This window comes from Pantherophis guttatus, chromosome 4, assembly GCF_059756535.1.
Source record: "Pantherophis guttatus breed Tessera chromosome 4, ASM5975653v1, whole genome shotgun sequence".
NCBI lineage: Eukaryota > Metazoa > Chordata > Lepidosauria > Squamata > Colubridae > Pantherophis > Pantherophis guttatus.
The window spans coordinates 121464207-121536295 of record NC_142066.1 but is presented as its reverse complement, the minus strand read 5'-3'; the positions used below and the strand labels follow the sequence as shown (position 1 = coordinate 121536295).

At 38.2% G+C, this 72089-nt stretch overlaps 1 protein-coding gene and 1 long non-coding RNA gene across 4 annotated transcripts; one reads left to right on the top strand and one right to left on the bottom strand.

The window, feature by feature from the left end:
* The first annotated feature begins 12498 nt into the window (after positions 1 to 12498).
* LOC117655040 (uncharacterized) lies at positions 12499 to 14913 on the top strand. 2 transcript variants are annotated; one of them, XR_004588511.2, is made up of 2 exons: positions 12499 to 12623; positions 14641 to 14913. It is a non-coding gene; the product is annotated as an uncharacterized LOC117655040 (long non-coding RNA). The 2 variants fall into 2 exon arrangements; XR_009620395.2 differs by lacking the exon at positions 12499 to 12623 and adding an exon at positions 12981 to 13331.
* Positions 14914 to 25743: 10830 nt separating this feature from the next.
* Positions 25744 to 62812, bottom strand: MACC1 (MET transcriptional regulator MACC1). 2 transcript variants are annotated; one of them, XM_034402608.3, is made up of 5 exons: positions 62629 to 62812; positions 46318 to 46425; positions 40904 to 42951; positions 31314 to 31502; positions 25744 to 27729 (listed from the first exon to the last, which is right to left on the bottom strand). In XM_034402608.3, the coding sequence occupies exons 2-5, from the start codon at positions 46415 to 46417 to the stop codon at positions 27517 to 27519; spliced, it is 2550 nt and encodes an 849-aa protein (XP_034258499.1). In that variant the 5' UTR covers positions 46418 to 46425; positions 62629 to 62812; the 3' UTR covers positions 25744 to 27516. The 2 variants fall into 2 exon arrangements, with proteins under 2 accessions (XP_034258499.1, XP_060541672.1); XM_060685689.2 differs by lacking the exon at positions 62629 to 62812 and adding an exon at positions 48318 to 48450.
* Between the last annotated feature and the right edge of the window lie 9277 nt (positions 62813 to 72089).

Here is a 72089-nt window from a genome sequence, read left to right as displayed (position 1 = left end):
GATATAATAAGCCATAAAAACACATTATCTATGTGTGCTACTGAATGATATATATCTCTGAATGTGAGGAATTACAAAGCAGGAAGTATATAAGAGATAAATTACATAAGCTGTACTATTGCCAACATGTATTTTGAAAATAATGTCATGCAAAATGAAAAATAAAATTAACCTTTGTTTGTGTTGGCCAAGAGAAAACTGGAAAGGGAATCACTAGAACAATAAATAGGATTCAGCTGTTGCAATAGAAAGAACAAGAATATTTTGAAGTATATTTTAGGGTAGAAGCTTGAACTTTTTACACTATTTCGAGCTTTAGCATTGTTATCTAGAAGAATGCTATCATACAGAATAGCAACCATCATTGAATGAAAGATGAGATTCTTAATATTAACCTCCATGCTAACAAAAATATTATATCTGAAGCTGATACAGCACATTTGGCTTTCAATCTGCCACATTGAATTTGCAATTACTTCAGGCCTGGGGAGAATGCATGTCCTGAGGTTAGTGATACTAATTTAAGATGCCTCATCATGACTCTACTATATGGCAACATTTTCAGGAGTCACACAGAACAAAGATACACAAAATGCATCATTTTAACCAAAGCTTATTTTTTCCCCTCTATTGAGGAAATACTGATAAAGTTTTTAGCATTTGAACTTATTGATAAAATAACTCAAGAAATGTATTAAGACACCAGTTATTTAGAACATCTGAGCCTTAGATAAAGCGGGGAAGGTTTTTTAGGTTTGTAGGTTATTGTCACTTTTATTAGAAATCTAAGATTCCTCAACCAGAATCTAGTGCAAGATTTAAATTCTTAAATTTAGATTCTTCTAAATCTAGGAAATTGTTTTGAGTATAGAAATTGAATTGGGCGTTTATTACAGATGGAGGCAAATATACGCGTTCCAGGATAATGTTGCAGGATCTAATTCTAGGTGGGTCATTCAGAAGGTTTAGTGTTCCAAGCTTTCAGACTCATGCTGGAGCTCATCTCTCTAATGGAATGTGTGCTTTCGGCTATTCTATGCATAGTATTTATGTGGTGCCTGATTGGGTATAGTTTCTATTGTTTGATTGGATTGTTGATAACCAGCTATTAAGTTGTTGGCTGTTGTTTCATTGTGCTGCCAAGCCTTTTGCTGCTAAGTACCTGATACTTAGCAGCACTCCTGTTGACTGACAAAGAGCTCGTTTCCCAGGCTTCAATTACTTCACTGGCTATGTTTGTACCTGCTTGACCAACAACCTGAGTAACTGCAAAATTGAATGTATGTCTTTGTTCTTTGCAATGTAAGGCTACCAATGAATTCAGTCTCTTTGTCTGACCACTCTTTTGTGTTCTTGCAATCTAATGGCTAGCTTCCTCTCCCTCTTACATTAAAAGTCCAAACAATTTTTGCAATGCATTATTTGTTTTTGTATGGTAGTGTCTTGGGTGTGAGATGGCCACTTGCAGATTTCAGCAGTTGCATTCTACTGTTTCTGAAATGTTTTTGCTGTATATGTTGGTGCTATACACAGTAGCTGGTCTTATACCTTCTTTCTTTCTTCCTTTCTCTTCCTTGCATGTTGTGTAGGCATCTTGTAATAAATGTGTGTGGGTATCCATTCATTGCCTGAATTGTTCACCTAGGTACCTTCTCTACAATTGTTTAGCTTGCCAAGTGCTACAGTGAATTCTCACTTTTCCATTTAGTGTTCTGATGCAACTCTTTTTGCATGACAGTGGCTGCTTATTATTGAGACTAAGAAAGCGTGGACTTTACGATAAACCATGGTTTCCATCTTTTTGCGTCTTGACAAGCACATCTAAAAATGGTTTAGTTTGTTCCACATCAGATTCCATTTCTGTTCACTCATCATCACTCAAAATAGTAAATTTCAGATAGCATATGAAACAATTGGCAGCTTGGGTTGCACATTCTTACATTTCAACTTAATCTAGCAATTTTCTATTAGATTTGATTTACGTTCAGCTCACCTGCGACTATACATGCATCATCTTATGTCAGAAACTTACTGACTTCTGTTCTGTGTATGTACATATTTCTAGTTTTCATTTAATGTAAAACAAACAATTCATTGTATGCACTCAAATCCTACAGTACAAATTCATCTGTTCTAGTTTTGTCTTATAAATACAACCATATTGATACTCAAGGATAGCCTGCTATAATTTCTGTACAGGACATTTAGTAACTCCCACCTTATCAAGGACTTATTCACCTATTTGTAAGAAACTAAGTGGAACAAAATGAAGTAGGCACTTCTAATATGCTTCCATTTCTGAAAAAAAAAAATCAATTTTAACAAGCCCAGGTCTATAAGTGAAAGATGAATGCCTGACCTTGAAGAACACTTTTTGCAAACTCCTATTAGAATTTTAGGAAACAGATACTTTATGCAACTGAGACATCATCTCTAATGCAAGAACTTATTGAACAAAAACATGATGTTCTTCTGGGAGATTTACTGAAAACTGACATTTCCACTAATAATTTGCTATCTGAGAAAATACCGTATTTTTCGGAGTATAAGACACACCTTAGTTTTTGGGGAGGAAAATAGGAAAAAAGCTAATTGGTGGGTGGATTGGCCTTCTGGAATATCCCCAATCAGCTGTTTCTGGAGGTGAATTTTAGCAACAGGTTCATTGGTTGTGAGCTTTGTGCCTTGCTTTTTTTCTGCCTCTGAAAGCCTCCGAAACAGCTTCAGAAAAAAAGGCTTTTTGTCTGAAGCTGCTTTCAGAGGCTTATATTCTGAAGAACTATCTGTACTCTGTTCAATCTCCTTTCTTTGGTATTGGTATGTAGATTAACCTCTTCCGATTTGTTGGTTATTGTGTCATTCTCCAGATTTGTTAACATAATTTGGTTAGAACCTTTACTGATTACTCTTTTGTTGCTTGCCATATTATTTTATATAAAAGCCTTTCAGAGGCTTTTTTTTTGAAGCTTTGTTTCTGAGGCTTTTTTTCTGAAGCTTCTTTCAGAGGCTTCTTTCAGCTCTGAAATCTCCATTTGCTAGGCTGGGTGGGGCTACATTCGGAGTATAAGACGCACCCAGCTTTCCATTTCAAAATGGAAGACCAGCTCTTCTGGTTTCCAGCATTGCCGCAAACACAAAGGCCAGCTGATCATTGCGTGCGCATGCATGCCAGAAACCCGGAAGAGGAACCAGCAACGCCACATGTACCAGGCAACATGGCTCCATGTGCCACTTCTGGGACACATGCCATAGATTCACCATCACAGGTATAAACAAATACAAAAGCTATTAACTTGTCTCTGAATATTTGGCTCTTTTACTAGAAACACATAGATCGTAATATAATTTTCTCCAGCGTCACTTCCATCTTCACAATATATAATTATTTAACATGTTCTATAGCTACCATCCATTAATGTATTCCAGGGAACATTCTCCAATATAGTCTTTTTGCATACCACCATGTGAAGTGAGATTATTTGCTAGAGTTTTATAGCAGAACCTGGATGCAGTTGTACAGTATAAAGGTTTCAGAGGAACCTTGAAAAATCAATCCACTGATTGCAGAATTTTAATAGGGGGCCAACTTGAAGGCAATGTTTGTGACTTTATAGATATACATTTATTGGTGATGGTATACAAAATAAAGTTAAATTTTATTTGTGAAAAAATGTTGAAGATGCCACTGAATAGTGGTAACCCTAGAAGTGAACATTTCTTGTTCTTCTCAGTATTTACTCTTCTAATTATTTTTAGGGAGGGTGATTACACATTTATTGAATTCAGATGAACTTTGAAGAAACAGGATTAAAAAAAGTATTTATGCCTTTGAATTTTGGTGTTGGAGATTACTTTTGAGATTACCATGATTACCTAAGAAAACAAACAAATAGATCATTAAGAGTTTTCACTTGAGGCCCAAATGATTAGGCTCAAATTATTTTGTTTTGGATACATGATGTGAAGATCCAGCTCTATAGAAAAGGCTCAAATGTTGGGAAAGGTGGAGGGAATGAGAAAAAAAGAGGATGATAGCAGTGGTAGGTTTCAAATTTTTTTACTACCGGTTCTGTGGATGTGGTTTGGTGGGTATGGCATGGCTTGGTGGGCGTAGCAGGGGAAGGATACTGCAAAATCCCCATTTCCTCCCGATCAGCTGGGACTCGGGAGGCAGAGAATAGATGGGGGCAGGGCCAGTCAGAATTGTTACTACCGGTTCTCTGAACTACTCAAAATTTCTGTTACCGGTTCTCCAGAACTGGTCAGAACCTGCTGAAACCCACCTCTGGATGATGGGCAGGAAGGTGACTGAACTCAATGGTAGTGACAATGAATGCATTGTTGGAAAACCTGAAAGACAAAGTTAGAGAAAGATCATCATGCAGAAAATTTATCTACATGTTTGTTAAGATTTGAAAACAACTTGATGGCACATAATCAATCATTTAGCTCAGGATTGTGCATATCTATCAAGAGCAAGGATTAGATGCTACAGATTGTGATGGTTTAACTGCTTGCTGAAATACTTCCTTTTCATACTAAACCACTATTCTGGTTTTATCTACTAGTTCTTCCTTGGAATATAGTAATTGAAAAAACGGCACTAAAAATGTTGTGGAATGTTTCATCTTACTCTCTGATACGTATGGCGTAGTTTGGTGGAGAAAACAAATATAGCAAACAAAATAGAGGGACTACTTTTTTCTCTTTTTTGAATATGATCAGATCCAAATCTTCTCTTTGCTTAATCCTATCATACCTTCCCTGTCCCAGACAAAGCCTGCTACATTATCAAGGCCATCTAAATTGAAGAATAGACACTTCCGTCACCATTCATAGTATAGCCCCAGGTCAACACTATAAAGAGAATTGCACAGAGAGCAGCCCAACATTCCATCTGCAATCAGAGATGCTTTATTATTCAGTTTCCCACCTCCTTAACAAAGGACTTCTCAACATTCCTGCACTCTAATAAGCCCAGTTATATGAACAAGGAGATGCCTAATCTCCACTAAAGATGTCAGCCAATCATATCCCTAGGGCAGGGCTGTCAAACTCTCAGCTCACAGGCCAGATGCTTCATGTGCTGGCCACACCCATGCCCAAAGGGGGAAAAAGTCCCGATACGTCATGTGACGACGTGAGTTTGACACCCCTGCCTTAACTTAAAAAAAAAAAAACTCTGTTTCCCCATTGTTCAGGTTAATATTTTCTTGTAAAGCAGATACCCAATGTTGTAAATAAATATGGTTCCTTTTCCACTGTATTATTTTTGAATCTTCTATGACTATAGTTTCTATTTCTTGCCCTTTCAAGAAAATAAGAAGACAGCAGGGTGCTATAAATACCATATAGCACCCCCAAAATATTAAACATTGTAAACTTGATGTTCTCTCATATGTCAGTTATTTTCAGAATAATTTACATAAATTATCGCTTAAATCAGAGTAAATATTAAAATGATTTCTCAAACACATTTTTGTATGTATAAAAATAAGTAGGACAGAATTGACATGGCAAACTTATGGTTTATGTCAAAAAAAGTTGAGCTATGCAACTTTTTGAAACATCAGCATCATTTTGGCTTGGTGCAACAAATTCCATATTTAGAGCTTTTTGGCTCCTTTTGCAACTTACTGTTTTCCTTGCTGATCTAACTTACTACTCATATCAGCCTTGCTTGATGTCATATATTTTATAATCAGTTTTCATATAATCTGATGGGATTGGCAGAAGTTTTGGCAGAAGGAATGGTTATCAATCTATTTATTAGAGCATGCTCTGGGTCTCAAGCTTCAGTATTAGCTTTTTTTAAAGTGCTATCTATAACCTTTTAGAAGACAGTTGAAAAATATGAAAATGTGAAAGTGTGGGTAAAGATACCTAGATGAACAGTAACTGTGAAATTCACACTTCTATGTAATAGTGTAATAGTGTTCCTACTGGTTTTCAATGGCTGAAGAGATATGGAACTGCACCTCTTAGAAGTTGAAGCAGCTGCTTTACCCTTAAAAGGAATTTTGTTACACTAAAAGACATTCTCCTATCTTATGCTCTGGGGACAATTTTTCACTTCTATTATGTGAGACATTTTAGGAAGGTGATTGATTAAGGAAATGTGCAGGTTCAAAGGAGCATCAATTCCCAAAGCACCCCAAAAAGATTTTTTTAAAAAGCTAGACCAACTCTGGAATTGGCATATTGCATGGATTTGAGCAAGCCAAGGTTGATGTTTCTTCCAAAAAATTTGAATGCAGTACTAGTGTTCCCTCAGCGATTGCCACCAAATTGTAGGGGTTAATGTGAAAGAAGGAAAAAGAATATACAGTAGGATGATAGTTTTATTATCCATGTTTAATTTAATGTAATTGTAGTTAAAGGTGAAATGTTCTTTCTCACTCACTTCAGTATTCTACCCGGCCAACCTTTTGAATGCAGTGTGCATTCCCAAAAGATCTTTGTTCTGCCAGTGTGACATTTGTGTTCCTATAGCTGTGACTAGGAAGAAATTTAAAGAAAAGAAAAAGCTGTTTCTGCTTCATAAACTAAAAGAGCTTAAGCAACCATAAATGTTAGCTTCTCTGTCAGAAAACCCCATAGCTAGGCCTGTTAATATTAAAATGCATTGAAATCTGGAGACTGATTCTCAGTAACTATCCATTCCTCTGGCATTTTCACAATTTGTTTTAAGAGATGCTATCATTGTGGTCTACTTTGCCAAGAACGGATGAATTATGATTCTGAAGTACAGCTTTTCAAGGCTTCTTCCCAAAAGAAATATTTCTTTCATGTAATGTTTTTTCTTTTTCTTTTTAATTTATTTTCTGCCTCTTGTATGGGGGGATATTCTGGAGGAGGTAGGAGCATAACTCCCATTCTAAAAAGCCTGTGAATGTTTCAGAATTCAACTCATGGATCATAAGTATGGCTACCAAGAGAACAGAAATCCTGCTTTCAAGCAAGGGCAACTGAAGATGTTAGCTTTCCCTTAGTAATGGTGTCATGTAATCAAAGCAGACTAGTCATGTGGTATCCTTACCCAGCAAATCTCTTTTGGATTGGTCCTACTCATGAAAAGTTCTCTTCAGATTTTTAAAAAGTCACTACAGCTTGAAGAAGGAAGTCATATACACCTGGATTGGAAAAATCTGCAATGCTACTGTACAAAAATTTAACCAGTTTGCAGATTGTACAAATAATTTAAACATGATTGAAGTAATATAAATTTCCATTAAAGCTAGGCATTATCTATGCAATTGGCTCCTGGATTATGGATATAGTTCATAATTCAAACATTCTGAACTTTTCTTTCAAGGATTAGAAAAATTTAGAAATATTTTCTCTCCTGTTGGAATTCCAGATTCCAACTGTAGTTGGAATAACCAGGAAGGAAATTTACGTCAAATGCCAAGTGATTCCTTGGAAGCTCCCAATTTTGTACCATTTGGATGGAATCTGGAACAATATTAGGATATGTGTATGGAACAAAGTCATATGTTACAGATGCCCTTGGTTTTAAAGAATAGTCAGAAGAAAAAGTGACAGAAGAGATGCCTAGTGCACCACTGATGGAAAATTAAATAAACCCAACTGGAGGTGATAGCTTTTCTTAGAGAAAGCCTTCTTTTTACCATTCTGGCAATAAGAGTGGTTAAAAAAAAGAAGCCCTACTTCTCCACACTTATTGTGTCCTCCCAGTGCTGGCCAGCATCCCATTTAGAGAAATCCAGGTGGGAAGGAGGGACTAATGAAGCATTTACAGAGTTCTGTAAGGATAGTCTTAATATTTGGTGGATAAAATCACTCTGATTTTCTATTATTTTAATTCCATCTGGGTAGGCCCACTCTTGTGATTTTATCCAAGTTTAAGCCTATTAGTCCTAAGGAAGTGTATAGGCACTTATATGCTTGATTCATGCCCCTCTTGGTTGGTTAAGATATCCAGGGAGGAGGTACATAAGTGGATCCATGTGGTAGTTAATACCTCTTTAATTTTCCACTTCTGAAAGAGGTGGTGATACATCCCCTCCTCAAAAGATCATCCTTGTATCCAGCTGATCTGGGCAACTTTCAAGCAATCTTCTTTTTGTGGGGTGCCTTGGGGGCTCTACCTTGGGGGCTCTTTCCTTTTTTATTATTTATATAAAGCCACTGGGTAAGATAACATGTTGTTATGAGGATAAATATTATCAATATGCTGATGATACCAAATGATACATCTTTGCCCTTGGCCATCCAAATGAAACTATTGAATTTCTGTCCCAGTATCTGGACACTATGAAGGTCTTGATTGGGAAGAACAGATTGCATTGCATTGCTATTTCACCAAAACTGAGTGGCTACAGATTCTAGGTCGCTCAGATCTAGAGCTAAATTGTTACCACCTGGTTCTGGGCAGAGTGGCACTGTCTTGTTTAGACTTGGTGTGCAATTTCAAGAACATCTGCCTGATTCACATACCCCCATAGGGAAAGCATGCTCTAGGTTTTCTCCATACACTGCCTGTCAGCCATGGAAGTCATATTAGGCTGGAAGCTTCAATGCTTCCAATAAGATAAGCTCTTATTCCTCTAGTGTGCCTATGGAACATTTGCTGCCTAGAGTCATTTGTTGAGGTGGATGGTCCTACCAATTAAATTATCATTTTAATCTGGGCTGTATATTAATGTTTAGCTGTTTTTTATGTTTTCTCTAATTTTGTATGCTGTTCAGAGTCCAGTGGGTTTAGGTGGCCAATAAATGTAAATTATACTCATAATACTGTAAATAATAAATTGTTCCTCAAGTTTATTTATTTATTTAATTTATTTATTGAATTTCTATACCGCCCTTCTCCCAAAGGACTCAGGGCGGTGAACAGATTAAGATTTCATATACGTATATATATTTTTTTATAAACAGTAAATAATAAATTGAGTCAACTTGGTGTATCTGCTAAGACCTTAGCATAGAATTTAGATGTTTATGCTAGCCCTGCTTGTTGAAACAGAAAGGTCTTCAGGAAACGTCAGAAAGTGCGAAGATCTGGGATTATTCGTATTCCAGGAGGTATTTTGTTCCAAAGAGTAGGTGTCCCCACAGAGAAGGCTCTCTCCCTTGGAACTATTAGATGACATTGTTTTAATGATGGTACTATGAGTAGGCCTACTCTGTGAGAGCGTATTGGTTGGTGGGAGGTTATCAGTTGCAGCAGGTGGTCTCGTAAGTACTCAGGTCCTAAGCCATGGAGCACTTTAAAGTTAAGAACCAACACCTTGAAGCGCACACGGAAGGCCACCGGAAGCCAGTGCAGCTCGTGGAGGTGTTACATGTTGCTGTCATAATTACTCGCGCGACCGCATTCTGGACCAGTTGGAACTTCCGGGTACACTTCAAGGGGAGCCCCATGTAGAGAGCATTGCAGTAGTCAAGTCGGGAAATGACGAGGGTTTGAGTGACTGTGCATAATGAGTCCCGGTCTAGAAAGGGACGCAATTGGCGAATCAGGCGAACCTGATAGAAAGCTCCTCTGGCCACAGCTGTTATATGATCTTCTACAGACAGTCGTGCATCCAGGAGGATGCCTAAATTGTGAGCTTTCTCTGCAGGGGTCAATGACTCATCCCCAATATTTAGTGATGGGACTAACTGGCTGTACCGGGACACCAGCAGCCACAGCCACTCAGTCTTGGAAGGGTTGAATCGAAGCCTGTTTCTCCCCATCCAGACCCGTACGGCCTCAAGGCACCGGGACATCACTTCAAGGGCATCATTGGGATGGTTTGTGGTGGAGGTGTACAGCTGAGTGTCATCAGCGTACAGATGACATTGCATTCCAAAACCATGGATGATCTCACCCAATGGCTTCACATAAATGTTGAACAGGAGAGGCGAGAGGACCGACCCCTGTGGCACCCCGCAAGTAAGGGGCCTTGAGGTCGATCTCTGTCCACCTGTCAACACTGACTGCGAACTGTCAGAGAGGTAGGACGAGAACCACCATAATATGGTGCCTCCCACTCCCAGCCCCTCCAACCAGTGCAGCATGATACATGATCAATGGTATCAAAAGCCGCTGAGAGATCTAATAGGACCAGGATAGAGGAACATCCCCTATCCCGAGCCCTCCAGAGATCATCAACCAACGCGACCAATGCTGTTTCTGTGCTGTATCCAGGCCTGAAGCCGGACTGGAACGAGTCTAGATAGACAGCTTCATCCAGGTACTGTGGGAGCTGTCGTGCCACCACACTTTTGACAACCTTCGCTAAAAAGCGAAGGTTGGAGACTGGATGGTAGTTTGCTAAAACAGCCGGATCCAGAGAGGGCTTCTTAAGGAGGGGTCTCACCACCGCTTCTTTCAAGGCAGGAGGTAAGAATCTCTCGCTCAGAGAAGTGTTAATAATTCTCTGGAGCCAGCTACGTATAACCTCCTGGATAGCCAGCACTAGCCAGGAAGGGCATGGGTCCAATAAACATGTGGTCGCATTCAGCTTCCCCAGTAACCTGTCCACGTCCTCAGGAGTCACAGTATCAAACTCATCCCAGATAATGTTCTCAAGATCTGCCCTCATCATTTCATCCGAATTAACCCAGTTAGAGCCCAAGCCTTCCCGAATCTGAGCGATTTTATCATGCAAATATTGTGCAAAATCCTCAGCTCGTCCTTGCAGAGGGTCTTCCCGGGCTCTCAGCTGGAGTAGAGAGTGGGTAACCCTAAACAAGGCAGCTGGGTGATTATCTGCTGATCCAATAAGAGCGGAAAAATAGTTACATTTTGCCACTTTTATCACCACCAAGTAGGTCTTAATATAAGATATAACTAGTGTTTGGTCGGATTCGGAACGGCTGGTCTTTCAACTGCTCTCTAGGCATCTTTTCCGGTGTTTCATCCCCCTCAGTTCATCAGAGAACCAAGGAGCTGGGTAGGTTCGATGCCGGGTCAGAGGCCACAAAGGCACGACCCGGTCTGAAGCACCAGTGGCCATCCTATCCCAGGACACCACTAGGTCTTCAGCCGAGTCATGAGCCAAGGTCTCAGGAAATGGCCCAAGCTCCATATGGAACCTATCAGGATCCATCAGGTGCCTGGGGCGGAACCATTTAATTGATTCCGCCTCCCTGCGGTGGGTTGTAGTGGTCAGAAGGTCAAGCTTAAGGAGAGAATGGTCTGACCATGACAAGGGTTTGATGACTATATCGCCTATATCTAGACCATTCAGCCACTGGTCAGAGATAAAAATCAAATCCAGAGTGTGTCCCCCCCGTGTGAGTAGGGCCATGAACTAATTGGGTCAGGTCCATGGCCGTCATGGAAGCCATAAACTCCCGAGCCCCTTCAGACGTTTCACCAATGGATGGCAGATTGAAATCTCCCATAACCAGTAGCTTAGGAGTCTCAACTGCCACCTCGACTATTACGTTGAGGAGCTCAGGCAGGGCTGCTGATACATGGCAGGGAGCCAGGTACGCAATCAACAGGCCCATCTGTAACCCATAACCCCACTTCACGAGGAGGGACTCACATCCGGTTGTCTGAGGAACAGTGACTTCCCTAGGGTCAAGACCTTCCTTTATAATGACCGCCACACCTCCACCCCTGCCCCAAATCCTTGGCTGATGGAATGCGTGGAAACCTGGTGGGCACATTTCTAAGAGGAGGACCCCCCCTTCATTGCCCAACCAGGTCTCTGTAATACCTGCCAGGTCTGCTTTCCCCTCCTGAATTAGGCCACAAATGAGGGGGGCTTTGTTAGCCGCGGACCTGGCGTTGCATAACATCAGCCTAAGACTCGGACTCTGAGACCTTGAGCAACCCAAGGAACGAGAAGAGCTTTGGAGGTCGGAGCACACCACCGCTTGAAGATAGTAGGTGCGTACCCCCCTGACATAATGTGGCCTCCTGCTCCCACCATATCTGCCCCTCCCAACCATAACCTTGATGGAACAGCCCATTTCCATGCCAGTATTAAGTCTGCCTATTCCCAGTTCCAAGTTTCCTATGATGTAATTTTATATTGACTTTGGCTTCACTTTTGGAAAATTATTTATTAATCCCTCCCTCTGTGGATTGCCCCCAAATCCACATGATCCACCCTGTTTATACCCACCCCCCTTTCAGAAGCCATTAAGATTTTGGTTAGAAAATTAGATAAGAAAGGCCTTAATCCCCTCTTAGCACCATGCCACTTCTCAGGATTCCAAAATCCGTCATCAAGGTAGGCTCTCGATAATGTGGAGGGCCAAATTTGTGAGAGGGGGGAGTCTCGCAATGCCAAGAGTTCGGTCACAAAATACATCTAGTAAGTCAGATGGGTATAGCATTTGGGTCTGGTCCAACAGTCTGATGTAAGAGTCTTGAGGCAGGAGAGTAATGAATTCAGTGTGGGTAAGAAACTGGTCTCCCTTGCCCTCTCACGGCAGGGGGAAGGAGTTTAGTGCTATCTCAGGATGGACAGAGGATAAAAATCTAGTCATTTTCTCATGGCGGCTTGTTCTGAATGAGATGGACATAATAAATTTGTTGTTCCGTCTGCTCAAATGATGTCAGTAATTCGAAACTCCCTCAGCATCCACATTAGTAGCTGCCCAGACAACGTATGACAAGAGGGTGGCTCAGTTGGAAATAAAGCCAAACAGTGAAGGTAGAATGATAATAGCTCCATGGGGGGGGGTAGATGTATATAAAGAGGGAAGGTAGTCTAGATGGTGAAAGTATAGTCTGGAGGCAGCTAGGTCAGTGTCAAAATCAAGGTGGTAATGTATAAGCTGGAGGCGGCTGGGTTAGGGACTAGCCGAGGCAGAGAATTGAGAAAGGTGGGGGAGGCCTCCAAGGTGACCAGGTAGATAGTCTTTTGTCAACCTCTGGCCTCTCCTACTCTCGGCATATTGAATAGTCATCTGCATATATTGCCAGGCTCCAGACTTTAGCTTATAATGATGTCTTCCAATTCCAGCAAGAGTCTAAACACCTTGTGTGATTCAGGGCACTCAAGGCACTCCAGGGGTTAATAGTTTTTAGATTCCCTCTGATGACGTTGCAAGCTGTCACTGGCCTTAGCTCAGGCCTCTTGAACAGGTAGTCATTATCGCCCCAGCAGCTATCGTCGGTGAGGGCAACTTCAGGTTTCCCAGCAAGTCCCCAAACCAATTCGGAGCCCCCAGGGTGTCTAGGGCTTGACAGGGACTGCCATGGTGCTGTTTGTCACCGCCACCCACCGCCATTGTCGTTCCAACCGCCGTTGCTTTAAGAATGGAGGAACTGATGTAACTGCCATTAACGGAACTGCTAGAGTTAGCCTCCCATGGGGCCTTCACATGCCAATATCTGCCCAGTTCCGATGATCTAGAGGGTGAGAGAAACCTCATTGAGCTGGTAAAAGGCTCCCCTAGTTAGTGCTGGGGCTGAAGGGAGTTAAATCAGCCCCGGTGGACCTCCAAATGACCTAAAGCCGCCCCATCATCAGACGGAGATTAGGCGAGAGCTGCCATCTTGGCACATGGTGACTGATTCCAGTTCTGTTGGTCCTGACCCTGCTTACCTTTTGTCTTGGTTCTTTGCCCAGGCTTAAGGCCCAAATGTGTGAAGAAACCATCCAATGTGTTAATGATTAGGATAATTTTTTTGCAGCAGCTGTATTTTAATTTTTGTATTTGTTGTTGTAATTTTAATATTATTTGATGCTGGCTGAGAGTTACTTGTTGACTAAAACTGATTAAATAAAATGTCACATTGTTTGAGTTGAACAGCCTCATAAATCCATTTAATAAATAAATACGTTATTTATATGTTATCATTAATTAATAGTCCAAAAAATCTTTGAAAGTACATGAAAGAGTGTATATATTGTACATATATCATACAAAGATAGCTGCCACTTATTTTTCTGCTCCCCACATATTTATAGATCCACTTTCAGAAGAGAAAGCTCCTATCTTTAATAACTTTTAAAAAATTAAAATCAAAATATAGAGATCTAATCAAACCCATTATCATTACAACTTAATAGCTGGTAATAAAACCGAGAACATTAGTTTCAACAAAGAACAGCAAGAGAGACTTAGTTCATTAGTTGTGAAATGGTTCCAAACATTGTTGTGACTCATTGTCTCAAATGTGTTTGGGACACATGAATGCAAGTGGACACATGCAGGGTTTAACTTATACATTGTAAGTTGTGTTTTCTATTCAATAAAATAAAAAGCTCCAAATAAATAAGTAAAAGTTATTGGGGGAATCTCAAAGATATACATTCATTCCTTTTGAAGTGTGTGCATTTTTCAAATTAGACTATTTGCTATGTGCTCAATATATAAACTCCAGGAAACAAAAAGTGAAACTCCAATACACATCTCAATACACATCTCAATTTAACATAAACTGTTAGCTAGAATAATCCTATTATATTAATTTAATCCTATATGTCAGCTCCAAAATACCTTAGTTGCATTTAACTCCTGACATTATTTACAGATTTTAAGCCCTATAACCAACTGGGTTACAAAGAGTGAAACAAAATTAATCCCTTCACCACCATAGCTTTAGTTTAAATAGGGATGTTTTAATAAACTAAATAGGAAAACAATTATTGAAATAAGCTCCTTTATCCATGTATTATTTCTCCACATAATCACTATCATTCTGTATGTCCTTTTTTGCAGTGATGAACAAGCTACTGAAAACCATCAGGAAATAACTCCCCATTTTGAATGCTCAACCAGATACTGATAGTTATTTTCACCTCTTCATCCGAGTCAAAGAGATGTCTACAAAAGTATTCCTTCAATTTTTGGGAAAAGATGGAAATAGCTTAGTGCCAACATTGAATGGCAAATGAATAAACAACACATCCAATTTACAATTGCCTTTAGGGTGGCTTGTAACTTGTAAGGTCTAGCATTGTTGTATTGCATTAAAATTTCTTTCCAAAAGAATTCTAAATTCTCTTTAATCATTGTTTTAAAGTTTTCAATATAGTGATCTGAGTTGCTATCAGTACCAGGGGACAAGAAAATTCACATGAATGATACCACCTGTATCATCCCAACCTGTAACAATCAGTTTTTTTTTTTGTGGAAGCCTGGATTTTGACTTTTTTTCCTTGCAGGTAAAATATTTGTAATGATATTCCATGAATTAATGCTTCATTTCTGGATCATAATGATAACTAAAGTTTTGTCAGCAATCACAACGCTGTGAAGAAATTCCTAATCTGTATCTTTGTATCACAATAAATTTGTGGACAAATTTCAACTGTTGAAACTTCATTTCTGCTAACAGCATGCAAGGAACTCATCTTGCACAAATTTTTCACTATTTAAGAACGTCACTAATGTGACTAAACATTCCTGTGATATGCCAAGCTTAACAATAATTTCCCTTTGTTCTGATTGTTGATTGTTCTTAATTGTCCATCAACATTTTCACGTAAAATGTAATCAGAATAGAGCTGGAAGAGACCTTGGAAGTCTTCTAGCCCAACCACTTGCTGAGCACATTGTAAGCCGCCCTGAGTCTTCGGAGAAGGGCAGCATATAAATCAAATTAAAAAAAAAAAAAGCAGGAGACCCTATACAGACAGGTAAATGCCCAATCTCTTCTTAAAAACCTCCAGTGATGAAGCACCTACAACTTCTGAGGGCAAGCTGTTTCACTGGTTATTTGTCCTCACTGTTAGGAAATGTCTCCTTAGTTCCAGTTGCTTCTTAGTTGCTTCTCTCCTTGATTAGTTTCCATCCATTGTTTCTTGTCCTACCTACAAGTGCTTTGTAAATAAGTTGACCCCCTCCTCTTTGTGGCAACCTCTCAAATACTGGAATACTGCTATCATGTTACCCCCTAGCCCTTCTTTTCTCTAGACTAGACAAACCGAAATCCTACAACCATTCTTCATATATTTTAGTCTTCAGGCTTAAGATGAATATCTTAGTTGCTCTTCTTTGTACTTTTTCCAAAGTCTCAACATCTTTTTGGTAATGTGGTGACTCAAATTGGGTGCACTATTTCAGATGTAGCCTTACTGAGGCTTTATAAAGCGATACTAATACTTCACATGGTTTTGATTCTATGCCTCTGTTTATACAAGCAAGGATTGTATTAGCTTTTTTGGTGGCTGCTGCACACTGCTAGTTTATATTTAAATGCTTGCCTACTAGGTCTCTAACCTCTCACAGTTACTATTTTTGAGCCAGGTTTTGCCTAATCTGTACTTGTACTTGTACCTTTGGTTTTTCCTGCCTAGGTGTAAAACCTTGCTTTTCTCCAGATTAAATTTTATGTTGTTGGATAGGGCCCATTGTTCAAGTCTGTCAAGATCTTTTTGGATCCTGAGCTTGACTTCAGGGCTGTTGGCTATTCTTGCCAGTTTAGTGTCATCTGCAAATTTGATGAGTTCTCCTTCTATTCCCTCATCTAAGTCATTTATGAAAATATTGAAGGGTACTGGGCCTAAGATGGAACCCTATGGCACCCCACTGCTTAATTCCCTCCATGTAGATCTAGTACCATTAGGGACAACTTGTTGAGTATGGCTTGTCAGCCAATTACAAATCCATCTGGTGGTAATGCTGTCTGTCCCTATTTATTGTTACATCTCACAGATTGTATATTTTATTCTGTCACAGATTGTCTATTTCATTGTTGATGAAACAAATCAACCCAATTTGCCAAGTAAATATTTTTGGCGCAGTGATACACAATATTCAAATCAGCAGTCACCACCATAAACAACCTGAATTTGGTGGTGAATCTCAGTTGCAGGGACTCCTCTAGTAGTCAAAAATTCAATCCCAGCTTGTTACTTAAAGCTCACTGATTGCAAGCTTTCATTTTAAAACAAAAGTATCACAACCTGTTCTCACAGTAATTTCATGTCAACATAAAACATGTCATGTCAGAACAAAAAAACAAATATTAAACATCAGAGCTTCAATATATCAGTACTGCCATCTGTTGGTAATATAATATTGAAGCATCACTTTTCATTCAACCCTTATATAACAAGGCAGTCTCCTCCTGTATACTTTTCTCCAGAAGTTAAGGTGATGAGAAAATCATTGTGGAGATATTCTTCTACTTAAAGCTATCTTAACTTTCATGGTCTTTGGATGAACTTTGTTTCTTTGGGCATTCTTCTCCTTTTATTTCATTTTAGCTTTAAAGAATAAGCCAAGGAACTTAAGATCTTTTCTTTTTGGTTCCAGATTAGATGCTCATAATTTGAATCAAAATTAGGCAAACCCAATATTAGTAATGTAGTCAACTGAATTTAAAAGATTAAATATAACTTTGTCAGTCAGTTAAATTTTGGGTGAAAATTTATTTTAAAAGGCATAAAAAGACTAACTGCTAATACTAGTATGGCAAATAATGACTGTTCAGCCAAGATCATGACACATACTGAATCATAACATTGCCAACCAGATTTTAGCAGAAAGTATTTTGAGAGTTCATTTAATTTATGGTTCAGTTTACTGTGCAGGCACAGAAAATTATGTTAATCATAGTGCAATTAACTACCATGAGTTAGCATGTTGTGTAAACACAGTATTTATGAAAAGAACAATAGACTCCCATTTTGAATGAGTTGACAGGTCATCAATTTGAGCTTTGTGATATCTCAAGAGCCCACACAATTTTCCAGGAATGCATTATGTAAGCTGCCTAAAATTGCTCTAGCTACTGAAGCCAATTTAAGAAGTAAATAAATGAATAGCCAAGACAAATTGACCAGAGCTTATTATGGCTTTTCATACTAACCATACATACTTTCAAAATACTTTTCAGACCTAGCTTTTCTATCATGCTATCCGTGGGTACCAGTGTGTAGTAGATGCCAAATTCTCTGCCCCACCACATGTTTTACATTGATACAAAGGTTTGTTGAAAACAAGAGAAATTGGGTCAAATAAGCTGTTGTAGACAGCTGATAACTGTCATAGAAAATAAAAATGGCTAAATGTAGTAGTGTTTTATGTGCTTCACATATAACCAATAAACGGTGTGTTGAGGAAGCTTTGATAAGAGCAGAAGGGCTCGTGTAGGTACTAAGTACTGTTTTCTAGTAAACTATAGTTCCTGTGGCAGCCTTTCAACCAGTTTTTTATAAAAGTGCCTGAAACTGAAAAATAGAGTTGGCAATCTCCATTGACTAGATTTAACCAAAGAGGATTCCATCACTTGATTAAATTTCATCATATATTTCAAAAATGAATTAGCTAACCTTTTAAATCTATTATTTCAAAGATAATCCATAGAATCCATTTATTATATCTGTCCTGTGCTATGAAGGACAACTTAAGTTTATGAGTTTATGAGATTTAATGGATTTGATGGACCTGTTAGGAAACTTCTGACATTTTTGGGAATATGTCAATAATCATTGTAAACTGATTGTTTGAGTAATTGAACTATGTAATAATTCTGAAAGTGCCTCACTCAATCATTTCAGTGAGCTGCCTAAACTGTGCTATATTATAATCTTCTTTTTCCTTTGTTTAGGAATTAATATATTCTCACATTAGTTGTACTGAAAAGCTAAAAATAATAAATAAATATTTTGCATATTTGTATTAAATGGATGAAAATGGAGGCTTTGGTTGTATTAAAACATCCATTTAATATAAATGTACATATCTCTCTGAGTCCAGAAATCTCATTTCTGTGTTATTGACAATTTCAATAGAAGATCACAGGAGTAAAACCTTTTTCTCTAGAAGGATCAGTCTTTCTCCAAGCTTCCATTAGCCTTAGCCTTACAGTCAATGGCTACATGTGATGCTTCTCCATCTTTGACTTGAAGGTTGGTCCAAAGCAATGTTGAACAATGTATTTAGCTATTATTTCAGGTCTACAATTCACTTATTTTTTCCTGCTCTAAATTTAGCTAAACCTTTTCAAAGCTGAGGACATTAAACCTACTGATACTTTTATCTTCTACATTAATAGTTATATTTTGTTTAAAAGGATCCATAGTTGGATAACAAATTGGAGATTTCATGGTATCATCAGGATGAGTTGACCTACTGAACAACTGTCATGGGTCGCATCTTGAAATTTCCTTGTGCATTTTCTAGGCTTTGGTTTCTAGCACTGTTAAGAAACAGGTGGATGGATTACTTACATCAGTGTGTCTCCAATTTAGCAACTTGAAGAGTGGGTTTCAATTCCCAAAATTCTCCAGCCAATTTATAGCACATGTTCTAAGCCTAGTATTGATTGGAGAGTACTAGGATGGAAACAGAATAAAATTGGAACAAATGTACATAAACAGATATGTTAAGAAAGGGTAAAGAATAAATACAAAAATAAAGGGAACATAGAAAGAATATTTTCAAATCTCCAAATTCTTGTTGTACCTACATATTGCATACTACAGAAAGCCCTATTTCCTACTAATGTCACGAAACAACCATTATTCCCTGAAATGTTCTGGGTTCTGCCTAATAATACTACCATGTAACATCCTCTCACCCCACCCTACCCACATTTAGAAATAGGAAGCCACTGCTCATGTACACCTCATTTATTATTAGATTGCTCAAGAAACAAATCTTGAATGGGTGGCAAGTTGCTACCTTCTTTAATATTGCTCACTCAAGGAAATAACATAAAAAACATCAGCTCTACATTCCTCTCTTGTGACGATAAGGTGTTGACTAATACTCTCATTATAAAATATGAATACCTTAACATGAAGTGTAATGAGTTTCATGAATCTGCACAAGCAGACTTTTGAAATGTGTATGCATACATATGATTGGTGAAAAAGTTGTGTGTTTTGAATCCACAACCCTCCATCATCCCAAATGAACACTTTGTATTCAACTACTGACTTATTAGAAGCCAATCATCTAGCTATGCCAAAATTAAGTTAATAAAACCAATAAGTCATACTCATAATGATAAAATGAATACCTTTTCGCTTCTGTAATTAAATCTGTGTTATGACATTCAAAGCTTTCCGTCCTCTTAACTAGCTGAATAATTTCTTTTATATATAAATAAAAGTACAAGTACAGCCCAAAAGGTTTTGAAATCAAAAGTATTCTACTTTTTTCTTTGAGATACATATCATTTTTTAAAGCATGGCACAAAGATTTTTATGTCATTGATATCATTCATGTAACACTATTTAGAGTATTTCAGGTTTTCTTACTATTTCTCTAAAGTTCTCTGGTAGCATATTTTCTGATAGATAAGAAATATTTTTGAAAATTGGTTTCTGCCAGTATCTGTCCTAACTTTAATTTTAGTTTGAAACCATTAATTTTGATGCAAAACAAGAAATCAGGTGTAACATGCAGAATATACTGTATATATACATATACATATATAAAGGAAATTTGGACAAAAAAGTACTGCAACATCCATTTTATATTAGCTGGAAAATTAGCAGTGAAATTCATGTTCCTTGGGAAAGATATAGGTAGTCACTCTGTCATAATCCTGATATGTTCTGTCAACCTCATTAAACCAGAGATTGTGAATGACAAAAATTCAATTTATAAGAATATATGCAACATAAATCTAAATGGTGAGCTATAGTATTTTTCATTACCATCACCAGATCTTTCGAAGCCTTTGGATGTTACTGTTCCTTATTTCTAGGTTGAAGCTCTCCTTTATCAGTTTCCATCCATTATTCCTTATCTGGCTTTCAGGATCTGTGGAAAACAGGTTGACCCCCTCCACTCTGTAACAGCCCCTCAAATATTGAAATACTGTTGTCACCTCTGGTCCTTCTCTTCACTAGACTAGCCACGCCCAGTTCCTGTAACCATTCTTATGTTTTAGCCCTCATTAGTCCCCTAATGAGCTTTGTTCCTCTTCTATTAGACACCTCCCCCAAAATAATTATATTGATTTGCTGTAGTTACACCGTTGCTAAAATGTAATAATTTTGATTTATAATTAGAAGACAATAGGACATAAAAGTTGGAATATATAATCAAAAGCATTTTATAGCTGTTAAGAATATCAGAAATATACAGTAACTTCCTTTCCAACTACTTCCCTCCAAACTAGTTGGAAAGGAAGCTACATTTCTGAAATTTTGGGATGCAAATATAGCATTTCTGTCATCTTCCATCAATTGCGTCCTGCATATCTATCCTCTCTCAAGGCTTGTTATTAGCTAAATAATCCATGATAATAAAGTTCATGCCATCTTTGCTTATTTTGAGGACAAGGGTGTTGTTCCTGCAAGAAGTTCCATCTTTTCTCCCCCAAATAAACTGATTATCTACCTTAAAGCTCCCATAGTATCTTCTGGTGTTTAATAAGTCATTCCATGATAGCTCAGCAAAACTGTCTTGATTAAAATGAAAACTTCATGTTAACATGAAATATGTCTACAATCTCCCTTCTTCTACCCTTGTATATTTCCTTCCTGAGCCGATATTCCTGTCCCACAGTAATAGTTTATGTTGTACTGAAAGCACTTCATCATTCTTCTGGATAACTTTAGCCTTCAATGGGAGTTAATGGTAGCACTGTAGCCATCCACTCATTCCAGGGCAATTCAGTGGATACATAGCTACTGCATTGTAATAGTCTTGGATCAGGGAGAACTGTGTACAAATGTCTATTTGACCACTTAGCACATTGAATGATTCTGGACCAGTCACTTTCAGCCCAATTTCAAAGAACTGCCACAGATGGAACAAAATCAGGAAGCATGTGTACACTGCTTTGACTAAAAGCTGGATATAAATAATAAAGTCTGTAGGCATTGTGTTCTCATTGACTTCATGGTTATGTAGGATTGAGCCTAACATAGATTTCAATGACTTATTTCCAACTGGTATTCATGCTACAAAAGTATTTACTTATTGGCAATTTATATTGTATGTAAATTATATTTGTTTATAACAATGATGGAGAACCTTTTCGGCACCGAAAAGGGAGAGCACATGGCACCAAGTAATGAAAAGGGAGCACTTCAAGAACACTTCAAGAACACTCGTCAGGGCCGCGACCAAGAGGACCTCCCCAGGGGGCATGCGCATGCTGGATAAGGTACTTCTGGTTTTTGGCGCACATATGCACGCTGGCCAGCAAGTCTTCCGGTTACTGCCATGCATGCACATGTGCCAATCAGCTGGTCGGTGCAATCTCATGCTGGAAAACAGAAAACCAGCTCTTCTGGTTTACGGCACAAAGGCCAGCTGATCGTTGTCTGCGCATGCGCGCCAGAAACCTAGAAGAGGAACGGGCAATGCCACACGTGCCAGGCGATATGGCTCCACGTGCCACTTTGGGCACACATGCCATAGGTTCGCCATCACAGGTTTACAAGCTTCCTTGCCTCATAAAAGTGATCCAAAAATGAACAGTAAAATCCTTGATTTTGTAATAGTGGCATTAAGATTTCCCAACACGCAGGTGAGTAAATTTTATCTAAGTTTATTTATTTTATTAAATTTTGTGCCTATTTTGCCATGGGGCTACTATAGGCAGTTTACAACAATAAAAAGGAAGAAAATGAAAGGAGTGTATACAGAAGCAAAATAATAGAACCATAAAATAAACATTGAAAAAGGAACACAATTAGAATACATCAATATGATAACCAAAAAGATGGCTAGGTGGAGAGCAAAGAACAAGGACAGAAGGTGGAGTCTGCCATCTATCTTGCAGGTACCTCTGGTGTGGAATTCCATTTGGTTGTCAGGAAACTGGCAGAGCCAGGTCTTCAGGCTCTTGCAGAAGTATAGGAGGGTAGGGGCAGACCTTACTTTACAAGGTAAGGTGTTCCAAAGGACAGACACAGCAGCAGAGAAGGCTCTTCTTCTGGAATTTGATAGTTGGGAGTTCTTTGACTGATGGGACCAAAGTAGGCTCTTTCTGTTAGCATGAGTAGGATGGACTTGTCCTCGCAAGAGGAGTGGTTCATCAGGTAGCTTGGACCTATGCAATTAAGGGCTTTAAAGGTCACAACCAACACCTTGAACTACACTCAGAAGTAGACCCATAGCCAGTAAAGTTTGTGATATGGATCATCCTAGGGGTTCCAAAGACTGCTTTCACTGCTGCATTTTGCACATGCTGAAGCTTCTGAATGAACTTTAAGGGTAGCCCCATGTGGAGTGCATTGCAACAATCCAGGTGAGAAATAAGAAGGGCTTGAGTAACTGAGTGCAGGAAGTCATGATCCAGGAATGGTTGGGACTTGTGCACAAACCAGAGCTGTGTATAAACTCTCCTGGTCATGACTGCCATCTGCACTTTGAACAACATATGTGAGTCCAAGAGAACAACTAGGTTACGAACTGCATCTTCATGGGATAGTGCAACCCTGTCCAATTAGGGATGGCAAACACTCAAATCCTGAGGCTCGAATCCAGTCTTGCCAGGATTCAGTCTAAATCTGTGGTCCCTTGTTCAGATCCCTACAGCCTCCAGGCATACAAGGGCAGAGATGGCATCATTCAGATTGCCATGATTGCCATGTAGAGATGTAGAGCTGATAAGATCTCAACCCATGGTGACAAGTTACTTCAGTATTTCAGTTGTTAATCCCCAACTCTATCATGCATTATCAGGCTGCAGTTAATTAAATCTAGATGGAGGGGGTATTTTTGGTTTACATTTTTATATTATACAAGATGAAGGGGAAAAATATTTTTCCTAGTTCATATGTCATTTTTTTCTCCTGAAGTTTGCTATTTGAGCCCAGTATCTTTTTAACATAATATTTGTGCTTAGAAAGGTGTAATCTCTTGAACTGGAACTTCTATATATGTATTTGTTCTTCGTGCCCAGTGTGACTAACTTGCTTGCTATGCTATGCACAAGTTTCAGAAAAATCGCAAACCTGTTCTGCATAATATAACTTCAAAAACAGTATATCATTATCAGTCCAACCAGATGCATATTTACAATGAAGAAAGCCCCTTGCATTCAACGCAGGCACTGGTATGCAGCCTACAGTTATATTTCAACACAAGAGAAACTGAAGAAAAATACACCAGAAAGGATGCTATTTATAGTATCAATATACTAAAAATCAGTATGGAACAAATCGATGCAATCAAAATAAACAAACTTTAAAAAAACAATTAACTAAGAACAATATTAGCATACATTTCAAACACTGTATCTTTATTTAATAAGATATACTTTCAGAAAGGATTGTTCACTTTTCTTACACTTCAGTGCAATCTTCATCTCATTCAGAATTTGAAATATTATAGTTGGAATTCCTCATAGTAGCAATTAACACAATCATGTGCTGCTCATATTAGCAGTTGTAATACATTAACAAATGGAAGAATCTCTTTAATTAATCTAGATAAGTATAATGCTTTGGCTATTTATTTTCAATAATATTTCATCACCAAATTAGGTGTTTCTCAACAAGATCTTTAACCATCATCCAATTCTTTTATATAGAATATGTACACTATAGTGAAACTATTTGAAATATGTAAAATGCTAAGCAAATTATGATTGTCCCCCTTTGTACATATATTAACTTTACAATGAGTGTTACTGCTATTCTTTGTGCATGTATCAACATAACAATACCTAGTAATGCTTAAATTACCCATATGCTTGCACAACAAGATTAGAAATAATTCCATATTGCTTTAAGAATTTCAGCCTCTGACTTAAAAGTATGTTCTGTAAATATATTACAAAGTCATACAAATTAGTTTTCAAAAATCCAGAAATACAAAATAAGTTTCATTAAAAAAAAATCCATTTAGAATTGTAGCTTGATATTTCCAACAGATTCAAACCATGTTAAGTCTCAAAGTGCTTTGTTACTTGGGACTATAGTAAGCAATTATGTTTGGAAAACATGAAATGCAGATAGCAAGGAAAAAATCCTATTGTTCCATTTTATTCCACCATCTTTCAAATTTTCCCTTCTATTTTTCAATGATTGGATTCATACAACATTCTTACCTTAATTTCAAATCAATTCGTTTTCTGGATACTCATAATACACTGCATTTTTAAATAAACACCGAGTTTGTGCAATAAAAAAAATAACTAAAGTTAAAAACCAAAATAAGCAATGGTAAACCACTTCCAACATTTTGTCTAGAAAACTGTATGGACTGGTCCAAGGAATCGCTAGGAGTCAGCACTGACTTAAAGACTCTGGTGCTCTTAATGAGCTCTGGTGGCTCAGCAAACTAAAGCACTGTTATTAACATCCACTTACATTGCTGCCTGCAATTGCTGCAAGTTCAAATCTCACTAGGCTCAAGGTTGACTCAGCCTTTCATCCTTTCTAAGGTAGGTAAAATGAGGACCCAGGTTATGGGGGCAATAAGCTGACTTTGTATAAAATATACAAAAGTATGAAGGCTATTGCTTAACGCACTGTAAGCCGCCCTGAGTCTCCGGAGAAGGGCAGCATATAAATCAAATAATAAAAAAAAAAGGCACCAACTCACTCCCAAACTCTAACCAAGTTTAATTATGTAAATACAACAAAGAGATTTTTAACTTAACTATTATTAACTATGCTATGTCAACTGAATCAACAAAAAGATAAACACAGGGTTCAATCTTGGGCTGCTATAAACTAGCATATAGGTAGATACTGTAGCAGATAACAGAATCTGGTTGACCTTATCAAGTTAAGAAACTAAATAGGGTCAAGCCCTATTTAGTAAGAAATGTAGTAGAAAATCATTTCCAGTGTTGAATCCATTCATGGATACGTACAATAATTCACCAAGCTGAATTCAAGCCCCCCTTTTTGTAATATTAAAAATGACTAGAAGTACTACAGCATAATTAGCACATTAATGGCAGTATTCTTTTTAATAAAATGTTAAGTGAGGTAAAATTGTCATTTATACATTGAAATTTCAGATTAGTTTTCCATTTATTTTAGAATAGTTCCCATAAAAAAAAAAAGCTAAGAGGCAAATAATGAAGAGCCCTATGAATTCCAAAAGAAACCTTTTTCTTAAAAAGCATTTGGTCTTAACATTGTCAATAGTAGCCACAGTTTGACAAACATAACAGTATTAGTTGAAATGGCAGGCAAATTCAGTCTCTAACTACTATGTAATTTTTAAACATGAAAGAAAAAATAGTAACTAATGTAACAACCGTTGATAAATTAATGGGCATCCATCTTTTTTATTTCACTTGAATTTAAGATTCAAGCATAAATAAAAAATACTGAACACAAGAGTAAATCGTAGCATATTAAAAGCCTTTATGAAACAATAGTTAGTTTGAAAACATAGGAATTAATTTAAACTTTTTTGTCACAATATATTTTCATTAATTAATGAGAACTATGAAAAAATAGTATATAATATGAATTTTGGAATTCCCAGGTTTCAAATTTAAAAAGCAAGCATTTATGTCATGATTCCTCTGAGAATAAGCAGCTTTCATTAGAAGAATCATCCTACCCACGAACAAGAAAAAGAAAACTACTTGTTACACAATACTGATAATGTTGTAGAGCTAAAAAGCAGATAGGACAACCACACAGATATGATGATACGTTTCCAATTTGCTAGGAATAAACTGCCACTCCCAAAAAAGCCCACATGCAGGTTGAAAGGAAAGACAAGTATTATTAAATGCTCTAAATCAAGACAAACCTGTACACGATTACAGAAGGAGTTCCCTGTTCTCCAGTCAGATAGCAAGTAATTGAATTAGCAAAGGCTTCCTTGAATTTATATAGTCTTTAGAGTATCTCATGCTTAGCTCCCATTAAGAAAATCATGTGTCAGTTTATAGAGATACATGGCTCAGTGCCTAATTTCTATTGGAAATCAATAGCCAAGTTCATACTATGTCCAAGGGAATATATTCAATGAAGTAGTGTGATTTGTATAGATACAATGAAGTAGTGTGATTATCATAAAGCAGCCTTCCCAAATTTGTGTCCAAGCTCACTGATTCTATATCCGAGTTTCTTAAACTTGACAACTTTTAAGATGTGTAGACTTGAACTCTCAGAATTCCCCAGCTAGCATGGCTGAAAGTTCAAATCCACACAACTTAAATTTGCCAAGGCTGAGAAACACTTTTCTATGCAATTGATTATGGGGACTGGGAATCCTGGGAACTGCAGTCTTAACTATATTTATATAGAACTATAACCATATCTGGAAAGTCTATCATAGAGCAACATATCTACACAAATATATGCATTATTGATAGAATTGGCAATAGAGCTCTATGATTCAATTTCTAGGAAAAAATATTTTTTCTCTAGCAACGTAACTTGCTTCTTAACATCAGTATTGCATTTCCTCCCCTAAATACAGTATTCTGCACTCTTTCAGAATTCTGTTCAAATCATGCAGCAATCGTGTTCTTTTGATAAACGTTTACTAACTAAATAGTTTTAAATAAAAATGAGGTAAAATTGGTGGTGCTTGAAAATCAATGACTCAATTTTTTTCACGCTAAAGGAATACATTATAGGAATTAATTTTCACAAAGATTCCAAATGTTCCTTGGTGAAAATGTTTCTGTTTAATATTCCTGTTTGATATTCCAAGAAGACTGGTTATAGAATATCTTTCTAAATTTGAAAATTAATTTTATTCTTGATCCAACATGGAGAAAGCACTGGCCCGAAGAACCTCCATGCAATTGACTAGGATTAGAGCTCCAGTTATTTCTCGCCATTGTTTGGTCACAGGGTTTTTCATTTTGTCCAAAGCTAAATGCAGATCTTGCAACATATCTCTGTAACTGTCTCCATGGTGAGCACTCCAGGTATAGAGAAAATCATAAGCTGGTTTCCACATCATCTGAAATTTAACAAAATCATGTTTAGATGCAAAACAGTTCAGTAATAAGTGGACAAAACTGTATACAAACACTTGCAGTTAGATACTGAATTGTGTCTGCCCTCTGACTTTCATAAATACATGTGGACTTCTGTGCAGAATATCATAAAACACAATCAACTACCTTACTTTTACGCTAAATTCCAGTTAGTTATATAACCAAGCTTTTTACAACTATACGGATCATGGATATTAAAGCATCTTAGTTCCAAATATGGTCACCGATCAATGTATGTTAAAATTTTCCTACACAATTCAATTAGAGAAGTTTTCCAAAATGAGTTGTACTGTTCAGGATATGTCTTCAGCTCCCCAGAGAGGGATACATAGCAACAATTTCATCTTGATACCTAATTTTTTATCTCCTGAGCCATTTAATGTGCTATTCACTTGGTCATACTTGAAGAGCGCTTTTAAATTAACAGTATATCTCAAATTTTGTCATTTCTCAGAAATAATTATTTTATTTTGTTTAAAACTTATATGAGTCTTTAAAATTATTTGAAAATTACCCTGAGAAAACAGTTCTTTGTAGTATATAGATTTTTTTATATACCTGTTACCTGTAATTAAAATCTCTTCCTTAAAAAAGTGTGAATATCATCTGCTAGACTAGTATCAATATAACATTAAATAGGATATTATTCTTGTTTATGCAAACTTACATATTATGAGAAGCAAAAAAGAACCACCAAAGAAAACTGTGACTATTTTTTTGAACAAGAGTAACCCAAAATCCATGAGTGAATGGAACAAAAGATACTAGATTTTTATCTGTCATCCACTCATCTGGCTTTCAGAAATCTTTAGTTTAGCCACCTATTTTCTTCCCATCTATTAACATATAGTAAAGTGGGCCCCAACCTTTTGGGCACCAGTGACCAGTAAGGTGGAGAGATTTTTCCACAGATGGGAGGGCCTGTTTTTGTATGCTGCCTGCATTCCACAGATGGGGCTTCACTTGTTTGCATGGCATGATTTCTGGCATGTCATGGACAGGTCCATGAATCAGGGGTGGGGGAACCCCTGATCCAGTTTCAGGAGTACAAAACGTATAAGGAAAGACAAATGTGGAAAAGGGGAGAAACAGGCAATGCAAAACTGTATTTTCTTTATTCCCAAACACATGAACCCATTCCCAACTGAGGATACATAGTTATAGGAGTATTTCAACATCTATAAGCATTTGAGAAAGGAAACTAACTATGGATTTTTGTTTTTACAAAAATAGCACAGCAAATAGAAAATGCAGTCCAATTGTAGTGGTTTAATTAGTTTAATAATCCTACTGGAAAATTCTAAAATATAGGCAAGAACATACTTAAATATATACACACAATAAGCTAAATACTATGTGAGAGAATATCCTTAGACATAGCCAGGCCTTCAAATACCATGGCCCCACCCTAAAAAGGGCTTTGAGCATCAAAGTGGTATTTTAATTTGGACCTAGAAATATAGGGATAACCAGTACAAATAATACAACAAACCCAAAGTGGGAGCTAGAAGAGACAGCACATTACATAGAGAATCCCATCAGCATCCCTAATTCTACTGACTAAAGCCAGCAAATGTATTCTGAATTCATTGCAATTTCAAAACAAAAAAGCCAAATCAAAACACAACGTGGTGGGATGCAATGTGTGCACCCTATTGTACATTATGCATCATGCACAATTCCTGCCACTTGTTACAGCACAGGTAACCTATAGTATCTTGTATTTTTGCTGATCCTTTATATTTTTATGATTTCATGGTCTTTCAATGCATTTCGCTTTATACTGCCTTTTAAAATTGTTATTACTTTAGATAAACTTCATTAAAAATATAACAGATACAAAATAAAAATTCTTCATACATAATATTATACTAAGGACAGCTCTAGCTTTAGACAGAATAATGGTTTATTGGTAGCTACAATGACCAATGGTATGAAATGATTATCAGTGGAAAGTGGGTAGAATGTACACATAACAACTTCATGCATTCTTAAAATTAAACCATAATGCTTTTTACATATTGATTCAAATAACAGAATTATGCAGATATTATACCTGCAGAAACTGACAGTTTAAGATTCAGTTCAGTATAAATACATATTTAATATGAAAGTCCAGCTTTAATCTGGATCCAAGCAAACCAGGAACTGAATTTTTTATTTATTTATGCATTATTACAATTTAAAGTGTATCTGTCACTGATGCTTTAATTTCCATCACAGAGCAAAAGATTGGATTCAATATTTACATGCCACCTCAACTCTATGATTTAAACAAAAAGATTTACCATAGTAAAAGTTTGAATGCTAAGAATTATCTTAAATTTATACTAAAGCTGAAGAATTTCAAGAGTTTCTACAGATATAGAAAACTGTAAAGAGAAGAAATAATACACTATATTCTAAGAATTAAATGAGGAGAGAGATTTTCCCCGGAGGAAAAAGAAGAAAAATAACTGGGTTCTCAAAATTAAAAATAGTTCTATTGTTGAAATTTAACCAATGTTACTTAAATCATCCATTTTGTCAGCCACCTAGAACTTGTATAGGTTAGGTCAATCCCTTCAATCAGGGTAATGAACAACAGCATTCTAAATCATGTTATCTAAAAAGCATTAAAACTCTTTTGTCTGTTTGTAACCTTCAATTAGGCCAGGCAGTACATCATAGTGCAACATTTCTTGAATCAAGGTACCTCAAATTCATTAAGTTAAAGAATGTGTACAAAAGCCAGGACATATTAGTCCTGTGTAACTGAAATTTCAAGGATCTTCCTCAACACTTTTAATCATAAAATTGTGGCCAGTGCAGTTTCACCACAATTAACTACAGTCACATGGTCATGATTTCTGGTACTCCATGCCAGCTTCCCACAAATAGGGTCAATGGAGAAGCCAGCAGGAAATCTGAAGTCACTCTGGTTCCCACTACTTTTTTGCCCACTTATAGTCTTTGTATTTCTTTGTTTTTCTTTGTTTGATATTTCCCTTTAGAAAGGGAAATATCTTTGAAAGGATGACCAAACAGGTCATGGATTGCCTAGTAATTTCTGAAGTAATAATTCAGGAGTATTCAATAGCTGTTTAAGATTAAAGAAAAGCAGTCTGAGAGAAAGGTTATGCTCACTGTATACACAATGTACTCTCTTACCTCTATCAAAAGTGCTGGACAGTTTTTATCTCTTTTCAACTCTTGTTTTTATTTAAACACAGATACTATTAATAATGAGACTAAAAATTTACTGTATTGTAGATACTGTAATAAAGGGATCAAAGAAACCTGTGAATTTACCATGGAATGTTGACTCCTTCTCTCAAGTTTCTCTTACAGCAGTGTTTCCCAAACTTGACCCTTTGAAGATGTATGGACTTCAACTCCCAGAATTCCTCAACCAGGCATACTGGCTGGGGAATTCTGGGAGTTGAAGTCCATGCATCTTAAAATAGCCAAGTTTGGGAAACACTGTCTTACAGTGACAATGTTCAGTTTAAACATGGATTGTACCTTTTGTAGCAAATGAATACAAGAGAAATATTGTGAGACTTACCTCTGGAGCAACTTCTCCATTTTTGCCATGATGGGGAGTTTCATAAGCATCAATTTGTTGTTTTGTAAGTCGTGCTAATTTTTCTGCCAACTCTCTCCAGTTCTTCCCAAGTTTTACTGCCGCAGTAAAAATAACTGTATCCTGGGTAATACGGGCTACTAATCCTTGACAGTCTAGCTTTAAAAGTGCCTGGAAGCACAAATGTGATGGTTATGTTTTAAACAATTTTTAATAACAAATAATTATAGTACAATTATAATGTAACTGCTTGGAAGCATAACTTCCAAGTTATGTGGAACTGCAGTGAGAGGGCGGTGAGGATTAACATCTATCGTTCCCAAGTGTCATGGGAGGACGCCTGGGAATGGAGGTTCCTGTCTCCAGGGATGGACCATCTTGATATATCCCATTCACCATGGACGATCCCATGCCTCTATGTTTAAGGATGGTTTTACGAGCATATGCAAGAATGGATTTGGTTGTTCTGAGGGATGCCCCCCCGTCCTGGAAGTGGCCTGTTGGCCTGGCGAAGATCTACCTTAATGACGGGTCCTGGGATCCCAAGAGGTGGCATGAGGATTTTAAGGGTTTTAATAAGGGGGTGTTACATTGTTTTCTAGCTAGATTTTTAAGGGGACTAGGGAGGGGGGTGGGTTCTGATATCCAGCGGGTGGCTGGGGGGGCCCTGCCGGGCCGATGGCAATCCAGGTTATGTGGGGGCGGTGGTCTTGGTGAGGTGTGGGGACGTCCGGGTGCCCCAGAGGTGAGGGTGGGATCTTTGATTCCAGTTGCGATTGGGAATGGTTGCAGGTGGATGAATGGAGGGCCATATCGGATTTCGGGAGCCCGCCCCCACTATCTTCGAGCGGTGGCATGTTCCGACCCTCCTGGTTCTATCCGACCCCCTGGGGGTTTGAGAGATAGGATTACTGGGCTCAGGCTGTTTTACTTTAATGCCAGGTCTGTGGTCAACAAAGCTCCTCTCATTCGTGATTTGATTGAGGAGAAAAACGCAGACCTGGCTTGCATTACGGAAACCTGGTTGGGGTCAGAGGGAGTGTCCCTCTGACTGAACTTTGCCCACCAGGCTTCCGGGTGCTGCACCAGCCAAGGGCCCAGGGTAGGGGAGGGGGTGGCGGTTGTTATTAGGGAGACTCTTAGTCCGTGGGAGGTCACTGCTCCTAAGATAGACGGGTATGAGACCCTCCTCATGAAGTGGGGCCCGCATGGACAGTTGGGCTTGTTGACTGCGTACCTGTCTCCCAGCTGCGTATCAACAGCCCTGCCTGGGCTATTCAACATCCTATCGGGGCTGGTGGTAGAGTTTCCCGACTCATTGTTCTGGGGGACTTCAATCTGCCATCCCTGGGCGGGGCGTCTGGGATGGCTCAGGAGTTCATGGCCTTCATGGCAGCTATGGACCTGACTCAGATTATTCCGGGCCCGACACATGAGAGGAGCCACACGCCCAATCTTGTTTTTGTCTCGGAGTAGTGGTGGTGGAATTCGGTGAGGGATTGCCTTCCATTTATCCCGTCATGGACCGATCACTATCTCCTCCGGCTGGGTTTCCAGTATGCCACCCCTCCTCGCTGGGAGGTGGAGCTGACCATCTGGTTCCGCTCCAGGCACCTGATGGACTCGGAGAGGCCTAGAGAGCCATTGGAGAGCCAGTCATTCCGAATCTGACCGGTCCCAGCTAAGGTCAGCCACACGGGCCTACCTGGTGGAGTTGGTGACGGCAAAGTGTCGCTACTTAGCCGATGTCATTGCGTCCACAGAGAATCGCCCAGCTGCCCTGTTCATGGTGTTCCACTCTCTCTTGAATCAGAGGGTGAGGGAAGACCCTCTGCGAGGGCGAGCCGAGGAGTTTAGCCAGCACCTGTTGGACAAGATCGCTCAGATTCGGGATGGCTTGGACTCTGACTGGACAGAATCAGACGGTGAGGAGGCAGCGGGTCCTGTGCTTTGGGAAGAGTTAGATCCTGTTACCCCAGAGGAGGTGGACAGGATCTTGGGGAAGCCATTTTTGTGCTGGACCCATGCCCCTCCTGGCTGGTTTACTCAGCTCGGGAGGTGACACGCGGTTGGATCCAGGCAGTGATAACGGCTTCCTTGGGGGAGGGAAGCTTTCCGGCCGCCTTGACACACGGTGGTGAGGCCCCTCCTCAAGAAGCCGGCCTTGGATCCAGCTGTTTTGAGTCATTTTTGTCCTGTCTCCAACCTCCGCTTTCTAGCAAAGGTTGTCGAGAGTGTGGTGACACGTCAGCTCCCGCTGGCCCTGGATGAAGCGGATTATCTCGACCTGTACCAATTGGGTTTCAGCACGGAGACGGCATTTGTCATGCTGGTGGATGATCTCTGGAGGGCTCGGGACAGAGGTTATTCCTCTGTTCTGGTCCTATTAGATCTTTCGGCGGCCTTCGATACCATCAACCATGGTATCTTGCTGCGGTGCCTCGAGGGGCTGGGAGTGGGAGGCACCGTTTTATGGTGGTTCTCCTCCTACTCTCGGGTCGAACCCAAGCGGTGTTGGCAGGGGGCAGAGATCGACCTTGAGGCCCCTCAGTTGTGGGGTGCCCCAAGAGTCGGTTCTCTCGCCCCTTCTGTTTAACATCTATATGAAAATGCTGGGGGAGATCATCCGTGGTTTCGGGGTGAGGTACCACCAGTGCGCTGATGATACTCAACCCTTTATATCCACCCCAAACCAACCCAGTGATGCCCTCGACGTGATGGCCCGATGCCTGGAAGCGGTACGGGTCTGGATGGAAAGGAACAGGCTTCGGCTCAACCCTGCCAAGACCGAGTGGCTGTGGGTACCGGCATCTCGGTCCAAAGGAGAGGTTCCATCATTGGCTATAGTGGGTATAGTGTTTTACCCCCTGTAGACAGGGCACACAACTTGGGTGTCCTCCTGGACTCACGGTTCAGTTTAGAAGACCATATAATGACTGTGACCAAGGGGGCATACGCCCAGATCCGTCTGGTGCGCCAGTTGCGCCCCTACTTGGACCGAGATGCCCTACACACAGTTACTATGCGCTAGTCACCTCCCGTATTGACTACTGTAACGCTCTCTACATGGGGCTGCCCTTGAGGAGGCTTCAGCTGGTACAAAATGCAGCCGCGCGGGTTGTGATGGGAGAATCCCGATACTCCATGTAACACATCTCCTGCGTGACTTGCATTGGTTGCCAGTTGCCCTCTGGGTAAGATTCAAGGTGCTGGTGATGACCTATAAAGCCCTACATGGCTTAGGCCCAGGATATTTGGTGGACCACCTGCAGCCAGCAACAACTTCCCATCGCCCAGTTCGCGCCAATAGCGAGGGCCTGCTCAGGGTACCGTCGGCTAGACAATGTCAGCTGGCGGCCCCCAGGGGTAGAGACTTCTCTGTGGGCGCGCCCACTCTCTGGAATCACCTCCCCTTGGGGCTCTGGCTGGCCCCTGACCTTCGCACTTTCCGCCGCAAATTAAAAACTTGATTATTCAAGTCTCCCAGCCTGGACTGATGGGGTTTTATATGGGTTTTTAACTTTTATCTGGTTTAATTAGGTATTTTAACTTTGTACTGTGGTTATTGTGGATTTTATTGTTGTGAGCCGCCCTGAGTCCATTGGAGATAGGGCGGCATATAAGTTAAATAAAATAAAATAAATAAATAAACAACTGAGGAAGAATTGTATCTTTTTACTGTATAAAATAGTCATTTCCCCCATATTATTTATTAATTTTGGGTTTGTTTCTCTCTCTCTCCACTTTCTGGACATATTGGAAAGACCCAACCAAGTGATTTCCAACATTACTTACTCCATTAACACAGAAAATAGCAGTTAGTTACATAGATTTAACTCATGCCTTATGATTCATTAAAATACATTTTTGTGTTAGATTTATATTATCCACACATGTGCAGAGAGAACTGTGTACTCTATGTACCGTTTCCCCCAAAGAAGTTCTAAGTAATAAAGTGAGGTTATGTGGCTTGAGGCTGACTTCAATCTGAATCTTCCCTCTCCCAGTCCAACACCTTGACCAAATTGACTTTGCTACTTTGCTTGGTTCCTATTGACCTCAGGATTGGGTAAACAGATTGGGAAGGTATTTTCGTAGTTTACTGTACTGTTTGCATCTAAATTCCCAGGTCTGTCCTCCAAACAGAGTTGGATATCATGGTTTATACTCCATGTCACATTTTGTTTGGCAGACGCCATGGATCATGGCTTGTATGCCATGACTGTGTTCTATTTATCCATTCCTATGGGTTAAGAGAAAAAGTAGGAGCAATTGAACCTTGCCAACTATGATATGAAAACATCCCCCGTGATGTTTATTACAAATGTACTCATATTTTAAAATACTGCCATTTTTAAAACAAATATGATTTGGCTTTATTGTTCATCTATCTAATTTAAAAGGATGACATATTCTTAAAGAAAGTTATGAAAGAAGAGATAGAATGTTTTTTCTGTAAGCGATTGCTTATAACTCTAGAGAATTAATGAGAATTCCTTAGGTATCCCTTGACAATGAGAAAAGCCATGCTTGTTACTTTTAAGCTATATGGCTTTTGTAACTTTGCTAACAAGCACTGTGACACAGAAACAAGAAAAAGGTTTTTTTTTATCTCTATTGTAAAACTTGGCATTCTTCATTTCTTCTTCCTGCCTTCCTGATTTTTTCCTTCTGTCTCTCTTATAGTTATAAAATATTTATTAGGGATATTACAAAACCCCAATTTTTCTAAAGATACATATAATTCTAATATCTGTATTAATGATATTAAAATCTGACAATGGCACAAGACATGCAGAGATTTTTCCTGATTATAATTAAAATGGATTTAAATAAAGGAGAAAACAGAAAAGTACACAACCTTTTTGAAAGAAAATATCCGGTGAGTCTTTGTTATTATGATGGTGAGGATGAAGATGATTATAGTATTGGAAAATACTTTAATCCATATTTTTTTTCCACAGAATTCAAAGCAAAACTATTCTATAACATGTGTTACATTCAGATGAGACATTAGAAATAGACAAAATCCTCCATTTATGTTCCAAGGCTTTTTAAACTATCAGGTTCCATAAAATTCAACAAACGCGGAAAATCTATGGGGCAAAACGAAGTTGTAGTTCAAAACATCTGTGCAACTCCAGATTGCAGATGTTCCAACTACTTCTGCACGTCATCTTAATTTTGTGATTAAAGGTGCAAAATCAAATCATATTTGACTTTAGGTCAGTTCTCAAAATATGTTCCAGGAAGATTTTTTTATACAACTGATACTTTTTATTCATCTAACTTGAAAGCCAGTTTGGTGTGGTGGTTTAAGGCACCAGCCTAGAAACTAGGAGACCACGAATCCTAGTCCTGGCACTTCACACATGAAGCCAGTTGGTACCTCTGGGCCAGTCACTTACTCTCAGCCCTAGGAAGTAGGTAGCAATGGCAACCACTTCTGAAAATGTTGCCAAGAAATCTGCCAGGAGTAAGGATTCCTGAATTCAAAGGATGTAAAGGTAGTCCACAACTTACAAGAGTTTGTTTAGTGACTGTTCAAAGTTACAACGGCACTGAAAAAAGTGATTTATGACCACTTTTTACAGTTGCAATCATTCCAGCAACCCCCATGGTCACGTGATCAAATTTCAGATGGTTGTCATATTGTTCATTATTTATGACCGTTGCTATGTGCCAAGATCATGTGATCATCTTTTGCGACCGACCTTCTGACAAGCAAAGTCAATGGGGAAGCCAGATTCACTTAACAATCAGGTTACTAACTTATGAACTGCAGTGATTCACTTAACAACTGAGGCAAGAAATGCTGTCAAATGAGGCAAGATTCTCTTAACGTCTCACTTAACAGTGCAAATTGGGCTCAACTGCAATCATTAAGTCAAGGACTACCTGTATATAAATTAAAGATATTTCAGAAGAAAAATCTAGAAGAATTATTTTTACTGCTTTCTTTTACAGAGCAATCAAGGTATTAGGATTATATGAACAACCTTGATTAGATTCAAATTTGTAATTTCGAAAGTCATTTTTTGCTTTGACTGGACTGTCTACGTTGTGCTCTATCGGGATGGGGAGGTGGGGGAAAAAACCCACTCGGTCCATACCTACTAACTGCACGAGATGGAGAATCTCTCTTCCAGCTCGCCGGTTTGGGCACTGGGAGCTTGAGAAGTAAATTGTGCACCCTGAATTCTGTCTGCTGCTGCTTCAAGCCTGGAGCCTGGCTGCAGCCGACCATCAGCCAATTTTCTTCCAGTGCTCGTGCAAGGAACCCTGGAAGAGCTTAGCGGCAATATATTGCATGCTTTTCACTCCAAGCAGCCCTGGAAAATGCATGGCTGGGGCAGAGCAGTTCTCTTTAACAAGCTCCAAACCATTGCTGCTGCTCCAACCCTGGGTTCCCCGCACGAGTATTGAAAGAAAGAGAGTCCAATTGTGAGGGTGGGCTCTTCCAAGGCCGGTTGTAGAGGGAAACAGTGAGTGGTCTTTCCTTCCTGAGGAAAAAGCCTGAGCCCACCAGGCGCTCCTCGCCAGTCTCCCAGAGACCAGGCATGAAGGGACGATCATAGCATTGTACCCAGCTCCACGTTGCCCGGAAAGTCCAGCAGACAAGGCTTCTGGGCAACGTGGGGCCGGGGGCGGGACTTCCTTCCTTCTCTGTTTTGGGGAGATTTTCAAACAAAGGGTTGGGAACTTCAAGCGAGGCGTGTGCTGCAGCCTTGCCACACCAGTCAGCAACTTTGGGCTGGGCAGCAGTGGTTTTCCCGGCTGGCTGCAACTGTGACCGCTCAGCTTTCCCCCAACCCACATCGTCCAAAGTGTGCAGGCCGGCAAGGGAAGGCCAGGAACAGCTGGCAGAGGGGTGATGCGGGCCACATAGCCTCATGCTTCCTGATCAGCCCCCGCAGGCGAGCCCCAGAAGCTGGAGGCAGGCGAGGCCCAGCAGCTGCAGAGAATCCGGGCAGAGGGCGAGTTGTGGGATGGGGGGGAGCCGAGTGACGACGGCTCAGCATTGGCTCAGCTTCCCCTCTGCCACCAGCCATGGGAGGAAGGTAAGATTGCTGGACAAAGAAAGAAGTGCTCATGGGGGAAGAAGCCAGTGACGGGAACTGGCACCTTACCTTCATGGGCAGCCGCGATGAGCAAAGTGGGCAAGGTGCAGAGATAAGCTGGGCCACGTAGCCATTATGTTAGCCGTGGCGAAGGTAGGGAAGCAGCCAAGGCGCAGAGATCAGCTGGGCAGCGTGGTCTGGGCAAGAGAGCGCGCGAAGGAGGCAGAGTGTAGCTGGGTGTGACTCTAGCCATCAGCCAAGGTGGGCAAGACGAGATAGGGCGGGGCAGGCACGGCCAGCCAGTGGTGGAATTTGCTGGTTCGCCGAACTACTCAGAATCATAACCAGTTTCCCTGAACCAATCCAAATCGGCAGCAGCCCACCTGATACTAGTATAGGGGTGTCAAACTCAAGGCCTGCGGGCCAGATTCAGCTTGCATGGTGCTTAGATGTGGCCCATGGGGCTGCCCTGGAAACAGCGAAGGACTGGCCCACGGTGTCTCTGCCAGCGAAAAAGGAGGTGGAGAGAGCTGAGCATGGCCCTCCCAGGTTCTGTTTTCAGCTGCCAGTGAAAATGAAGATCAGGGGGGGAACATGTGGCCCACACGGGCTCCATATTTGGCCACGATGACCTCCTTCGGCCTTTGCCAGCGAAAAGGGAGCCTCTATGGCTCTGATTTCACTGGCAGAAGGCTGCAGGAGGCTGTCGCAGCCAAAAACGAAACCTTGATGAGTGACATTGAGCTGGCCATGCTCCCCCAGCCATACTCCCTACCCCCCGAGGTCCAACACAACTCTAATGCGGCCCTCAATTAAATAGAGTTTGACACCCTGGGACTAGTAGGTTAAGAATTTCAAAAAAATGTCTTACACTGCAAAGGTAAATTCAATGGTTGTATATGTAAACCATTTTGTAAACCAGTTGATAGGAGCAGAACAAAAGAACTGATTATGAACTAAAGGAATAGAGAAAAGGATAACAAGAAGTTTCTTTCATTTTCTGGCTCTATCCTATAAGTGATGGAAGAGAATCCTTAGTTAGCTCATTCATAGCTCCAAAGATGTACGAAATAGGAAATAACTGTGCTTGAATATAGATAACAATTCTATTCACCCACTCAAAAAGAAAAGTGTTAAATTTGCTCTGGCACCCCTACTCTTCAAGCAAATGCAAAAATAGAAAAAAGAAGACATGGTCCAACACATTAGGTTAAGGAGATGCCTTATGTACTGAAATGTAACGGAATAGTTAATATTGGAATTTGACAGGTGAAATCCCCATCCAGTATCAAAAAGAAAAGAGAGAAAAGTTCAAAGAAAGAAGAAACCAAAACTAAACTACAGTGTAAAAAAGGGGGGAATTTTAGTGAATATACTTTTGATAGCCATTTGATACATTTAATGTTCTGGTGGGGTAACAGGTGCAATGAGATGGGTAATTGATATAAGATTTGTGTGGCCATCACCTTAAGAAACGCAACTCTGGATAGTTGATAACAGATACCTAAAACCAAACATTATGGACACTATAAAAGCAAAAAATAAAGGCAAAAAGCAAATTTCCTTGAACTTGCCAACACTACCATCTTTCAGTTCAAACTTCACCCTACTTCACTGTTTGGGAAAACAAACAGCTCTTTACAGCCTGCTAAAAAGGACTACTGTATTACAGAAAAAGCACAGTAGATGGGAACAGTTCAGTGAGGGGACCTTAAATATGCCTACCCTAACTGATCTTGGTAATGAGCAAATAGCCTGAGGTAATGGAACCTACAGATAACCTGGTCCCATGCCCTGCAGGGTTTTCGCCAGCTGCTTAAATTGCACCAGGAAAAAAACTGGGAGTCAGTGCAGCTCACGACATAGAGCTGGGCAGATCTATGGAAACATGCCACCTCATTCTGGACCACCTGTAACTTCTGGGTGATCTTTAAGGCTGTTGCAGAGTGTTTTGTAATAGTCCAACTAGGCAGTGACCATGAGTCCAAAATATATTGAAGTGCGAACTCAGTACCTGCCTATAGCTATTTATAGTACCTATTTCTTTTCCTGGGATTGTACAACACAGCTGTTTTAAGCCACTGCAAGAAGGTGCTACATTCACCATATGATGAATGGTGATAATGGGCAACAAACCATTATCATCACCTGTTTAGCAGTAAGTCCAATTTGATTTAATGCTGGATGTGAATGTGTGCATTGGAGGAAAGAGGAAAGGGGGGTTAAAAAGACAAGAGTTTCAAAATACTAGTATGTTCACATTCAGCTTTGTTTAAACTACTTCATTATAATCCAAACAAACCTATAAACCTAGATGGTAAAAATGAAGTACCAAGCCAGAAGACTCTTTTATGTTGCATCCAAGACAATCTTTCAATTTTAAAACCATCATTACTATCAACTTACAGGCTCTGAGGTACAATAGGAAGGCCAATATCATAAGAAGTCTCGTTAAAGACTTACATCTTATTTGCTTCTTCTCATCTGACAGCCCATCCCAGTAGTACTTACCACAGAGAGTTCATATAGGAATCGTCTTGTGCTTTTCTGAGTATGGCAAATTTCTTTCAGTTTCTTCATAATATACGCTACTTTTTCAGACTCTTTTTCAACTTGTAATGCAGTTAAATCATACCGGGACAAATCTGAAAATTGAAGAGCATCAGCCAAAGCTTTCCAATCATTTAGGTTCTCTGATACTGTGGATAAGATTGTTGAATAGATGTAAGTCAATTTTTTAAAAGGCAATGCAATCTGTTCAAGGAGGCTACTGGTCATGATTTCACTATCCTCAACATCAATAGTTTGGTTTTCAGTTATCACTTTGATATTTTTGCAGTGTACAAGGCCAATTTTTCTTCTGAGAACTCCTACATACCATTCTTTAATTTTTGTTTGTCCAATGGCTTTGACCTTATCTTCTCCAAGTATTCCTATTGTATCGCCTTTAAAATATTCTAGTAAATAATCAATTTTACTTTGGCGTAACACTGTTTTGAGTGCTGTACCATAGCGGGTAATATTTAAAACTTTGTCTTGAAAGGTAGGATATTTTATGGTGGGCAATAATAATAATGGCGCAGATTTTATTTCCTTGCGTTTTTCAATTCGGTTTGGCTTGTTAGTTACGCCCATTAATAACTTAGGAGGTGGTTCAGGTGTTGTAATGTAAAACTGGCATGCCAGGTTATTTTCTGGGGCTTTGATTTGAACACGGAAGACAAAAATATGTATTTTCCTACTGCAGATTATAGAAAATGGAAAATGTCGGTGAATTACTCCACCACCTCCTTTCAATTTTTCTTCTTTAATTTCTTTCCTTTGTTCTTCTTTCTTCACTTCAAAATCTGGGTCACAGGAGACAACAGAAATGCTGAGGTCTTGTGGTTTCTCCAGTACAAATGTGTGCTTCCCCCATAGCTGGAAAATAACTGGGGGCAAACTCTTTCCTCCCCTTTTAATGTCACATACTGTTAGTTTCTCAGGAACATAGTTGTGATCAAACAAAGCAAACACAACAGTGAAAGAGGGATGGATATGTTTTGGTCCATAAATCCCAACTGAAAGTTTTCTGTGTATATATTCCCAAACACTTACATGAGAATTAACTGTGTTTGTTTGAGCTACGACAACGATATACATCAAGTGACTAAGGTCTGTTAGTTTCACTTGTACAGTATCTTTATAAATGTAACAATTGTGTATTTTTTCAAATGGCCCTTCCTTATTGCAACTACACAGACAAACAATTTCAGTCATTACCTGACTAAAAGGATCCTTTTTTATTTCAGCTGCAATTTTCATCTCTAGTAAAATAGCTTCAGTAGTATTAAGGTTGCTCAAGGTAAGTTCAATCAAAGGGGTCAAGGTGGTTGAAAATTCATCATTTAGTGATGGTGGAGAATCAAGGATTGCCTGCAGGCCAACTTCTTGGAATTCTCCAAGTGCCACATGACTTTCAGGGAAATGAACAGCAATATCTGAGTCAGGAAGCTGCACTGAACCACCTTCATAATTCACTTTGCAGACTATATGGGTTTCTATAGATTGGGTCTGTGCCCATCCAGGACCCTGATTTATCACATTCAAATCCAGGCAAGATCGGGCCAGTTGTCGTTGATTCAACCAAGCTGTCTTATAGGCCTCACGTTGATTCTGAAATGCTTCACTTTCTGGAGGTAGGATATAATTAGGTGGTTCTGTATTAGAAAATTCACACCTTACATCTATAATATCCAAAAGATCTGAAACACTCCTAGACTTTGCAGATCTTTTAGAAGATTTGCGACAAAAGAGATATTCGATATTTAATTCATCTCCTGATGAAGCAGCAGAATCCCTACCATTTGAATCTTTAAAAAATAAATCTGGATCTTCTTTCAAGATAGATACCCGTCTATTGTTTTTTTCTTTGTTGCATGATTCAGCTATGTCATCTAAAAATGGATTAGATGCTGACAGTTCCTTCCAAAATGGATTTGTCTTAAATCCACCAGGGGCATCTTGCTTAAATTCTCCAGTCCAGTGTGATTTAAGATGCAATTCATTTTCCTTATTGTCTGTTTTTTGGGATGAGAGAGAAAAAGAAAAACGTAAATTCTCAATTTATTTAAATATAACTAGAATAAAGTGAAAGAAAACAAGTATACATTTATCCACCTAAGTTATTTTTAATTAAGAATTTCTGTGTCCATCTGGAAAATTATGATTTTCTTAAGGTTCTATTTAAATTTTAAATACAAAAACACTAAATGTAGTGTGGCCATTGTTCAGTAGTTATTTTGAAAGAATTTACTACTCCCAGACTGTCTGTGAAATAACAATTGAGCAAGTATAGAATGTAGTTCTATGTTTTCCTAGGAGTAAAATTCCCTAAATTTGGACTAAATTAGAATAAATGGTTAATATTTTTAGGATAAAATTGATATCTTCTTCAAATTAGAGTAGGCTTCAAGCTTCTTCAATGATCAATGAGACAGTCTATGAATACTGATGGGTGTTATCTATCCTAATGCGTTGTTAGGAAATGATTATTACTAACTTGTTGGGTTGGCAATATATAAACCATAAATATAGCTTTAAGACTGCTGTGTTGCTGTATTGCATCATACTGTGTCCTGATTGGTTAGCTCTGTAGCCAATGTCCTTAAGAGGGAGCTAGAAACCTGGTTTGTCTCTCTTTTTTATTTATTTTTATTTGATTTATATGCCGCCCTTCTCCGAAGACTCAGGGCGGCTTACAGTGCGTTAAGCAATAGCCTTCATACTTTTGTATATTTATACAAAGTCAGCTTATTGCCCCCACAAACTGGGTCCTCAGTTTACCTACCTTAGAAAGGATGGAAGGCTGAGTCAACCTTGAGCCTGGTGAGATTCGATCTTACTTTAATTGCAGACAGCTGGTGTTAAATTACAGTGCTCTGTCTGTTGAGCTATCCAGGCTCTCTTGATTGCTCTTTGGTGCTCATTGCTGATTTTTACTGCTCATTACTGCTATTTTCTGTGTTTTTGCTACTGTTTGCAACTGTTAATGTGTATGACTATGACGACTGGTAAGAAGGCTTTGTTATTGGATTATCCCTGGACTATTGTTTTACTATCTACTGCTTTATACTTGTATGACCTGGACTGTTTATTGGACTGTGCCTTACTATTTCCTGAAAGTAAACACACTCAGTGTATCTGTGTGTATCTGTGTGTTGGCTGTGTGTTTATTCGTAACTACTCTCAAACGCTTTCATGTGCACACCCTTGCTACTCAAGGGTTGCTCTGCGAATTCCTTAACATGCGTAACAGTTTATTTGATCAGGTTCCACTAAGCAAAGCTCTAGGTTAGTATTAAAATGCACTGTTGTAGCCCTTGGGATATATATTACTCATGGTGAGATAGTACTAATAATACCAGCACATAATTTCACTGTTGTTGTTTTTTTTATAGTCATGCATCTAACTTAAATTGCTATGTCCTGTAAGATACATGACAGGGCCTAACTTGAATTTAGTTTTTGTCTTGGGATTTCTAGAGAAGGTTTACAGATATCATCTATTCTCAATTTGCTATTCTTCTCTTGCAGGGAGGGGGGTGTCCTATTAAGACATATAATCTTATGAATTCGTGATTTTTTTCAGAAAGCAGAGTTTGTGATCATGTTACTTGCTTTGTTGACTTTGGAATGGAGAAGCAAAATAACTCACTGAAACTGTCATTGCTTAATATTTTATTCTATATAATGGAATGTTGACTTCTACCCCTCTCATGAATTTCTGCAGAAGAACCTGACACAGAAATAATGGAAGTGTTAGCAGAGCAAGATTTGCCATAGGTTGATTAGGCATGCAATATTCCTCACAACTACCCATATTAACTGACTTCATAGAAAGATTCCAAATTTTGAAATTATAAAACCAAAGTGAGGAGTGGGTGAACTTGCCACTTTTACCACCCCATTTGTAATATTATATCTTTATCTTGATTATCTCCATAGGAGCTGCCTGAATTTATCTGTATTTAAAAGTTCAGAAGACTAGCTCTGGTAAGTAACTTGAATAAGAGACCACAGGTAGTCCTCAACTTAGTAAGCACTCAAAGTTATAACAGACTTGCCTCTCAAAGCTACTTATTACCCTGTTGTTCCAAAAGTGCTTTCCCAAAAGGCAACTGGACTTCCTTGGTTTTTTTCTTTGAAAACATTTTGCTTCTCATCCAAAAAGATTTCTCAGTTCTAACTTAGACCAGACCAGACCTCAGACCAGATGAAAGAAAGAGAAAGAAAGGAAGGAAGGAAGGAAGGAAGGAATGAAGGAAGGATGGATGAATGAATGAATCCACTTGCCCTTTTGGAAAAAGCATCTTTGGGACAACCATTGACAATTTCCATAGACACCTATGACCTTGTTCTGACGTTTTGACATCTACTCACATTCCCATGGTCACATGACCACATTTTGGATGCTTGGTTCACCTTTATGGCTGATTGCAGCATTCTACTGTCACATGAACATAATTTATGACTTTTTTTGTTAGTTTTTGGCAAAAAACTGTCCATAGGAATACATTGATTTCCTTAATGGCCATGATATTCATTTAATGACTATGGTGTTTGCTTAACTACTGCTGCAAAAAATTATGTCTGGTCACATGAGTGCCTTAATTGTTGGACTCTATTATAATCATAAATTGAGGATTACCTATACTACTGGTAGTAATATGAGTAAGAGACTACTAGGGAGTATAAAGGCTTACAGGAACACTGGGAAATAAAAAAATTCCAGAAGGTAGTAGCAATCCCCTTGTCTACTTCTGCCAAGAAATCTACATAGATGTATCCATGAAATCACCAGAAAGCGAGATGAAGGCATAGGAGGCTTTTTTTAAAATACTAAATAATAATCATTTTATTTTTATAATTTTAACACTAAAAGCCCCCAACTATTACAATTGTACTTCATAGTGGAATTATTCATTCTGATCATCCTTCTCTGTACATTTATTCTCTAAATATTCTTGACAAATTTTATATGTTTGTATTTTAAAAGAAAAAACATGAATTATATTTGCCTCTCTTCATTATAGTCAAAGGCCTGATGCTGAAGGGGCAGCCATTTTTGTATTCTTCCAAAATTCTCACCCATACTGAAAACATCTAGCTAAACATCAACTTTACCACCATTACTACTTATATAGAATATCTCCAGAAAATCAAACCATTGTCCCTGGGAATGTGATTTTGTGATAAATACTTTTTCCTAGAACTACATTTAACTTTAAAAAAAAAAAGCAATGGCTGTAGTGGTGGAGCAAAATCACATATAAGAAGTTCCATTTTTTTCCATTTTGCTTTGATAGCAGAATATTTATTTTCTTCTTAAAATTTAACAGCAAATTACATTTTCTGTGCAAGTAGTAGAGCTGTCAGTTACATACCTATCCAATCATTTCTTGTAAGGCTTCCATCATCCAAGTCAAACAAAGATCCTTCTGATTTGCTCCATGAAAATTCCTTTAAATGACAGGAAACAGACATTTTTCTTCCTAGATGATTTAAAATAAATTTGTAAACAAATGGAGAACTACTTAAAGCTGCAAACATAATTTAAAATGTAGCATGGGAATCAATATCTAAATAATTTTTTAGGCACGTATGAGCCCAAAGAGCTCTTCAAACAAACCTCTTTATTAAGGCAATCTTTTCTGTGCATAGAACAAAGAAGCCAATTAACATAAGACTAATTTCTTTTCTATATAAATTATGTCTAGATGTAATATTAAAGTATTGCATATGGTCTATTCTAATAGGCTGCATGTTCTTCTGGCTTAAATGTCCAAAATTTGTTTATGTGACATAGCAAAGCTATACAATTATTGTAGATAAGACAGACAAAAAAATATAACATAACAATCAAAATACAACTTTCCTTTTTAGAGTAAACGAAACAACAATAGATAACTTATCCCTTCAGATAAGTATAGGCAATACCATTTTTAACTACACTTCGCTATATTGACTAAGAGATTATAAAAGTTGAAATTCAAAATTCCTGGATATTATTAATTTGCCTATTATGTGTAAGTATTATATAGTTACTAGAGAAGAAATACATACATCCTAATAGTAGTGATAATTATAAGACTATAGTGATATACAGCATTGTATAATGGAATTTAACATGATTAGTTTTGATGGATATGCAAAGAATTGCTCAAAGCTAAGAACAGATGTGTAGCTATTAGTTGGAATTCCATATAGAGGTATGTTAGCATAATTGACAAAAATTAAAGACTTGGATTAATTTCTGCCCTTAAGCATGGAAGTTAATAGAGATATTTCTATCTCTAAAATCAAGTGCTCTGATATCTAGATCAGTGGTCACCAACCGGTGGTCTGCAGACCACTGGTGGTCCACTAGAAAATTTTGGTGGTCCGTGGAGAAATCTTCGTATTTTTGCCGGTGCACCCTGATGGAAGAGCTGCTCTGGGATGACCAATGGGCCAGTCCTGTGAGTGTGACTACTACAGCTCTGGAATATGGGACCGGCCGTGGCGGGGCTAGAAATCTCTGCCCCGGGGTGGCACATGCAATGCGCAAATTTGCAGGTGGTGCAATACAGAAAAAAGAGCGGAGCCGTCTCTGTCCGGAATGAAATAATGGTGCTGTTACCACGGCAAGGGAAGGGAAAGTGCAAGCAGGCTGAAGCAGCGATTGCGATAGCTGGAAGCTGTGGGCGTGAAGCACTACTTGCACTTGTGTGACATCAGCATTCTGCATCAGTATAATTGCGCCAACCGGTGGCGCAAAGCAGCCCTCGTCTCCTGCCGCTTGGGACTTGGAGCGGTAAATGGCGACTGGTCCAAGGAGTAGTCGGATTTTGCTCTCCATTGCAGATGCCAGATTGGCCCCCTGCAAGCTCTCATCTCTTGAGCAGTCCGGCCGAAGTTTCCCGAGCCACTTCAGCGAGCACTCTTCAAGAGACGAGATCTTGCAGGGGGCCAATCTGGCATCCACAATGGAGAGCAAAATCCATCTGCTCCCTGGACCAGACGCTGTTTTACTGCTCTGAGTTCCAAGCAGCAGGAGACAGTTGCTTTGCGCCACTGGCTGGTGCAAATATACCGAGGTGGAATGCTGATGCTGCGCAAATCCTGATGCTGCACTACTGCAGAGAGAACAAGGAGGATTTTGCTCTCCATTGCGGATGCCAGATCAGCCCCCTGCAAGCTCTCATCTCTCAAGGAGCGTTTGCTGAAGCAGCGTGGGAAATTCGGCCGGGCTCCTTGAGAGATGAGAGCTTGCAGGGGGCCGATCTGGTGTCTGCAATGGAGAGCAAAATCCGGCTGCTCCCCAGACCAGTCGCCGTTTACCACTCCGAGTCCCAAGTGGCAGGAGATGAGAGCTGCTTTGTGGCACCGGCTGGTGCAAATATACCAAGGCGGAATGCTGATGCCGCAGAAGTTCAAGTAGTGCTTCGCTCCCGCGCTTCTTCTGGCCCTTGTTGCTGCTCTGCGCACCTCGGTTTCTCAGGGAAATGCTTGACTTCCTCTCAGCCCCATGACATTGGCTGGCCCATGAGATGAGAGAGAAAGAGAATCAGAGAGAGAATGAAACAGAGAGAATGAGAGAGAAAGAGACAGAGAGAGAACGAGAGAGAATCAGAATGAGACAGAGAGAGAGAAAGGATAAGGATAAGGATAATTTTATTTCTATACCGCCCCTCTCCCGAAGGACTCAGAGCGGTATACAGCCAGGTAAAAACACAATACAAATAACACAATTTAAATTTAAAAAATTATTAAAAGTATTACATTTAAGGCCAATTAACTAAAAAACCCAAAAATTTAAGAATTCCAAATTTAAAACTCAATTTATGAAGCTAGCCCTGCCTGTCGGAAGAGCAGGGTCTTAAGAGCACAGCGGAAAACTCGGAGGTCAGAGATCTTGCGTATGTCCGGGTGCAGTTCATTCCAAAGGGCAGGGGCTCCCACAGAGAAGGCTCTCTCCCTGGGTGTCGCCAGCCGACATAATTTGGCCGATGGCACCCTGAGGAGTCCCTCTCTGTAGGAGCGAACTGGACGGTGGGAGGCTATCGGTAGCAGAAGGCGGTCTCGTAGGTACCCAGGTCCTGAGCCATGGAGCGCTTTAAAGGTGGTAACCAACACCTTGAATCGTACCCGGAAGACCACTGGGAGGTCTCTGTCTCTGAAAGAGACAGAATGAAAGAGAATCAGAATCAGAATCAGAATGAAAGAATGAGAGAGACAGAGAATGAAAGAGAGAGAGAGAATCAGAGAGAGAATGAAAGAGAATCAGAGAGAGAGAATCAGAATGAGAGAGAGTAGGGGAGAAAGGGGGGAGAGATGAGAGAGAGAGAATGAGAGAGGGGGGAGAGAGGGGGGAAAGAGAGTTGAGAGAGAGAGAATGAGAAAGAGAGAGGAGGGAGAGTGCCTGAAGGACCCCATTCAGTCACTAGGAGTCCAGGCGCTTCAGCAAGCAGCGCACTGGATTCGTATTAGTGGTCTGCGGCATTTAAAATTATGAACCTGGTGGTCCCTGAGTTTCAAAAGGTTGGGGACCCCTGATTTAGATAACATTTGTGTATCTACAAATTTCTTGATGAACTCTCTGGCTGCCTAGTGCCTCTAAGTCCCATAATGAGTCTAAACAGATTCACAGAAAATAAAATGTCTGGTAACTACAGTCTTGCTTTCTGCTCTATGGGCATTTGGGGATTGGCTATTCCACCACACCAATTATTTTGTGAGGGTCCATAAGATACTCTCAAAATTCCAAATGTGTCCCCCAGTAGAAAAAAAAATGTTGGTGACATTTGAAATTCTTATGCGCTGAATATTAGTATATTACATTAATATAAACAGTGTATTAAAAAAATTAGATTTAAAAATTGATAATGTGTTATTAACTATGTAAATTTATTGAGATGATTTTTGTTTCTTATTTTCAACAATAGCTTCATCAATATAAAACTATCTTTAATTAATTTAGTGGTCATGAACAAAATATAGTTTTCTGACTACAACATTAGCTTATCTTATAAAAAAATGCTATTGACAATTAAGTCTTCTTCTAATGACTTTTTTTTAGAGCCAGGGATACTTAGTTGATTTTATACCTTTATCATCCAATGTGCTTGATGTAGACATAGTAAAGTATTCACTTTATCTAATAAAAAAAACACTCTTTCTTCAATAAACAATTGGGTCTATATTTTATTGCTAAAGCATCTTTTTTTAAAAAAAATCTGCCTTCCATTGATAACAGAGGAGGTGCCAATACTTCTCCAGTTAATATCTTGTGCTTTCACTTCACCCCAGCAGGTGGCATCATCCGATATTATCCAAAGCTAAATAGGCCTGATGATGGATGACCTCCCAGAAGGTGGGAATGGAAAACCACTGTCTTATTTGTCAACTCCTTTAACTGAAGAGTATGATTTAGGAAACAAGATTCACATGGATTTTAACTGTTTTAAAATCAGGAATCAGGAATTAAAAGACATAATCTTGTCAACAGATATCCTCATCTATTAATGACATTATTAAGGTGGGAGCACTCTTTGAAACCTTTAAATGTCTTTTTCCCTGTTTGGTTTCATGAAGAGCGAAGAATGTGGTCCAATGAGATCAAGATGAACTTATTTGGTTCAGGTGGTGTCAAGCGTGTGTGGCAGCAACCAGGTGTGGAGTACAAAGACAAGTGTGTCTTGCCTACAGTCAAGCATGGTGGTGGGAATGTCGTGGTCTGGGGCTGCATGAGTGCTGCTGGCACCGGGGAGCTAGTTTATTGAGGGAACCATGAATGCCAATATGTACTGTAACATACTGAAGAAGAGCATGATCCTCTCCCTTCGGAGACTGGGCTGCAGGGCAATATTCCAACATGATAACGACCCCAAGCACACCTCCAAAATGACCACTGCCTTGCTAAAGAAGCTGAGGGTAAAGGTGATGGACTGGCCAAGCATGTCTCCATACCTAAACCCTATTGAGCATCTGTGGGGCATCCTGAAATGGAAGGTGGAGGTACGCAAGGTCTCTACATCCACCAGCTCCATGACATTATCATGAAGGAATGGAAGAGGACTCCAGTGGCAACCTGTGAAGCTCTGATGAACTCTATGCCCTAGAGGGTAAGGCAGTGATGGAAAATAAATGGTGGCCACACAAAATATTGACACTTTGGGCCCCATTTGGACATTGTCACTTAGGGGTATACTCACTTTTGTTGCCACCAGTTTAGACATTAATGGCTGTGTGTTGTGCTATTTTGAAGGGACAGCACATTTACACTGTTATACAAGCTTATACTCACTACTTTACATTGTAGCCAAGTGTCATTTCTTAAGTGTTGTCACATGAAAAGATATACTTAAATATTTACAAAATATGAGGGGATGTACTCCTGTGATATACTGTACATAAAATATAGTTAATGTATATAAATCACATAATAATATTAAAGTTTACAATCTTGTGTGCTGCAAGACTAGCTGTCCAGGAAGATGCTTTTATTTTGTCCAGAGAACCCACTATTCTCCATTACTGGAATGTATAAGTAGTCTTTTTGTAGCAATTACTGTACTATTCTTTAATTGTGATTTAAAAATAAATAGCAGAGACTTTTTTTTAGTCAATATATTTTCAGTTTGGCAAGAACACACTGAAATATTCTTCTTCTGATTCATTTTGCTATACACCTATAGTTCATCATATTGAATTTTAGAAAACCAATTTTTAAAATTATTAGCTTTCATTTCCCTGATCCCCAATCGGATACAAAGATGCAGAGAATGAAAATCAAATTGCAAGGGAACGTCTTGTTTGAGAAGAGCTGGGCTTCCAATGACAGGAATGAGGGAGTCAAAACTGAGAAAGGCTACCTCAGCAGATGAGAGAAGTTTTTACAGGTAGTCCTTGATTTACGACTACAATTCAGCCACAAATTTCTTTTGCTAAGCATGGCAGTTATTGAGTTTTGCCTCATTTATGATCTTTCTTGCTACATGTGTTATATGAATCACTGCGGTTGTTAAGTTAGTAACACGGTTATTATGTGAATCTGACTTCCCCATTGACTTTATTTATCAGAAGGTTGCAAAAATGATTGTGGGACACTGCAACCATCATAAATGTGAGTCAGTTGCCAAGCATCTGAATTTTGATCAAGTGACTATCAGGATATTGCAACAGCCATAAGCGTGAAAAACTGTCACAATTCACTTTTTTCAGTGCATTGTAACTTCGGAAGGTCACTGAATGAAGTTGAAGACTATCTGTACAGACTTTTTTTTTTAATGATTCATTAAAAATTAATAATAATTTTTAAAATTCTTAGCTTTCATTTCTCCTGCTCTCCAGTCTGATACAAAGGTGCAGAGAATGAAAATCAAATTGCAAGGGAAAGTCTTTGAGAAGAGCTGGGCTTCCAATGACAAGAATGAGGGAGTCAAAACTGATAAAAGGTTACCTCAGCAGATGGGAGAAGTTCTTACAGATAGTCCTTGATTTACAACTACAATTGGGCCACAATTTTCTGTTGCTAAGCATGGCAGTTATTGAGTTTTGGAGTGACCCCAAGTTGGAGATACCTGTTCTAAAAACTGAGCTATTAGTCACTTAGCTAAAAAATAAACAAAACCCTCTTCTATTGCTGACTTCCTACTCCGAGAGCTGTTTTCACATCAGACAAAAGGTTTTTTTAAAAAAAGGATTTAAAGTCCTAAATGATGTATAACATGCTTAATAAAATACCTTTTTCAATTGATATAATTGATACATTACACAGAAGAAAGTATTTTGAAGTAAACATATACATGAAATTGCTCTGTCTATATCAATACTACAAAACTGATGTGAATCCCGAACTCTCTTATTTACCATTCTTTAATTCACTTAATTTTGGATAACAAAATTATCCTCTTCTGTTGAATAGAATGGGGGAGAATTATATTGATTTAACTTTATTAAGTTAATATTTATTAATTTTATTAAATATCTCCAGAAACAAATTTTTTCAAAAGTTTTGCATCCTGAAAAACCTTTGGAGATTATGATATATTTGTGTTCAATTTAAAGGAATCTAATTTCAGAATGACCATGTCACATAGGAATTTTAAGAAATATGACATTCACTTTTAATGACTATTACGTATTTATTCACATTATGTTTCTAGCATGCTGCACGAGTTCAACAGAGCCAAAAGTGATTTGCTGCCTATTTTCGTTTGTATGTCTCTGATGCATCTCGCCGTAGTGTCCAAACAATAGTCAGTCAGAATTCACTTATGTAAAACAGTAGTTAGTATATCCAAGCAGCAAAACCACTACTTTTGGATCTCCACAGATATTTCAGTTGTACTTGGTGTACCGGATATGCATCAACAACAGTTCCATGTTTCTTTCGTGTGTGCAGCACAGTCAATAGATTCTCAAAAAGAAGATAAAATTTACTCCACAGTTCTTTTTGTTAGGCGTAATTACAGATTGTACTGTTATAGAGACTAAGTTGATTTTAAATTTAATAACAGCAGCCAGACTCTTGGTGGCACAGTACTGGAAGAAGGAAGACTTGCCTACTATTGAAGAATGGACACTAAAAGTAGTGAATTTAGCAGAGATGGCCAAAATTTCAGTGTATTTGAAGGACCATTCAAACGAAAGATATATATTGGAATGGAGAAGATGGATTGACTATATTCAAAACAAATATCAGACTAAAAAGTTTCAAATAGCTTATGAATGAAACCTGTGTGTGTGTGTGTGTGTGTGTGTGTGTGTGTGTGTGTTTTCCTCTAGCCAGGTTTTCCCTACGTAACCAAGGTTTTTCTGCAGCCCCAGCTCAGTAGAATCATATATATATACACATACATACATACATACATACATATATATTTGAATATGTTTAGTTAGTTGAAAGGGGAGTTAAAGAGCAAGAGGGAGTTTGGAAAGTTAGCTTTTTTTAGTTTATGTTTGTTATGCTAGACCCTGTTTTTGCTCTGGGAAGTCTGGGGGGGGAGGGGGGTTGGAGGGAGAGGGGGGGATGGGGGGGTGGGAGGAGGGAAAATTGATGTAATGATTGTTAAAACTTTTTTTTAAAAAAAATATATAGTTATTTCAATTAAAAAAAATAGATAATATTATTGACAACAGAAAATTTCTATAAAATGGTATGTGATAGGTTCAATTACAGGCTACTTTTGTGATTAGCAACCAAAAATCAATAAGATAGAGCCAAAAATCTTCAGAAAGCAAAAATGTTGTTGTCCTATTCCCCTTCATACTGATGAAATAACAAAACCAAATGATTTAGCTAACATATATTTGCAATGAATTGAGCAATAGGCTTTATAAATGCATATTGTATTTAAATTATGATTGTCACATAGTTTTTACAACTATTTCAAGTACTGGATTTTCTAGCTCCTAAGAGCAATGACAGGATATTGGCCAATCTAACATTTAAATAGTTTTCATTAGGAAATTTACAAGTACCTATTTTCAGGTCACCTGGTGCTATTAAATATAAAATGTCTATTTAAAATTCTTAGTGCAATAACATTTTTTCTTTTTAAAAAACCTGAACTCTAATTATATTTCACACAATTTTTTTAAGAGCAGAATGGTGCTATATCTAAGCATCATGGCCTGAAGCAATGTCAAGAATATGACGAATCAGCTGACATAATGCTAACAGGGAATTTTTCCCTGTGCTGGTAGTCATAGGAAGCTTTCGATTTTGATGTAAAAGATGATGAACTTTCTATTAAAATCAGGTGAGGAATAAGAAAACAGATCTAAATAGTGCAGAGCATTGCAACTGAGGATTTTGTGAAACATTTTTAAAACAATTCAATTTGTTCCTGTCACAGGCTTTATCATACTGCTGCAATATACTAATATACTATCCTTACAACTGGAAGGAACTACCTGTAAAAAAAAATTGAATAAGCCTAAAAAGAAAATGATAAAAAGTAGTGAACAGCTAAGAATATAAAAGCAGACCAAATGATTTTGGGATTGAAAACAAAATGTATTCAAAAATTCTGTTTATTTGGAACACCTTTTATTGCTGTACAAGGATCACGGAAGAAATGAATACAGTTGATTTAGAAGAAGGAAGTACATAACCATAGCAGAATATACACAATAAAAGGATCATTTAAACCATTCTAATAACTGTCAAAGAAAACAGCAATTTAAAATTTGTAATCTATTAGATCTGCCCAGATTGAATATAACAGGACAAATGCAAGTAATGGTAATATTTCCAGTACAAACTCCTATTTTTTTTTCAATAGAATGCTGATAAAGGCTTTGCTTAAACAGGCATCTACTAGATAATACATTAGGAACTGTATATTAAATGAAGATTTAAAATACAAGAGACTCTTGCCAATCTATATTTCCAAAAGACTTATGACTACTGGTGTAAATCTTTTAGTAGATCAGTCTCCCTTATCTTTTTAATCCTTTATTGGAGACGGTTGCAATTTTGAGGCATATTATGAGTACTTTTACAAAAGTCTACTCAGAAGTCACTTACTAATTTGCCAAAGATTTGCACTAATTCATCACAGCACTCTCTGTCAATTCTCATAGCCTTTCTGGGCTTTCTACTACTCTTGCTTGCTTCTAACTTTTTTCCACATAACTAAGCACACTTCCCAGCAAAACAAACAGTTGCAATTGTCTATGCTTTTTATTTTCTAAGAAAGCTTATAATGCCAATTAAAATGTAAAATATCAAATGTAAAATATGTTAGAAGCATACTGGCATTTCTGTTAGAGATCCTAGATGGCTGAATTGTGGGGTAGCACTACGGTATTATTAATTTTCTCCCAATGTAAAATACCTCTCTTGAATGCAAATGTCAGTATTTTTTTTCTGTACTTTTTAATTAATTTATCAGGATATAAAATAAAAAGTAAATGAAAATAATGAGAAAATAAGAGAAGAAAAAAAAAGGAAGAGGAGAAAGTGAAGAATAAAAGGGATAGATACTGTGTTTCCCCGAAAATAAGACCCTGTCTTATATTTTTTTGAACCCTGAAATTAGTGCTTGGCCTTATTGCCATGCACTCAAAAGCCCGATTGGGCTTATTATCAGGAGATTTCTTATTTTGGGGAAAACAGGGTAGAAAAGCATTGACTTACAACTCTTTTTGCACAGTAGAATAACATAATATTATAGTCTCAACTTTTTACTTGTATATAGTATATACTAGCCATTTCTATAAAAACAAACTAATCAGCAAAACCCAAAGTTAAAGTTTCATTTTTTCCCATCTCAAGCACAAAATCCAGAAGCAATTTCCAATGGAAACAAAGTTAGATGCATTCTTTTCTTCGATTAAAGCAATCAATTTAGCCATCTCTGCTAGTTCCCTCAGTTTTTCCAGCCAGGTGTTCTGTCCCCAACCACACGCACACACACCAACAGACGTTCAAGAGTTAAAGACCAAACCAGCTGGCAAAATCCTTTTCCTTATGATAACGGAACTTGGCAACAACCTAGTGGCTGCCTGCCAAGAGTTTATTACTTACGAAGAGGAGAGATAACTTCTCCCCACTTCTGGTACATCAAAAGAAACAGCTCAATAATTATGGAGTCAATCAAGTCTAGAGATAATCCAGCAAAGTCTATAGCAAAAAGTCCGGCAATGCAGAATGGCCAATGCATTGCAGCTTTGTTCATCACAAGGTTTGACTGGCCACCACGCTCCCTTTTATATCCTGTGGGGTGTGGTCCAGTGACTCAGCCTAATCTCGGGCACGCCTTTTCTTCTGTTGCGCACGCTTATCTCTGCGACGGTGGCGTGGATCCAGCCAAGACTCATTACCCTCATCACTGTCCATCTGTGGCTGCGTGGACATGCTTGGCCCCGGCCCTATCTCTTGCCCTTTGGCGGACGCCAAAGACATTGCCAGAGAGGAGGGTCCTGGAGAGGGAGGCCTTGCCAACTCCTCTCCTTCACTCTTGGAGTCCTCTCCTGCTGATGACACAGGCTCCGGTATCGGAGCCACAACACCAGGCATCCATTGTAGGAAGCAACTGTCAGTTTTATATTTTGTTCGTTCCCTCTATTTTTTTAAATATGGAAAAATTGCATTTATAGCCATGTATAAATAATAATATAACATTTGATAAGCATTTTGGTAAAAATGTTACATTAAAAAAATAAATTACCACATTTGCCAATGTTGCTAACCAGAAAAATGAGTGATTCTAAGGACTCTTACAGAAGAAGTTACTGCTACATGTCCCTCAAACAAGGACTATATGAACTCAACTGTATATACCCATCTCTTCTATCAACAGCATTTCTGTTAAAGCTATTCAAAATAAAATAGAAAATATTAAAGAATTAATAATAGCAACCCTAATGCACTATTTTATTATTGTTCTGAACTAACTGCTAGAGGATATTGAATTAACTTATTCAAAATACCTAGATTTATCAAGTTTTGGACAATTTACCAAAAGAAACTGTTTAACCATTATAGCCCCTAATCTTTATCAAATATATACCATCCCCGATTTACCAGTTTTTCCATAAAGAACCAAGTTCTACATATTTGACTGCTATAGAAAACCCGCTAACACCTGAGTTGATACAGTTGTCATACAGATCTAAACAAAATGGCTACCACTTGAATTACTTTGCTTATCTTACTGTTACCATATAACAATATCAAGGATGATTATCTGTGGGACTTAAGATGCTGCCAAACTTCAACAACATGTCCACTGGTAAGGAATGGCTGGAGTTATAATTCAATAATGCACTAATGACCACAAATAGTTCAAAATTTTAAGCCCAAGGTTTTCACCAATATGCTGGTCTTGTCAACTGTGTAAGACTCTTTGCCTTATCAGATGAAAAAATGAAAGGGAAGAATTTTTAGAATTTCCCATTGCAGTTTACTATTATTATTATTATTATTATTATTATTATTATTATTATTATTATTATTATTATTTAAATTTATATCCCGCCCTTCTCCCCGAAGGGACTCAGAGCGGTGAACAGCCGAGAATTAAAATAACATACAATATAAAAGTTAAAATAATTAAAAATAAATTAAATTAAACGGCCACCCCAATTTAAAACCCCTAGCAATACAATTAAAAACCTAACCCATAAAACCTATTCAGGCCAGGCTGGCTTGCTGAAATAAAAATGTCCTCAGGGCCTTACGGAAAGTGTGGAGATCCGGAATCAGCCATATTCCGGGAGGTAGCTCATTCCAGAGGGCGGATGTTCCCACAGAGAAGGCTCTCCCCCTGGGGGCTGCCAGCCGACATTGCTTGACCGACGGCACCCTGAGGAGGCCCTCTCTGTGAGAGCGTATTGGCCGGTGGGAGGTTATCGGTAGCACCAGGCGGTCTCGTAAATACCCTGGCCCTAAGCCATGGAGCGCTTTAAAGGTGAGAACCAATACCTTGAAGCGCACCCGGAAGACCACTGGGAGCCAGTGCAGCTCGCACAGGAGAAGTATTATATGGGAGCGCCATGTCGCTCCCGTGATCACCCGCGCGGCCGCATTCTGGACCAGTTGGAGCCTCCGGGTGCTCTTCAAGGGGAGCCCCATGTAGAGAGCGCTAGCGTAGTCCAGGCGAGAAGTGACGAGAGCATGAGTGACTGTGCATAAGGAATCCCGACTCAGAAAGGGGCGCAACTGGCATATCAGGCGAACCTGATAAAAAGCCCCCCTGTATTTTAGCTAAAATCCAAGTTATTTTAGCTAACCATGAAAGAGCTAAGTAGTGTTGGATCTGATTAGAACCTAGATGGGCCCTTCTAAAATTCCTGGAACTTTAAATCAATCGCAAATCACTTCATGATGCAGCCAAGAAAATTATATGGGCATGTCCAAATGCATGTATTTCTAAACCTGAAGAAGCTAACTCACTACTCTTTAGTCATAATGGTACTTGTAAGTATCTATTTTCCCCATCACTGATATCATTCAGATTTTCCAGCTCACAAAAGTAGTTTTTCAGGAAGTGACAATGATTTTCAAAGGAGAAAAAATTAGGAAGGGTTGATTTACAAGTGTGATTTATTTTGCAGTTATCAATATTCAGTTCAAATTATCTCCGGTTTCATTCTATTTCAATATATTGGACCAAAAATAGCTGATAGGACAGGGCCATCAAACTCACGGCCCACAGGCCAGGTGCTTTACTCACTGGCCATGCCCACCCCTGGTTTAGCGAAGGGGGAAAAGTCACAATACGTCATGTGACGCACCGTGACGACACAAGTGTGAGACCCCTGTGGTAAAGCATACTGTCATGTACAGTAGATTCTAAGACAAGATGTCATGGTTCCCTGACCGGTAAGATGGCTTCCAGGCCTGACACAAGGTTTATTATATTATTATTATCACTATCACTATCACTATCACTATTATTATTATTATTATTATTATTAATTTAATTTGTATACCGCCCTTCTCCCAGAGGGGACTCAGGGCGGTGAACAGCCAAAATTAAAAACATACAAATACAAAAGTTAAGATAATTAAAAAAGAATTAAATAATTAAGTTCCCAATTTAAAACCCCCAAATCTATAAAATTTAAAATCCCAATTAAAAACCATTTAGGCTAGGCCGGCTTGGTGGAATAAAAATGTCTTCAGGGCTTTACGGAAGGTCCGGAGGTCCGGGATCAATCGTATTCCAGGAGGCAGCTCGTTCCACAGGGCGGGTGCCCCCAGAGAAGGCTCTCCCCCTGGGGGCCGCCAGCCGACATTGCCTGACCGACGGCACCCTGAGGAGGCCCTCTCTGTGTGAGCGAATTGGCCAGTGGGAGGTTATCGATAGCAGCAGACGGTCTCGCAAATATCCTGGCCCTAAGCCATGGAGCGCTTTAAAGATGAGAACCAACACCTTAAAGCGCACCCGGAAGACCACCGGGAGCCAATGCAGCTCGCACAGGAGAGGTGTTACATGGGAGCGCCACGTCGCTCCCATAATGACCCGCGCGGCCGCATTCTGCACCAGCTGGAGCCTCTGGGTGCTCCTCAGGGGGAGCCCCATGTAGAGAACGTTACAGTATTCCAGGCGTGACGTGACCAGGGCATGAGTGACCGTGCACAAGGAGTCCCGATCCAGAAAGGGGCATAACTGGCGTATCAGGCGAACCTGGCCATCCTGTATGTTTTAAGTGATACTACATTTACCCAATATATGAAACAAAAATTCATATAATTATTAATCACCTAAAGCATTTTTCATTGCCCTATGTTAAAATTAAATGCACACATGAATTTTATAAGTGTGCCATGCTTAGCATTCCACAACCTAATGTCTTCCAGATATATTAGACTACATATCTTAACAACTCAATTAGCATGTCATGTGGATTTTAGGAGTTGCAGTTCAACTCATTACAAAGCATTGGATTGGTGGGCTTTGATTTACAATTTTTAAATTGTAACCAATTTAAAACAAACTTTTTTTACAATGGGTTTTCTTTAGATATTTATAAATAGCTTTTTAGTGCATTCAACTCAAAGTAAATCTTTCTTAGGCAAATATTGAGGGAGCTGGGCATAAATGGCCTTCTAAAAATATATCAATTTGTGGGGAAAGAATTGGGTGGTCAATTTTTCTGAATTTCTCTACAGGAGAAGGAATTCTCCAATAATTTCCAACAATGACAGGATTCCCAGGGGTTAATACGATCTTCTATCTTCTATCAATCTTCCTTGAGATTTAACTAAATCATGGGAAGTCAGAGAAGCCAAGGAAGAAATAATTGTACTGTGAAAGACAAGAACCTACAACCACTGCCCCATCATTAAGTAGAAGAATGCTCTATAAAGATTCACCAAGATTATCTTTTTCCTTGGAAATTTTTTTCTCCAATTAAGGTGAATATGCATTGACAAGAAAAATATTACAGGAATATTGTTACTATTGATCGGATTTTTTTTATTTAAATCGGATTTTTTTTATTTTTATCGAATTTATTTTAATAAAAAACTTTTGGGGTAAAAATCTATCTTAAGATAGTTTTCTATTTAAGATACATAAATAATTTAGTTTATTCAGCATGAAATGGAGCTTAGTTATGTAGCATGAGGCTGTATATTCTGCAACACTGGGACTTCGGTGAGTCAACAGTGGGTCAAAGGAGTAGCAGAGATGACAGTTGCTCTTTAAAAATTATGATTTAAATCGAGTTGATTTAAATCAAGCCTTTTTACTAGTGATTTAAATCATGATTTAAATTGTGATTTAAATCAACTCGATTTAAATCAAATCCACCCTGCTATTGATCAATTTAATATGGCTACTCACTCCAAAAGATTCTGGATAGTTTATAATATTCAGTTATGCAATTAAAAACTATGAGACTTTTATGAACATTTCTAGAACTTTCGCAAACACTATCTTGTTTATCAAATGGTATTTTATATAGAAAAGTGTAGAATCTTACAGGAAAATATACCTTAGTTTTTTTATGAAGTACATCCACCTCATTATTATTCATTAATAAATGTATTCCTCTTTAAGAAACCAAAATGCTAGCTGTTTCTGCTAGACAGCTATTTCTCTGGCCATTATCTAAAGCTTCTGGCACACACACACACACACATTTAGCAATAAAGTTTTATTTACTTGATTAATCAGTTCAACTTAATTCATTTGAAAGGCCTAGCTTACATAGTATTGTTTAGATTAAAATATTTGTTTTACCTATTTCCTGCACCGAATATTATAGGCTATAATGAATTATTATGACATACAGCTTTATTTGCATAGCTGAAAGATATAGTTGAATATTACTCTTCTTTCAAGAGAGAAACCTGACTACCTATTTAACACCTGTTATTTGCCCTGGGCTGCCCAGCAAACTCACAATCAGGATATTATAGTGTAGTATTTGAAAAAATTTAATAAGCCATAAATCTGTAAGCTATGGATAAGCAAATACTACTACAATCAACAACCATTCAAAATTTGATTTACAGAAACAAAAGTACAAGAAAATAAAACTGCAACAAGAATAGAAGCCCACCAGCTGAAAACGCCCTTTTTATATTTGTAACTCATTTTTGCTTCCCAAAAACTCTGAATGGCGGATGTTGTTCTCCCCCACATTCCCCGCCCTTGCCCATGTGATCCTCACATAACCAGAGTTTAGCACTTAGGATTTATGCGACTACGGAGAAATCAGTTCATTTCTACCGTCCAAGCTAAAACTTTATTATTTATCCTTGCAAGCAGAAGAAAACGTTCGTTATGGTATAGATCGGCATCCACTGCACAACCCACAAAAATATAGCTCAAACGAGAAAATAAGCTACCAAATGTGTCGTGCATAATGCCATTCTGGATAATAGTTTTTAAAATGAGCTCTACAAAACAAAGGAAAAAGGACTCCCACGCTCTCCTGGATGAGAATTTCAAATTTGTGAGCACCCACAAACTCTACCGTAGTATCTCCTGCTAAATGTTAACTTCACAAACTCTTAGAGAAGAAACCGAAATCAAGGCTTGATTAACACAGAAATCTTTACAGTATAAACTAGGGTAGGATTATATGGTTTTACACATGTTCGAGGAAAGACCGGAGCTATGAGCTAAGTTTCCCAAAAGCCAAGATCAGACTTGGGTACAGAGCTACACCACACTCTTCTCCGTCTACTCCCATTTTAGCTATTTCTCATTTAACATTTGAAACGTGCAATTTAAACAAAATCATACCTTTCTCTTCCCCCAAATCTGCAGAGGTTAATTATCCTGAAGCATCACTTTAGAAATTTAGGAGTGATTCAGGATTCTTGATAATCCCGCGCGAGCTTCCTAAATGTAGAATCGATTACCTTCCTAATTAGGAGCAACACCTCGTCTAGTGGCGGCAGAGCCTTCTGGAAAACTGAGTCCTACTACCGTTTCCGAACGCCCAATGAGCCAGGCGTTTCGGAGAGGTTGAACTACACTACCCATAAAACAATTCTCTTCACCTGAGGTTCCAAATGAAACCAGGAGAACTGGTTTGATTACTAGAGTTTCACCTTGGGCCGGAAAGAGACGAGGAGAGAATAGTTCAGTTTACATTTTGTTTTGTGTGGAGTTTGCTTAGTTTACCCAGGCTTTATCTCAATGAGTATTTAACTATGTATGTATTCTTGCTCTAGTCTATGCCTCTCATTTTTCTCAACCTTAAAAATTTGTAGGATATAAAAAAGCCAGGGATAGGTGGAAATTAACATCTGCCATTACAGAATCTAGGTTTCAAAAATGTATGAAAATAAGATCTTCTTTTTCAAATTACCTGAGAAACTTTGAACTGCCAGCAAGCAGGCAAATTGGGGTAGACCAACAGCTGTAGAAGATAATATTAGAAGGGCAGAAAATACCTTGTCAATCATATTGATTTATTGGAGCTGATGGAGAGTAATGCAGGCACCAGGATTATTGTTGTGTTTGCATCATCCACTTCTTATTTTTAATTAAATTTCAGTTTATCAGGATTTTCCCCAGGTAGCTCTACTCTAAATCAACATATTTCTAGGCAGAGCAACATTACAGTTCTTGGAAGGCTGTACACACATTTATCTTTATAGGCCCTGTTGTATAATAATCCAGATGTACATAAAGTTATTCCTTGGACCAGTGTATTATTGCAATCAGATACATAATAAGGAATAGCATCTTATATTTTATATCCTGCCTCTTACTTTCCATAACTCAAAATAGCATACATGGTATTTTGTTTTGCTTTGCATTTTCCCCACAACAACTAGGAAAGAAGAAGAGTGGTCTAAGTTATCCAGTCATGCTAAAGGAGACCATAACTCCATCTTTGCTGATTCTACAGAATAATTATTGAGTCTGTCATCTGCACCTCCATAACTGTCTGGTTTGGCTCTGCAACCAAACAACACAAATGCAGACTTCAAAGGATAATTAGAACCACAGAAAAAACAATTGCTACCAACCTGCCTTCCATTAAGGATCTGTATACTGCACAAGTCAAAAAGAGGACTGTGAAACATCCTGGACATAAATTGTTTCAACTTCTGCCCTCAAAAAGACGCTGTAGGACATTGCACGCCAAAACAACTAGACACAAGGATAGTTTTTTCCCAAATGCCATTACTCTGCTTAACAACTAATTCCCACAACACTGTCGAATAATTTACTAAGACTGTATTACTATTATTCTTCTCTTCCTTACTAGTATCTATCTCTTCCCACTTATTACGATAACCATGTTGCTTGTATCTTTCAATTATATTCTTTTTATTTGTTTCCTAGTTCGATTTGATAGCTTATTAGTAACCTTAACTATCACTAAGTGTTGTATTTTTTTTATTCTTGATGAATGTATTTTATTCTCCTTATGTACACTGAGAGCATATACACCTAAGTCAAATTCCTTGTGTGTCCAATCACACTTGGCCAATAAAGAATTCTATTCTATTCTTCTAGTGTGACTCCTATACCAAAATGATATAGTGATTTTAGTGCTAATTTTTTTATATATATACCCAAGGCATTTTGAAGGCGCTGGGCATTGTTCCTATTGTGGGATAATGTGGACATATTTCTGTGAGACCTGATGTTCTCTATAAAGGCTTATACAAGTGGAAGATCTGATTATTAGTAGGATTACTAAGAGAAGTATGATACCACAGGACTTGACACATACATAAATGCAATTAGAATCATAAAGCTTCCATTCTTTGGAAGTATAGAGAATGGGTATCTACCTCTGAATCTTTATTTAATGGACCATGATTATAAATACTTTGAAAATAACTTTTCCACAGCCATTGTTCTGGTTTGTTGCTAGGGTGTTTGTCCTGAATTAGGTTATGCAAGTGTGTTAAGCTTTGCTCTATTGTCCCCATTTTTTTAATCTTAAAAACTGGTGGGGAAACACACCAGTTTTCCAATCACTACACTATTGAAAATTTACAAATAGTTTTGGATTTAGCTATATGGCAAATTATCAAGCCTGCTTGTGGATCAGATTTCACTCATGATTTTATATGAAGGGATTTGTTTTTCTGAAACTTTATGCAGAGGTATCCAGTTCAAGACATCAAGGCCCTTTTGACATCACACAAATGATATAATTATGTAATTTCTGCAGTAATTAAATGATATACAATATGGTCTGACATTTGTGCTTTGATGTCATGATGCCTATCATTTGTGCCCACTGCTTTCCCATCTCTCAAATCTACATGTCCATTATATGCTAGCATAATAATTACAACTAAAATAGTCTTTCTTTTAAAGTGCTGAATTGGTAATAGGCAGCTTTGGAAGTTGAATATGGGGTTAATTATTCTATTAGTTTTTAAATAATTTCTGACTTTTAAGTATTACACTAGCTCCTTAATGGAAGTTTAGATTAGAATTCTAATTACATTAAATTACCTTAAAGTAGTAAATTTGTTTCCTAGCATTTTTCTACAAGTTCTGATCTATTGGTTGTGACAATAATTATAATTACATTACTAATGCTGAAAGATGGTTATACCAAATAACTTTTGATTTCTGGTTTCTAACACAGTTCCTCTATGACTAAAATCAGTAGCCCAACACAGTACTTTTAGTAGACACCACATTTAGATCATGACCTTAATATCTGGAATACTCATTGCTAATATTGCCTAATAAACAACTGTGTGTTTCAATGCATTAATCAGAATATTTGTAGAAGAACTTTTTCAGGCAATAATACAGTAGTAACTGTCTGCTGATTTATTCATACATTTTCATTTTTTTTTCCTTCTCTTTTTGGCCCTGAAGCCAATTGTGGTTATTATGTTGCTTTCATAGTTAAATAGTTTGAGGTTAGGATAATTACAAAAGAACAGTGAGGCATGAATAAAAACGTGAGGTCTGAGTTCCAAACAAAACGGATTTATCCAGAAACAAACACATAATATCCATTATATTCAACTTTTTACCTTCCAATTATCATTCAAGACATTTAGGGATAGCAGGTTATAGATAACACAGTACTTTTAGTAGACACCACATTTAGATCATGACCTTAATATCTGGAATACTCATTGCTAATATTGCCTAATAAACAACTGTGTGTTTCAATGCATTAATCAGAATATTTGTAGAAGAACTTTTTCAGGCAATAATACAGTAGTAACTGTCTGCTGATTTATTCATACATTTTCATTTTTTTTTTCCTTCTCTTTTTGGCCCTGAAGCCAATTGTGGTTATTATGTTGCTTTCATAGTTAAATAGTTTGAGGTTAGGATAATTACAAAAGAACAGTGAGGCATGAATAAAAACGTGAGGTCTGAGTTCCAAACAAAACGGATTTATCCAGAAACAAACACATAATATCCATTATATTCAACTTTTTACCTTCCAATTATCATTCAAGACATTTAGGGATAGCAGGTTATAGATAACTACACGCACACACTCTTCACATACAAACATACACACACAGTTACTTTTTATATTGTACAATGTTCAATATTGCTCAGTATCACCAATTCTCTAGCGAAAACTCAAGGCAACATGCATCATTTTTTCAGCTTTTTCTTTTGAATTCCTTTGGGATGGATGTGTTAGAGGCTAACTATGGTATGGCAAGTTATGTACTCAATTGCTATAACATCCTTCAAATGTATCCCAAGCTGTATTACTTTTGTGTCAAAGTATGGTGTCTTTTCTTGGTAAAGATACATTGCAAAAGGAAAAAAGTGCTGTATTTAAGGACACTAGTTATATATAAGGTGACCAGACGTCCCGCTTTTGGTGGGACAGTCCCAATTTTTAGTAATTTGTCCCACATCCTGCGGTGTTTTAAAAAAGTCCCGATTTTTCATTCTGCCTCCTGAGTCCCGGCTGCCTCCTGAGTCCCAGCTGATGGCTAGAGGGAAAAAAACTATTTAAACTCTTGCTGCGGGGCTTCAAAGAGTTGCCCTACAGGAGATCAGTGTTAAAAGAAAACAAATGAGTAGACCGATGCCTGCAAAAATAGAAAAAACAGCCCCTTACAGCTTCCACATAGGTTAATTAGCACAAGTTGATTAGTTCGGCTTCCCCACTCTCAGCTGATTTGCTCTCAGCTGTTTTGCGCAGGGCTCTGTTGTGTTGCTAGCTGCAAAGAGTTCCTGGAGCAGATTTTTTTTCCCCTAGCTGTGCTGAAAAAGCGAAAGCGAAAGTAAAGGGGGGGCTTGGCTGCAATGTGACAAAATGAGGCAGAGAGAGATTTCTCTTTCTTTTTCTTTTTCCTCACCAAAAAAGGTAGGTGCAAAACTGCAAACAATGGGAAATTTAGGGCAAAAGAGGAGAGTTCAAGATTTTAAAACACAAAAGAAAAAAAGCTCTATTTAACTAGGGAATTGTAATAATTGAGATACTATTAATTGTATATTGTGTTGAAAGCAGAAATGGTTAAGTTGTGGTTTGGAGGAATACATGGGGGAAATTATTTGGTTTATTATTATTGGTAAATATAATTAATTGATTTGTAAGAAATTGGATTGCATGGAAATAATTGGAATATTCATGTTCATATTGATTAATATACAAAAAAGAGAGTTATATAACTAATTGATTTATATTAAAATGTTGAATTTGTATTAAACAACTGTATTACATAATTACATAATTAACCAATGTGAGGATGGATATAAAAATAGATGACAATGGGAAGGGGTATAATATAGAATAGAAGGGAAAAATTGAATTTGATTAAGATTAGAGATGAGGATGAAGGGTAATATTGTTTTTTTAAAAAAAATAGATGAGGAATAAATATGGCAAAAAGGAAATATAGAAATTGTAAATTTAATTGAAATGACTAAACACTGTTTAAATTTGTGAACCGGCCAAATATTCTGTTCAAAGAAAATACATTGTATGTTTGTATGTGTGTTTCTAATTATTGCTATTTATTCATATTTGTTCTCGTTTATTCTTTAAAGTTTAACAATTCATTCTTTATCTTAATATCTTTATATTTGTTTGGGGTTGGCTTTCTTCCCTTTCATCTTTTTTATTGTACAGCAATCTTTCTCCTCAAACCTACCACCTCTCTCTTTTCTTTCCTTCTTACTTTCTCTTCCCCCCACCCTCTTCTTCTCCTCCCTACTTCCTCTTCCTTTCTCCTTCTCCTCCTCTCTTCCTCCCTCTCTTGCCCTCACTCCTACTCTAATTTCCCTTCCCTTCCTTCATCCCTCTCTATTGCTGTATCCTTTTATGCATATGGACTACACAGAGGGCTGAAAAAGTTATTTTTGACTGATCCTCACACTTTTGACCAGTCCTCGAACTTACGACTGTCCTCACATTTTACATTTTTGCCCTATCTTGTCATCATGGTGAAGAGAAGCAGTTGTGAAATGAGTGACATGATTGTTAAGAATGCTGCATGGGCATAAATATGAGGATGGTCATAAGTGTGAGGACCAGTCAAAAGTGCGAGGACCTGTCAGAAATGACTTTTTCAGCCCTCTGAATAGTCCCTATTCACATAGCCATGGCCATCCCGTCACATGACCAGATAGCCACGCCCACCCAGTCACATGACCTCCAAGCCACGCCCACAAAATAAGCCACGCCCACAATGGTGTCCCTCTTTACCAATGTTAAAATCTGGTCACCTTAGTTATATATTAACTATAACTATATTATATATTTTAACTGTTTCTGGGATTTAGATACAGCAAAGTTACCTTATGTTGTTTCTTTAAATCAAAGGGATTATGTTTCTATATGTTTATCTAAATAAGAGATACATTAAATTATTTATAATAACAGTGTGCAAAAAGTAATAATTAAAAGGGGAGTGATGACACCTATTACCATTAGGCCCTAGAGTGGAATCTGGTTGCTCATATCATGAACAAAAGTTACTGAAAAAGAGTGTGAAAGAGAGTGTGATTAATCAGCATAAGAACTGTCTAATCATAAGCTTCCTCTGAATCATAACACTGCATGAATAACCAATTCTGTGACCTTCAAATTCTGTTTTCACAATCTCTTAGCATTATTTAAGCTAATTGGGTATATTAGAAAACAAGCTTCTGGATGGTACCCAGTCTGCCAGTGCCTAATAAGAAAGGTTCTGTAAACCTGATGAGACATTATTATACTAAATTTTTAAAATCATCTTATATAGGAGGGCAGGGATTTGTCTGAGTTCTTAAGCTTCTAGACAGTTAACTTTAAGAGTACAGAAGTCACAGTAATTTATTAATAAGTGCCTCACCAAAGACGACCGAACAAGCTTTTCAAGCATGGGATATGAGGAGTTCTTATGAATCAGTAACTGCATAAAGAGCAGGAAGAACATAGCAATAAATGGACAGTCCTCTCAAGAATGGCATGCAGGAAGTGTAGTCTCCAAGGATTAGTATAGAAACTGATGAGTCAAATTTTGTTGTTAAATGACCTGGAACAGTGAGGTAACTATGTTTTCAATGCAGTGAAGATAAAAATGGATAGCAAAAGGATCTCTTCAGCAAAATGATAAACATTTTTAAATGTGAAGTTCCTGGTGCTCTGAACTTGCAGACATTTCATTACTCAACTTTATCAATTGGATAATGAAACATCTACTGTATATGCAAACAACTATACTCAGAGAGATACCAAGGACTCTCTACTTCAACCTAAAGCTACATAATTTTTATTATACCTTAGGGTACTGTATATGAAGGAAAAATTATTGGGCAAATACTCCTCACTTTACATAAATGTATGAGGCCTAACAAGGGAATGACTACTTTAGGTTGTTTTGGATATGTGAATCAAAATAATTTAGGGTGCCAGGCAACTCTGGAGCTAATGGTTAAGAGATCCTGCTTATCATCTTGGTTCAGAAGAGATCAGTCAAGTGCTGCCATCTGCTGATACAATATAATTTCTTATTGTGATAACCATATTGAATTGCCTCTGTCCTGGATTATATTTGAAATATTATTTCTAAAATAAGGCCACAAGTAGGAGCTGTTGTTGCAAGGAAACTCTCCTTTTATAATTATCGTATTTGAAACAATGACCTTTGAAACATGTCCCTGATGCAAATTGTTATTGAAATCAATATGACATACTTCAAAGTAAAAATCTACAGGAGTATGTCATTACCCTAATTTAAAAATCAATTTGTAATAAGACTTTGTGGGAAAGGAGCCATGTTATCTGGTGCACAAAAATCAGTAGTTATTTGTCTGAACTTTTTAGGCTAAAGTAATATGTTTTATTAAGAAGCATAAGCTTGTTATTCTGAAAAAGATGTTACTAGATTCTTTCTAATTTTTGTAACATGATGTTATCTCAAATACCCTGTTTCCCCCAAAATAAGACATCCCCTGATAATAAGCCCAATAGGGCTTTTGAGCGCATGGCAATAAAGCCAAGCACTTATTTCAGGGTTCAAAAAAAATATAAGACAGGATCTTATTTCAGGGTATTATTTATGAGTGACAGTAAAATGAATTTTATTTTCAGCAGTGACATTTTATTAATATAAAGAATACCCATCCTTCTGTAAATATCAGGGCAGCATGCAATAAATACAATAAAAATTTGTTTAATAATGTATTATCATAAAACAGCAGAAAGACAGCAAAAAAAAAAAAAAAAGAGTTTCAGCACTGAAAGCTACTAAGGCTTGACCAACCATATTCTCCTCAAAGAATTCGTCATTCTCAGCATGACCTTTGTTTGGTATGCGGAATGAGCACTACAATGTACTTATCAGTGCCCTTGGAATCTTTTCCAAACTTGATAACAAGGCACCAGAGTTAGTGAACTGCATATTTTTAAAGACTATGACTGAAACTTACCATATTTGAATATATAAAGTGGTGAAGTAGGGAATCTAACAGCACCTACTTTAAAAATGCTTTATTTGAAGTTATCTATATAATTAAATATATTATTAAATATATTTAATTAAATAATAATGATAATTATTTGGGAAGTTGCAATGTTGAAGAGCAAAGCACCAAATTGTAGCAGCTTCTTTATTTAAAGCAGTGCTTTGGGAAGCCACAGGGATAACATCAATATACTTAGAAAAGAAGAACAAATCATGGTTGTGGCTTTATGTTTTGTTTGGGAGTATACACTCTTGGCTTGAAAAAAAACAAAACAAAGATAAGCTCCTAAAATAATGTATAATTCCTTGGTCTTCAAGAGATAATAGAAAGCTTCCTTATCTGTTTGTATACTGTTAAATTCTGATTGTTTGTCACTGATAATATTCTCTGTGGTAGCTAAAACTGGCATTATATATATAGTATAATAAATGCTTTCAAAATTCCAACTATCAGGCTCAGAGTATTGCCAATCCTTAACTTCTGACTCTATGTAAAATATGTATTCATTTGCTCTAGAATGTAAAACAAGGAGTTGCCTTTTAGTTAAATTTTAACTAACAATAAAATAAAAAATGTAAACATGAGGAAAATTAAACAAATGCTAGGTGGAACATTTCAATGTCAGATATTTTATTTATTTTCTGTTTTTTCCCCCTTCTGTTCAATAATGTCTGATTCTCAGTGATTGCCTGGACACGTCCCTGTAGTTTTCTTGCCAAGGCTTTTCAGAAGTAGTTTGCCATTATCTCCTTCAGAGGGCAGAGAGAAAATGACTGGCCTAAGGTCCCCAGCTGGTTTTGTACTTTTAAGGTCTGAAACTCATAGTTTCCTGATTTATAGCTTGATGCCTTAACCACTACATCAAACTTTCTTTTCACAGACAGATTGATTCTAGTAGTACTGAGTTTTATATTATATGTTAAGAACACATATAAATAAATGATACCTGCATTTTATTTTATAGGGAGGCATTCATTTTTGATATGGCTTAGTAATTATATAAGGTATGCTATTTAGTCTAATACAATGATATATTAATTATTAATATAATATTTTTGGGAAGCTAAATTTAAATATAACAAACAGTGACAATATTGCTTCATTGAAACATGGATGATGAAATACATGGATGATGAATGTCATCAATTCAGAGAATAGTATGGCTCAAATATTCTACAGATAGTTCTTGACTTTCCACTGCTAAGCCCTAATAGACTCAGGCTGCACTAGATGCTTGATTAACCTAACCACAGTCCAGAAACTGGGGATTAGAGCGAAAAGACTGGCCCACCCGATCAGGTTTGAACAGGTCGATGGGTCCCTATTGTGGGGAGCCTACGCCA

What these genes read in the sequence shown, in the direction of transcription:
- MACC1 (XM_034402608.3), bottom strand. Translation starts at nt 46,417, where the DNA reads ATGTCTGTTTCCTGTCATTTAAAGGAATTTTCATGGAGCAAATCAGAA. An exon ending in TACAAGAAATGATTGGATAG is followed by an intron (nt 42,952 to 46,317) that starts GTATGTAACTGA and finishes CCCAAAAAACAG; the next exon opens with ACAATAAGGAAAATGAATTG. An exon ending in TCCTATATGAACTCTCTGTG is followed by an intron (nt 31,503 to 40,903) that starts GTAAGTACTACT and finishes TTGTGCTTCCAG; the next exon opens with GCACTTTTAAAGCTAGACTG.